Source organism: Mirounga leonina, unplaced genomic scaffold (assembly GCF_011800145.1).
Source record: "Mirounga leonina isolate KUSES-001 unplaced genomic scaffold, KU_Mleo_1.0 Mir_260, whole genome shotgun sequence".
Classification (NCBI taxonomy): Eukaryota; Metazoa; Chordata; class Mammalia; order Carnivora; family Phocidae; genus Mirounga; species Mirounga leonina.
Window position 1 is genome coordinate 3,324,884 of NW_023270642.1, and position 72,089 is coordinate 3,396,972.

The 72,089-nt window shown below is 37.4% G+C and overlaps 1 protein-coding gene across 1 annotated transcript; it reads right to left on the reverse strand.

The window, feature by feature from the left end:
- Positions 1-21,652: 21,652 nt before the first annotated feature.
- LOC118026610 (E3 ubiquitin-protein ligase RNF114-like) lies at positions 21,653-46,297 on the reverse strand. Its single transcript, XM_035029526.1, is given in 3 exon segments — positions 21,653-22,950; positions 41,889-41,999; positions 46,236-46,297. Coding segments are annotated over 3 exon segments (924 nt in total). The 3' UTR covers positions 21,653-22,199.
- Between the last annotated feature and the right edge of the window lie 25,792 nt (positions 46,298-72,089).

The following is a 72,089-nucleotide window of genomic DNA, read 5'->3' on the forward strand; positions in this document are numbered from 1 at the left end:
TCCTGGCCTGCAAAGGTATACCTGTGTGCACTGTGGAGGACCTTGCCATGCTATTGCCCCCACCTGCAACAATGGTACCACTTTGCAGAGCATGGGCACCATGATAACCTCATGTTGTTCTCATTCTGTTCAGGCAACTACAAATATCACCATTTGGGGGCAAAGAAAATCATAGAGAAATAATGACATTCTGTTCTGTGCCTGTCCTCACATGATTAGGGAATGGAAGCCCTAGGGCTAGAATCCTGACCCAACTCCTATTCCAACACTCTTGAAGTTAATGCTATATTTATCTGCTTCTCTTTACCAGGAAAGAGGTGTTATTTGTGCATATCTTTGGAAAGAGAAAGAAAGGTCCTTTGGAGGCAGAGGAATGTTGAGGGCAGCTGCCAGTGCCCTTGCTTTAGGTGTCTGTGAGCAGGTGGTATTTGAGCGGCTCCTCACCTGTAATGTCCAGTGAAGGGTGACGAGAACGTGGTACTGCCCTAGTGCTCACAGGCCCTGCCAGGCAGTGGAGGAGCGGAGTAGCTTCTGGGGCAACCTGACTTCACTGTTGGCAGGGACGGGCCTTAGAGGTCTGGGGAGTCCCCATGGCTGGAAAGGGCCAGGGGGCCGATGAGAGGCTGACATTCACTGCTGCTCTGGAGAACATGGAAAGGATGAGTGCAGGTAGGACATGGTTGGAGAGAGGGAGCCAGGAGAAGGCGAGCCTGCACTGGAGTGGTGGTGGCCCTGGCTGGAGGCCTTGTGTGGTGGGTGGCAGAACAGAGCTTTGCCAAGAGTGAAATTGGGTGTGCATTTGTATGGCCCAGAAATGGTGGGACTACATGTTTTCCTTTGTAATCTGAGCAATGTTTATTATTACAAGAATGTTACCTTCAACATTAATAAGAGGAGAACAGCATTCAGTTGATAGGAAGCCACCTCACACTCCCTCAGTCCAGATCACATTGTTCCAAAGCCTGACCCCAGTGAGTATGTCAAGGGGGTCTGGGATTCTGTCACCCCACAGACTCCATCAACTACTATCATCTCCCAAACACCAATGCAAACTAATACTATTGTATTGCCTATCAAACTAGAAATGAAAACATGGTATTACTCCAGGATAGTGAGAAAATTTTATGAAAATGCATGTTCAGGGACGCTCACTATAGCATTAACTATAGTGGCAAAAGCTGAAAACAAGCTAGATATTCAAACAGGAAAACAGGTTAACATACAACCCTATAGTGAAGTTTTTAGAAATGGTATTTCAAAGAATATTGAATGACATGGAAAATACTCAAAATAGATGGTAAATCAAGAAACAATAACATAAATTCATATAACCACTGTTTCCAACATTATAAAATGTGTGTGTTTATATATGTATTTATGCATAAAAACTCTTTAGGGAAATAGCAAAATATTAATAATTAGCTCCAGAGAGTATGAGGTTAATGATGATTTTCTTTTCTAATTTTTTACTTGTCTATATTCTTAAATTCTTTACACTGAACATATTTTTATCACTAGAATAAACCCAAATGTTACTAAAATACACAGAAGACCCCCATGAATTTTGTCCTACTAGTTTTAGTTAGAAATAAGATGAGGTAGAAAAAGGCCAACATATTTCATGTTCTGTCATTCATTCATTTGTTCAGCATTTATTGAGAGACTAGTATGTCCCAAGGTTGTACAACATAGAAACCCAATGTTGAGTGATGGGAGATGAAATCAGAAAGGTTGATTTCTGATTATGCTAAATAATTAGGGCTTGCTTCTCTAGGTCAGTGTTGTTCAAATTGTCGGTCTCAAAGTCCAGTCACAGGTCATGAAATAACTTGTCAGATTATAGCCTGTGTTAAATAAAATACAAAGGAAGAGAATAGAAAATATCAGAATACTTCACCTATACTAAGGTTAAGTATTGTTTGTGAAATTTCTTTTTCTTTTTATTAACTTAAAAATGCTTTTCATTCTGAGGTAACTATAGATTCACAGGAAATTGCAAAGAAATTCACAGGGAGTTCCTGTGCACCTCTCTTTCAGCTTCCTCCAGTGTTAACATCCTACACAACTGCAGTATGATCAAAACCAGAAAATTGACATTGGCATAATCCGTACAGCTTCTTTGGATTTCACCTGTTTTGCACACATTCATTTGTCTGAATGTGCATATAGAGATCCATGTGATTCTGTTGCATGTGTGGCCTCATGTATTCACCACCACAATTAAGATGCAGAACTATACCTTCACCATAAAGCTCCCTTGTGCTATCCCCTTCTAGCTACACCCACCTGCATCACTCTCCAGCTCCTGTCAACCACCAATCCATTCTCCATGAAATATACTTTTTATTTGTGTGCACACATGTGTGTCAAGACATAAAATATATTTCTGTGAGCTACAGTCAAAAAAATTGAAAACTACCACTGCATGCTACAGAAAGATTGAAGGCTGGGGTGGGGGGGCATAGAATCATCATATTTATTTTAGAGGTCATCCTGACAAGAGTGTGGAGGATGAATTGAAAAGAAGTGTGAAGTGGGGGCAGAGGGACCAGCTCTCTGCCTGCACCTGTGATGAGTTATTGAGTAATGATATAGAACAACTTTCCTTCTTTCCTTTTTCCCTTCCTTCCTTAGATCATTAAATATGATCTATATAAAATATGACATTTCTGCTATATAATTTATTATATATAATACATGAAATATTATTATCAAAATATTATATCATATAATGACAGCTGTATACCCACTAGTTAATTAGGATAGTGATATGGTTAATTATTTTTCACAATAATTAATTAATTTTAATTAATTAATTTTAAAAGATTTTATTTGTTTATTTGAGAGTCAGAGATAGCGACCGAGAGCATGAGTAGGAAGGAGAGGGAGAATCAGGGTCCCTGCTGGGCAGGGAGCCTAATGCTGGGCTCCATCCCAGGACCCTGGGATCATGACCTGAGCTAAAGGCAGACGGTTAACCAATCGAGCCACCCAGATGCCCTAATTATTTATTTTTCACAATAATTGACTTCATCCATATTAGCTGTGGTAATGTTATGGTTCTGTTCATTGTTACTTGTGTTTGATTTCCTTTACTATTCTTTTATTATACACTGAGAATTTTTAAATTAAAAATACTGAGGTTGGTTGATTTAACTTGTCATTATCAGTAAAGTTTGTCATTATCAATAAAGGGCAGCGAGCAATCTAAACAAAGGTCATTGTTAATGAGCAAGTTAAGACATGAGCCATTTCACAGAAAGCAGTGAATTTTGGTTCTGGTTTATTATATATCTACTCTTATGTCTTCTCTTTGCACTTTACATTGGTGGGGGGTGAGTGGACATATGGAATGTATAAAGGGAGTTTCAAGAGTACTTTGTAGGTGATGATATGAATATATCATACTTATACTCCATACTGGTATTTTGTTTGTTTATTTGTTTTTTGGGGGGGGGGGGTCCATGCTGGGTGAAGCCACATTTGGAGGACAAAGACAAATATGACAAAATGGACAAGCCCACTAATTAGGCAGTATGCAGAAATCTAAAAATAAAATGCTCAGGACTCAGATTTAGTGGGAAGACAGGGGTGTTAGCTAAGACACTAAGGAAAAAGACATTGGCAAACTTGGGAAACCAAGGCAATCTTTGTCAAAAAGGTGGGTAAGAAATATTCCTCAGGAGTCAGTGGTGAGAATGAGAATATTTCCTAGGTCACATCATTATTATAAGTATCAAATCTACCATGTAAATGCTGGCTTTTGGGGCGCCTGGGTGGCTCAGTCTTTAAGTGTCTGCCTTCGGCTCAGGTCATGATCCTAGGGTCCTGGAATAGAGCCCGCCTGCTTCTCCCACTCCCACTCCCCCTGCTTGTGTTCCCTCTCTCACTGTGTCTCTCTCTCTCAAACAAATAAAATCTAAAAAAAAAAAAAAAAAAATGCTGGCTTTTGTTACTACCATCAAAATGCTGTTGAATTAATAAATACTTCTGCTATTTTTAATTTAAATGAGCCAAGGCACATCACAGGCAGGGTAGGAGATGAGAGTATTAGAAAGGCATTCATTTCCTTTCCCTTTATCAAAAGGGTTTGTGAACTATATTGTGCACCAGCTACATAGCCACATTCTAATTCTGTTTCACATCCAGCACTGTTTTGACTAATTCCTAAGTTCCAGTCTCTACCAACTACTCATCTGGTAGATCCCTGCTCTACCTGGGAGCTCTTTTATATTTCTAAAGCTTATTGTCTGTAAAAAGACATTTTTCTTTGCCTTCTTGCATTTTGACTCTGAATCCATGGTGAAATTTTAAGCATTTATCTCTTTTCTCATTAAACAATGACCTGGTCAGAGTGCCAAGATTTGTCTTAATACGAAACCTTGCTCAGCCCTAAGATTTTTGGAGCAGTGCAACCCTGACTTCCTCACAGTCTGCTGGATGGTCTCAGGAGCCTATTCCTCCTTTGGCAGGAAATGGAGAGGAGGTCATCCAGGAGATCTTCCTGCATTCTGGTCTGGGATTCTCTTTAAGTGTGGAGTTGAAAAAAAATTCAGGGTGTCTTGTTTCTGTATAGACAGTGCCTTGTTTTTACAGACTGAGCAGCATTATTCCCCATTTCTTTCCAAGATATTGAGTAATCATTTAAACATATTAATTAATAGAAAATGATTGGTCAGGGGGCTGGATCTTTTTGGCAGAGTCTATAGCTGTCCTCTCCAAATTCTGGAGCTATGATAATTTGGAATTCTTTCATTTGTCCAGAGGAACTGGAGACTATGATTCTGCCATAGGTGTGTGATGCCTCATCAGAGCCCTAACTTCCCATGTGGTCAGCTCAGGTGGGAAGGGAGGCAACCAGAGGGCTGGCAATTATCTTGTTTCTGGGAGCTGAGTTGCCAGTTGTTTGAAAAGATTGGAGTAAAAATACCAGTGCAAAGCAATAAACGCAGAACTGATGGTTTGGAAGAATTGTCAGTGTATTTACTTCAGATGAAGCTTTGAACTCAGATGGTACATTAGACCCTTTCTCTCTCTTTTCAAAAAATGTTTTCTGGAAGAAATGTCAAAAACTCCTAGTAGGGGAGGACTGTGAAGACAGACCCTAGCTAGCAGGTGAAGCACTTAGGCCTCCTGATCCATTGTAACAGCCAGCCCATCATGGTTGAGGAGACATTGCTGTTGCTAATAGTCAGGGGAGGTGGGAAGTTGATTATGACATCTGTTAGTCCTGTGCATGCATTGTTCTACTGTTCTTTATCTTTTTTTTTTTTTTTTTTTTTTTAACTGTTGGTCTGTGATGGCATGAAAAAGGACTATGAGATTTGGGAAGGTGAAATAATTACCAGCTTTGAGCACAAATGGGATGACCTCTGTTCTATCAAACTAATAGATGCTGTATATGATGTTCATGATTGGGTTATATGGTCCACTTTCCAGACAGATGCAAATAACCAAAAATAGAAGCTAAATGCTGTGCAGAACTGGGGCAATTCTGGGTGTCCCTGGACTCAGTGCTTGTGGTGTTATCTTAATGAACTGTGGAAGTGAGAACAATCAAATCTTTAAGCTGTGTCCAATTTCTCTTAAGAAGAGAGACAGCCTGAGGCAAAATGCCTCAGGTTTCAGGAGGAAGCAGCTAAGCATGTAAGGGAGGATCATTATCATCAGGGAAAGGAGAGGTGACACTGAGCCTGTCACTTGCCTTGCCAAAGCAACCTGGGGCTGTGTCAATGTGAGGGAAGGGAAATGAGCCTATTACCTTTGAGAAGATAGCCAAAAACTTTTTTTTTTTTTTTTTGCCTAAAATATCCTAAAAATGGAGCCAGTGATGAACTGAGGAAAGAAGCAGAGTTTGGGAAGAGAAGCTCATATTAACTGGATAATTGAATTAATTTTTACTTTGGGACTTGGTTGTGTGTGTGTGTGTGTGTGTGCATGCATTCATACATATTTAATGTTTGGTCAAAAAAAGGTGCCCCAAACCATAAAACAGACTCTTAACTGTAGAGAACAAGCTGAGGGTTGCTGGAGGGGAGGCGGGCAGGGGGATGGGTTAAATGGGTGATGGGTATTAAGGAGAGCACTTGTGATGAGCACTGGGTATTATATGGAAGTGACGAATCACTAAATTCTACTCCTGAAACTAATATTACACTATATGTTAACTAACTTGAATTTAAATAAAAACTTGAAATAAAAAATGTGCCCAAAATGGTACTACAAAGGTAATTATGTAAGATTTTTTATGTTTAAAGGACTTTATGTACAAATTTGCTCTTTTAAAGGGTACATAATTTGAATATTGGCTCAAGTGCATTTTTATTGCTTTTCCAACTTTTGTATTCCCCAATAAATATTTTTCTCTTACACTGGAATCCATGCATATGTGAAATACTCTCACATATAATCACATTCTATTTTTATTTTGGGAAAATATAAAATATTTTTACTACAAAATAAGCAAAGAAACTGTATTAAAATGAAAACTGGGCAATATAAAGTTTCAAGAATCACCTCATGGTGAATTTTATCATTTGTTAAATATCCCTCTCTTGGTAAGACTCAGCTTTTGACATTGGTTTCTATTTTGTACAGTGTTATTTATATTATGACATTGTGCTTTTTTGTATTGTGGTCTAGAGATACCATGCTTTTCCCAGTTGATTTTGAGAGGTAATCTTCTGACCCAGTCTCTAAGAGATGCTATCTAAAACATGCCTCCAAATATGTTTAAAGTTATAAAATAGAAATAGGTCAAAAATAGGATGACGCTACATTTTTTTTCTTTGAATGAACATATGTCACTAATGCGTGTTTGATTACTCTCTGTTACTTGATTAATAAAGATATCATTTTCTCCATTAGCCAGAATAGAATGTGGAACTATGAAATATTTATATAAAACTTAAAATTATCATTCTTTCAGATGAAGTATGTCAACATGCCTTGGGTAACACTCATATCATGTTGTTCTAAATGAAGCCCAAAGAGGAGTCTTTGGAGTATCTCAACTTAGCATTTTGAAAACCTTTTAGTATCAGGGGCATCCAAATGAAAATTATCTTTCCATTGAATAACCATCCATTTATCTTCCCATAACCTCTGAACTTTTTGGTCTTCAGTTCCTCAACATAGACACCCACATCACTAAATAGCCCCTCAGCTCCCAAGCACTTTAGCCTCTTGGGTCCCCCTCTGTACTGGCAGTCATTCTTACTATGTGAGAATAGTCTTCTGTTTCCCACTCTTTCCTCAATAGTAAGGTCATATTTCAAGTCCACCCTCTAAAAAAATATTTTCCTGCTTACACATTAACTTAGCTTCTTTTGATCCCATTCCTGCAGAAATTGAATTTGGTCACATTGCTCCTAGTATGTTGTAAGATTCTAGAGGAGAATTTGCATTATTTTACATTCTGTACCTGTTGAACGTGGCAACTTTTAGAAGTCCGTGATTCATATAGGGCCATACTTAGGAGTGATGATTTTCCTATCCCTTCCCCCCAACGAAACTGCTCATATTTGTGCACATGTGAAAACAAGAGGCTCACTACAGGAAAGCTGAAAGGGGACAGTGTGTCTCACACGACTTGCCTGAAGGACCTCTGGGAAGAGGGGCTGTCACCAGTGGGGTTTATCAGTTGATTGTGTGTGTACTTCTATGTCTAGCAGAGCATGACCTCCTCTCCCCATGGGCAGCCTCTCTGTAGACTCCACGGATAGAGTCACTATCCAGCCACAGGCAAGAGCAAAAGGTCAAAATCCCCTAGGCTGAGCTGCCTCTCTCTGCTTCTTATCCTATGGTTGCCTCTGATGACAGTCTGCCACTCAGCAGCATTTCTAAAATGGCATTGGATAATTAAGGAGTTCACTGTGGAACATTTAATAATTTAGGATATTGTCTCTAAATCTAGAGGTGCTTGTATGCTTGGGAAATATTAATTGTTAGCATAATTTGGCAATTACAAAAAGTGTACACGGTAAATCAGCAACCTCACTGTCTTCACCAGAGTTGTTCTGCAGGTGAAATAATGTTGTAAACATGGCACCATAACATGGTGTTTTAGGGCGTTTGGTGGAGAGAAGACAAGGGATATGGTGAGACTGATAGATGCAAATTGTAAAATGGAGCTGTGTTCTTTTAGCCTGTCTATAAGACTGTGTGTTGTGAAAAGAATATTTGGTTTGAGGTCAAAAATTGCTTTAACTACTTGCTTTATGATTTGATGCAAGCCATCTAATCTCTCTTTCCTCCAGTCTCCTTATCTATAAAATGGGGGTGAGAATAGTACCTGCTCAAGTTGAATAACAACTAAGAGATTTAAGAGTTTATTATGTGTCAGGCAGTGTTCTGATAGCTTAATATTATTAACTCCTTTCATCTTCAAGCCCACACAGTCAGTATCAGTATTACGCCCATTTTACAAATGTGAAAACTGAGGCACAGAGAACAAGCAACTTGTAAGTGGTAGAATTATAATTACTCAGGACATCTACTCCAAAACCAGGAAGATACACCTATTCTCCAATGCATTTCACAGGATGGTTGTTCAGGTCAAATTGTTTCTTTAGCTCTGATGTAAAATAGAAATATTAGATATTATAGTATTCAGGATGATGTAGATTTAAACATATACCATTCTTTTACTGGCTTTTACTGGCTAGTGTGTAGTTGTGTTTTGAGGGGTTTGATTTGACCCATGTTCTATTCAAATCCATGGCATAATAAACCATGCATTAATAGGATTATAAACTTCCTGAAATGTAGAGCTGAGAGAGCAAAAGCAATCCGCACATTAGAGATCAAGGTTAAACCTTTTTCAGCACTCAGATTGCATCTTTTTTTGTTTCAGCCAAGGACAGCTTGAGAAGCAGCTGGGGTAGAGTTATTAAGAACAGGGCTTTGAACCTTGGCTCTGCCACTATTAGCTTCAGGATAGTAGGAATATCACTTGTTCTCTGTGCCTTGGTTCTGTATTTATAAAACGTGAGCAATAGTGTTACCTTCCTTATAGGTTGTGATAAGGATTAAGATAATGTGACCAGCATTTGAAAGCGTATCTGGCACATTGTGAGCTCTTTCTATAGATATCAGCTATTATTATTCAGGCTCTCCCAGAATATACTTTCTTTTCAAAATTAGTAGAAACAACATCTAAAACAGGCAGACAGAGGCAGATTTTTCCCTAATAGGTGTGTATGAGGAAGGGAAGTATGGGAGACAGAGGAGTGAGGGAGAAAATGTAAAGGAATAAGTACTCTACATGAACTAGGCAAAAACTCATAGAGAGAGACAGTAGTGACTTGGCAGGGAAAAATGGAAAATGCGTTCTGGGGAAGATCTGAAACTCCCAGTGGGAGATCTGAAAAGGAAACCCAGAAGGCAAATGGACATGCCCCTGGCCTCTCTCAGGCTAGCCTGGTCCTCACTCAGATGCAGGTATGAGCTGATATGGAAGGCAGGTGTGTGCCACAGGCTAGAGACTGGCGAATGCGATTCTAACTCATTCTCCTAGAGCTATGGAGGCACTATTTCTAGTGCATTTTTCTTTATGTCAGCTAACACTGTTCAGGATAGACATTCAGGGCCCTCTAAAATAAGCTTATTTTTTCATAGCAGGCACTATCTGAGCTGAGCATATCTCCAAATTCAGCAGAATGGTTTCTGTGTGCAGCTGTAGCTTACATTTCTTAGCATGGTTACAAGTGTCAGAAGTACTCCTCAAAAGATATTTCTTTATTAGCATCCCATTGTTAGTAGTTTGGATTCAAGGCATTGAAATAGTCTCAATCACATCACATTTAAATAAAAATAAAGGAAACATATAATCAAAGAGGATGAGGAAGAAAGTCAGCTGGAAATAGTGAACCAGTTAAAAAATGTGTCTTAACCTCACTGATATGAGGAATTCTTAATCTCAGGAAACAAACTGAGGGTTGCTGGAGTGGGGGGGTGGTGGGAAGGATGGGTGGCTGGGTGATGGATACTGGGGAGGGTATGTGCTATGGTGAGCGCTGTGAATTGTGTAAGACTGATGAATCACAGACCTGTACCTCTGAAACAAAAAATACAATATATGTTAAAAAAAAAGAAGAAGAAGAAGATAGCAGGAGGGGAAGAATGAAGGGGGGGAAATCGGAGGGGGAGACGAACCATGAGAGACGATGGACTCTGAAAAACAAACTGAGGGTTCTAGAGGGGAGGGGGGTGGGAGGATGGGTTAGCCTGGTGGTGGGTATTGAGGAGGGCACGTTCTGCATGGAGCACTGGGTGTTATGCACAAACAATGAATCATGGAACACTACATCAAAAACAATGATGTAATGTATGGTGATTAACATAACAATAAAAAATTAAAAAAATTAAAAATGTGTCTTAGGAGAAATTTTAGCATTAATTGTTTCCAGTACAAGAGACAAATTCATCAAGAGTTTTAGACCATATGAGTCTTACTAGACCTGCTTTACTGAAAATATTATGATTTTTAATTTTGCACAATTAATGTCTGTGAAAACGATCACATTTTAAATGTAATCTTATTCATATCATTGACTTGTTTAATGAGTTTAAATTATAAGTCTTAATGATTATCACAGTTCTAGATAGAATCAAATCAATATGCTTTTATGTTTTTAAAAAAGTGGTCAGTGCTTCTGTGTAGTAGATGGCTTAAAATAAACAGATGATGAATTATTTGTGATTAGTTTTCTGAAATGCCAAGCTTTTTCTTAAAGTTTTGTATGTGGTTGGGGGAAGGATGAAGGCCCACAATGACTGGATTCAGAGTCCTGGCTCTATCACTTTCTAGCCTTGATATCTTAGACAAGTCAGTAAGCCTTCTGAGCCTTAGGTCTTCTTATCTGTAAAGTGCAAGTCTGAGGGTGAAGGTGAGAGAGTGTATATAAAAGAGCAAGCACAGTTCTTGATACCTGTTAGGTACTCAAAAGATGGTGGTTATCGTTAGTAGTCTAGTGCTTTTATAATCTGCCCACAAATTGTTTGACTCATCTCCCTTCAGAAAGTGGAACCTGATTCTCCTCCCTCTGGATGTAGACTGGACTTGGTGACTCACTTGTAATTAATAGAATGTGGTTGTAGTGATGATGTGTAATTTCCAAGACTAGGTCCTAAAGAGGAGACTTTTGCTGTCAGCTGCCATGTTGTGATGATGTGCAAGCAGTCTGTGGAGAAGTATGCATGGAGGAGCCAGCCTTGGAGAGAAACTGAGATCTCTTGCCAACGTTCAGTTCCAGCTTGCTGGCTATATGAGTGAGCTGCCTTAGGAGTGGATCCTTCATCTTAATCAAGCCTTCAGATGACTGCAGTCCTAGCCAACATCTCTGCAGTCTCCCAAGAGACCCTGAGTCAGAACCATCCTGATTCCTGTGAGATAATAAATGTTTCTTGTTGTAAGTCACTACATTTTGAGGTAATTTGCACACAGAAAAAGACAAAGAGTACAGTAAATATAGCAGCAGAACACCCCAGAGTGCCATGAAAAACTTGAATTGGTTAGCAGCCCCTGTCTGTGTCTAGGCAATTACAGTTGATGCTAAAAATCAATGGGGTGATTAATTTGTTAATGTATCCATTTTTGTAGCAAATGTACTAAGTGCTAGCTTTGAACAAGGCCCTTCATGGGTCCTGAGAACCATGTGAGCTGCAGGAACCAGAATGAGTTACTAGACAGAGACCAAGGCTCCCAATGGTCTTTATCCTCCAGATGTAACCAAGGTCTCAATGCTACCTCCTAAGGATCTTCTGTTCATCCATGTATCTCATTGTCACCACCCTTGGGCACACCACAAATTGTCCCTGCCCAGGATCACTGGCTTCCTATTTACATTCTCATCCTATTAAGTATATATATCTATAATTATGAATTATAAGTAGCCAGACTGAACTATGTAAATTAAATCAATTTTCTCTCCTGCTTAGAACATTATGGTGTCTCTCCAACCACTTTGAAAACAATCAGACCTTTTCTGACCTGTGAGTCTCTGCATGATTTGACTCTTATTTGCCTTCTTTTTTGAATTCATTATCTCCCACCTCCCTCTGTTGGTTGATTATGCTTTAGCTACACTAACTTTCTTTCTGTTCCTCACAACTCACTGTGGGATATTGTCAAAGAAAGAGTCCCAATAAGTCACCTCTCCCTGTATTCATACCCTTCTTTGCCCCTCCCACATTGACTGACTTGCCCCTGTGACTTATTTTGACCTCTGAGACAAGAGCAAATGTGATATAAGAGGAGGCTTGATAAATACTACATATTGGGAACTTTCTCTCCCTGGATGCTTGTAGAAGAAGCCTGAATTACCCTGCTGTTTCATGAGTGACACATGGCTCAGTTTCCTTCATTATTTCTGCCAACCTCCACTCAACCTCCAGACATGCAGTGAGCCCAGCACATGAGTGAGTTCAGAGGTCATGGAATAAGGTGCTATAGCTCGGTCCAGCCCAAGCTGCTAAACTTTGTGACAAATACAGATGCTGTATTAAGCCACTAAGTCACTAAGCAAAAGATAGCTGCTACAAACTAAGCTCATTCCTATCCCTGGGTCCTAATACTAGTTGTCCCCTCTGGTTGGTATGTTCTCTTTCCATATCTGCTGTAGAAGCTCTTTCTGGTCAATTAGATATTTTAAACCACAGCATGTAGAAGGCCTTGTCTGACTACAAGGCCAAAGGGGTCTTATATTCACTCTCTGTCATGTCATTATGTTTTTCCTCATATCATTATTTCATGTTTTCTTGTTCACCACAGTTTATCACATCTAAGACATTGTTGGTGGTAATCCATTCCTGTTTCAGAAATTTTAAAATATGAAAAAAACAAGTGCTCTGAATTGATGAAATACAACATTTGATTATTTATTACTTTGTGTCTTCATGAGAGTGTATGCTTCATGAGAGTAGAGACCTCCTATTTCGTCTTGACCCCCTTCAAATATTCTCCATATTGGAGTTAAAATAAACTTTCTAAAACACTAATACAATCGCACTACTCTTCTATTTAAATGATTAATTGCCCCCCCCCCAACCTTAGGAAAAAACCCAAAATGCCTACATGGCTCACATGCCCTTCATGATTGGGCTCTTGCCCACACATCCGTCCAGATTCAGACCACCCTCTGCTTTGCTCATTTCTCCAGCAACATCTGTCTTTCAGGTCTTAGACCACATAATTCTGGCCTCAAAGCTACTAGCATTGACTCTGCCAGATATTCTTTCCCAGCCTCTCCACCTGACTGACTTTGCCAATCATTCATCCTCAATTGTTACATCCTCAGTGAAGCCTTTTCTGCCCCTCCTAACTGACTTAACTTCCTCTCTCATAAAACTCTACACCAATAACTGTTGTAATTATAAAATATTTGTACAATTGTTTATTTAACACATTTATTGAATACCTACTAGGTACCAGACACAGATTTAGGCACTGAGGTCACAGCGGTAGATGAAACAACAAAAATATGCCCCCTAGTGGAGTCTATGCTTCACTGAAGGCAAATAGTCAATAAATAAGATGAATATAGAAGTAACATGTTAATGACTGTTATGGAGAAAATTAAGGAACGAATAGGGAAATACAAAATCGTAGTGGTCAACAGCTGTATATTTACATAGAATGCCCATGATAGGATCTGACATTTCAATAAAAACTGAAGGAGATGAGGAGCAGATATTTGGGGAAGTGAGAAGAGCAAGTCCAAGGGTACTGAGGCAGGATCCTGGTCACTGGTAATGGATTTTAAAAACATTTCATTCCATAATTTTCACAGTGCTCTAGTTCAAGAAGTAGAGAAAAATCAATATATTTTTCCTTTAAATACATGAATCTTTACATAAAAATACAGTCTCACAGAGTATGGCTTAAACAGGCAAAATGTTGGCAAGACACAAAGAGGCAAGTCCAAAGTATTGGTTTCTCAACTTTTTATCAGATTTGTTTATGCCGAAGAGAAAAGAGGCAGGTGGAGTCATCCTGAAAGGGTACACATAGAAAGTGAGTCTTGGTTGCATAAAGGAGGAACAGTTCTTCCACCACTGGGACTCAGTAGAAGCAGCAAGCCAGGACCTGGTGTAGGTCCTGCAGCCTTCAGTTGATCTTGAGACATAGCTGCTAGGTCTTCTCTCGCATAGAGCCAGCTGGATATGCTCCTAACTAGGAAACAAAGGGCAAGTGTCAGGGATCAAATCAGCCAATATCATTTGCAAGGGACCACGTAGGTACTTAATGAACTGTTTTTTCTTGTCAATGGGTCTAAGCATTGATGTTGAAGCTGCACCTGTGAACAGTCTCACAACCTAGCAATCCTTTTAGAATACATAACTAAAAGCCAACTACTCACATATATTTCAAACATAGCATTCGTGCATAAACTGCTGTATTTTAAGCAAGTTGCATCAGTCACCTTTACATCTTAGGCCCATAGGCATGACTTTGGAGTCTGATGAGCAAAGAACCTGACTACAGCAAAAGGAGATTAGCAAAGCTAAACCTCACCAAGACACCTAGGAAGAGGAACAATAAACTGAATTCATGGCAACATGTACATGACCGATACTAACAATTTTGTAAAAGCAGGTTTTGTTAAAAGCGGGAGAAAACGGTAGAATGAGTGTCCAAGTGTGAACCTGAGAGGGGGAGAATGGGAGGATGCAAAACACAACTCTGTCTAGTTCTCAACTTTATTTGAACTTGCTCAGTTTGGCTGTTTCTCTTCTCAGTGCAAAGGGGATCTTGGCCCATAATGTTCTTGTCAAGGTTTATTATTTACCAAGCCTGCCAGTTCATTGCTTTTTCTCCAGATAAAATGTATGATATTTTTATGATTCTGTTTATTCATTGATTCATATGTGCTTATATTTACCCAACAAATAATTATCATTGCACTGCAATCAGTTCTATAGAGATGGACAAGTGAAGATCTTGTCTTATATATCAATGGCTTTCAAATGTGTCTGTGTAACAGAAAGGGCAATATATATGTTTAATAACTTAAACATTCATTATAATGTTATATAATTAAAAATATGAACACCTGCAAGTTAACATTCTGGTGAACATCCTTCCCAAAACTGCTCTTTTGCTTGCTCTTTCTCTTTCTTTTTCTTATGTTTGTTCATTATTTAGGTGGTTTTAAATACATTTCTGATAGGAAGATAAAGGCTTCTCCATAAGAAATGTTAAAAATATACACAAGATCATAATAAATTAAAAATTCTGAAGCCTCGAACAAAGGATGGTTTTGTTAAATTATTAATGTAGCCAAGTAACAGAAGTTTAGATTTTAAATTGTTTTTGCTGTATTAAACAACATCATATTTGATATCTTGGTGTATGCCTTTTCCAGGTGTGGAATTATTGTGGAATTATTCAACCACCCTGTGTAAAGCTGCACCACCAACCTTACACAAGTGCTCTCTGTGAAGGAAAGCGTATCAGGTATAGCATGGCCTTTTGTGGTTCAAGTAAAGTTGATTATTATTGTTTTGTTCTTTTTAGGTTTCTGTAGATACGCTATGCAAAAATTGAAGGAGGGGCTAGCTAGAGAAATATTTGTTCTGTTAAAGTCTCTTGCTACTTCTAAAAAGCCACTTCATCTGAGTGGACAAAGGAAGAAAATATATGCCTAATTTTGGGCAGAGACCCATGCTTAATTTTGAGGCAAAGCCCCTGAAAATGCTGCACAGGGAAACCCACGGTGTGTACCAAAGCTTGTTTCCCTGTATGGTGGAATACCACCTTGCACTTTATTTTGCTAGTAAAAATAGCATGGACCAATAAAAGTAGCAGCTAAATAGTATTGGGCTCAATACAGTATTTCTCTTATTTTATGCTCCCCAGTACCTTAAAAGGAACTGCTTTGAAGTAACAGATAAGTAAGTTGAAGTCACTGATGCAACCAGGATTGGATCTACAAAGTTTGACTCCAGAGTCATGCTCTTGACATTAGTTATCTTGACTTTAATAGATATGAAGATGAAAATAAATTCAGGGCACCTGGGTGGCTCAGTCAGTTAAGCATCTTGCCTTTGGTTCAGGTCGTAATCCCAGGGTCCCGGGATCGAGCCCCAGGTTGGGCTCCCTGCACAGGTTCTCCCTCTCCCTCTGTTCCCTTGCTCCTGCTCTCTCACTCATTTTCTCTCTTTCTCTCTCAAATAAGTGAATACAATCTTTAAAAAAAAAAAAAGAAAAAAAGAAACTCTTAAGGAAATTTTAAACAAAATCAATTTTATTTGAGTAAGATACTAACTCACAGATAACTATGCAATATCTTTTTAATCCAGGGTTCACATTAATGTATTATTTATTCAGAAATATTTATAAGTACTTTCTATTTGTCAAGTACTGGGACATACAGTGGTGATTAAGGTAGACATGGACCTTACCTTCATAAAGAGGTTGGACTGTGGAGGGGACTGGCAGGAAAGCAGACTGCCACAGGATTGTGGGGTGAAGCCTCTCAAGGTGAAGTCCAGCAGGCTGTGGGATATGAGGAAGAGGACCCAAACTTCAACCTTAGGTCTAAGGTTTATCTTTAAAGCAGATTAAAGGTAAGTACAAGTGGTTAAGTTTACATATACAACTTAAAAACAAAGTGTAGTCCTGTCTAAGAATTCTGTTGGAAATATTAGACAACTATGACATGCAAGGTTCATGGATAGGTTACTTTTTATTTTCTAACTGGCTTCATGGTATGACCAGAATTTCAGATAAAGCTTAGAAAAACATGTAACTTTTGGAAACTTGGCAGTTTTCTTTAGTTTAATGTTTCTCATAATTTATGGATCTCATGGGAAAGTTGTTTATCTCTAGTTTATGGGATTTGCTAGAACTTTATAGAAATTGTCTGACAGGCAGCTTTTGGAGAGATAGAGGTTTCCAAAATTTATATTTCAACCTTTTTATTAAGGTCTCTTGACACCAGATTTCCCAGCTGGTGAGCCAGATTCATTTAGATGGGCTTCACTCTGAAAACTGGGTGTGTCCCATGGTGATGGCCATGTTCAGCACTGTCTCATCAGAGCACCTTAATGGAGTGGCCTTGTCACTAGGGCATCAGTGATCTTGTGAAAGGGACTATTTGTCTTTGCTCCCTATCCATCTTCAGGGTGTGCACTGCCTGACACAGAGTAGTTGTTCAATGATTATTTGTTAAATGAGGGAAGTATATGTCTGGGAAAACTAAAATATAGAAAGATAAGTGGATTGATATTAGGTTGTCTGCCATAGCAGTTCCCTTTCCATGTTACAAATTCTCTTTATCTATTCTGTCATAGGTGTGTAGTATCTGGATAAAAGGCCACTTTAGGTGAACACAATTTGTTGAAACAGCTACAATTTCCACAGTCTATTCTGTTCTCCAATGTCAAATCACACTTTTCAGTAAGTGGCATCACCATTTCTCAAAATATCCTAGAGAAGCATTTGAAGCATGTGCTTTGAGGAGATGAGTTTGTTTTCAAAATATAAAGTGTGTTCCTATGTGCTCATTTCAAGGAATATAAGAGAGGAAGGATGGTATGTTCTAATTATCTTTATAATTTGCACATCTTCGATGATAATTTATTGTAACTGAAAGGAACAGCCTCTGCAACATAGACTATAGGCTCTTCTGCTTTGAGCTCAGAGGAATACACATGATATGTACTGGATCTGAGCACAGAATGCTTCTATCACTTCAGCTGTACAGGAGATATCATCAGCCAAACTATATGACATTCACTATCTAATTCCTTTCACTTCTTTCAGTAAAGACACCGAAAGAACTGATTTTAATCTGAGAATACCTCTTTTAAAGAAACTTCGAGAGATTTAGTGCTACTAGAGAAGCTAAAAGATACTGAAGTATTTGTTACAAGTGAGGAAAGCTGTAAAACAATGTAGAATAGGAAATGTACACCTGATGACCTCTCCCCGACCTCAAAAGATAGTGAAAGGGATCTGATAGGGATGACAACTGTCACTGGTTATGGATGTTACACTTACTTTCTAATGGAAAGACAACAAAAGCCACACTCAGTGGGTATTCAATGATCAGACAAAACCATTGAGAAGCATGAGGGTCTTACCTGAACATTGGTTCAAAGAAGTGTTCTAGCACTGGGAAACACTTAACAATACATACAGAAAGGAAACTCAGATTGATGTTTAGGTTGTCTACCTAAAATGATCACAAGAGAGGTATAGATGGAAAACTATTCTGCACATGATTTTTTTTCCGGGAATATAGTATTGGTTTTGTAGTGCATCTTTCACCTAAATGTTTAGGTGGCATCTGTAAAACATAGATTCTTTCATCTTTATATCAGAATGCCTGCAGTAATTGTGACACTGGTGTATAGACAGTTATTTCTGTACTGTGTAAATGAGGATAAGTACAATTTTATCACAGTTAAATTGAAAATTGTAAACTGGGAAAGGTGATATGTATATATATGTGTACATATGTGTGTTATGAACCTAAATAAGTTATTGGACATGATATGTGAAACGTGTTTTATTCAGTGTGATAGCTATCATTGTAGGAAAGTAGAATAAGTTAAACTTGCATGTCATTTATTTGAATACTTAAAATTTGTGTGATATAAGTGATTTTTCTTATTTGCTTTATGCTGATATTCATAGTTGTACAAATCATTTTTCTGTTCAGACTATTTCTAGGGAATATAAAATAAATATTTTGAAATGATATGTCCCCCTAATCTAATAATAGTCATTTCACTAAAGCCATAAATAGGTGGACATAATGATGAATGATATGTCTGAGAACCTTTATGATTTGGGGAATATAAAATAGGGTGAGCTACATCAACTGCAAAAGCTAAAATCCTAGGAAACATAATTATCTATTAATTATGTCTTTGGTTTATTATTAATGAATAAGGGAGGGGATTCCCCAAGACAGTAGAAATGATTCCATGGGATAATTAGAGGAATGAAAAATGTAAAGGGAATGTTCTCAGTAACTGTTAAGTGATGTGTGTGTGTGTGTGTGTGTGTGTATACGTATTTACATATATCTTGTATACAAATGTATACTTCATTCTTCTAATTATAGTTATTTCATACTTTCCCACATGATTAATGTAAATCAGCTTCCATTTATTAACTACATGGATCTTGTTTCAAATTAATGTACAAGATTTGTGAGTAATCGTGAATCAGTCTTATTTGATCTGAGTGCATGAATATGACGTAGTATGCTTATTTCTATTTTAAAATGTAGTTATACTTTTAATGTGCTTTGGTGTTCCTTCCTACTACCTTTTACTATGGTCCATAGATATAAGTCTAAGATAATTAAGAATTTTTATCCAAGAGGAGAGAAATAACAATAATTTCTTTCCTGAAGAGTTTCTTTAGCTCAGTTTAAAATGTTTATGTGAGAAAAGGCAATTGAAGAACGTATTTCACATGTGTTAAATTGTTTTTAACTAATTACTTTTATGTCAGAGCATAGAAACATACATTAAATCTATATATTTAGAGACACATTCTTCAGTACTCTGTCAACTGTTAGGTATTTTCTTTTTTTTTTTTTCAGATAAACTATGAAATTTATTTATATTTCACCATTTAAAAGCCAGAACATAACAAATTTCACTTTCTCGAAAGTCATCTTATTAGAAATACATGAAGTTCACTTAATACAAAGAAATTGGTTTCTGGGTACCACCAGTGAAATGGACACACTCTCATCCATTCCCTCAAATGAAGGCTTTGTCAAATTTCCCTCCAAACTGAGACCTCTCAATTCAGGGAGGTCAGAGTGAACTTTTTCCAGAAATTACAGTGAAGACATGGACCTTAACATTTGGGCCCTCCCAAGCAACATCACATTAGAAAAAATTATTTTGCCCCCAAAGGGCACTGTCTTTGCTGGTTACTAGGCATCTGCAGCCCCGACTGGCAGAGGGAGAAGCCCCCAACAGCAGTACACACAGGCCCAAAGCGCGCTGTCACTTGCAACCTCAGCCACTGACCAGAAAAACTTTCCATGCTCAGTGTAGAGAGGTCTGACATGAAAAAGGGAACCTAAAGCCACATGCCTTTTGGTCAATCAGAGGTTCTGCTCCTACATGTTAGACCGACAGCTCTTAGCCTTGTATTTATTAATATTCGTGAAACATGGTGAACTTCAAGCTTCTTGAGCTATTAACAAAGCAAGCTTCCAGTACACAGTTTCCATCAACAAATGCTCACAGGAGACATGTTTACCTTCTGAACAGTGTGTCTTGTCAAAAAGAGATAGCAGGCTGTGATACTAGATTTCCTATAACCTCTGCTTTAGAAGGCAGGTTTTCACACACTGATTTACACGTGGAAACCATTTGTGATAGAAAAGCAATACTCAGTTTAATCTAAGTTACCAAATAAAAGATAAATTAACTATAGTATCCACTGGAGCCCCTAAACCTTTTCCTTCTTATTCATTTGAGGACTCCTTCTTGTGCTTCAAGGACAAGAATGTAAGCAAGCTCCATATAGAGTGGTAAACATGACTCAGTCATTTGAAAATATGGCATTAGTTTGAAAATCAGAACCAAAAAGTTATGGCCCTCACACTGCTCTTAGCTGACCCTCCTCCCCACTTATGGATAAATGGAGTTTAACTTTCCTAACCTAGAAACACTTATTCTCACTAAAAATATATGGTTACACCTTATCCTAAAAAGGCACCATGCAGGCATTTAAGACTGAACCAGTTAATTTTTTTTTCTTTTTTTTTTTAAATTCTTCTGTTAATCCCCATACATTACATCATTAGTTTTAGATGAAGTGTTCCATGATTCATTGTTTGTGCATAACACCCAGTGCTCCATGCGAATGTGCCCTCCTCAATACCCACCACCAGGCTAACCCATCCTCCCACCCCCCTCCCCTCTAGAACCCTCAGTTTGTTTTTCAGAGTCCATCGTCTCTCATGGTTCGTCTACCCCTCCGATTTCCCCCACTTCATTCTTCCCCTCCCGCTACCTTCTTCTTCTTCTTCTTTTTTTTTTTCTTAACATATATTGCATTATTTGTTTCAGAGGTACAGATCTGAGATTCAACAGTCTTGCACAATTCACAGCGCTTACCAGAGCACATACCCTCCCCAGTGTCTATCACCCAGTCACCCCATCCCTCCCACCCCACCCCCCACTCCAGCAACCCTCAGTTTGTTTCCTACGATTAAGAATTCCTCATATCAGTGAGATCATATGATACATGTCTTTCTCTGTTTGACTTATTTCACTCAACATAATACCCTCCAGTTCCATCCACGTCATTGCAAATGGCAAGATCTCATTCCTTTTGATGGCTGCATAATATTCCATTGTATATATATACCACTTCTTCTTTAGCCATTCATCTGTCGATGGACATCTTGGCTCTTTCCACAGTTTGGCTACTGTGGACATTGCTGCTATAAACATTGGGGTGCACGTAGCCCTTCGGATCCCTACTTTTGTATCTTTGGGGTAAATACCCAGTAGTGCAATTGCTGGATCATATGGTAGCTCTATTTTCAACTTTTTGAGGAACCTCCATACAGTTTTCCAGAGTGGCTGCACCAGCTTGCATTCCTACCAACAGTGTAGGAGGGTTCCCCTTTGAACCAGTTAATTCTAAGGGTGTGCAGGAGTGGTAGGAAAATACCACTAATCAAAACTTCCAGCATCAGATCATGCTAAACCCAGAACATTCACCCCAACAGGCCTTTTGAAATGTTTCCCAGGAGGTAAACTCCAGCTTTTGGCAGCTGCTGCTAAGGGCCAACAAACAAGAACTTCCAGAGCACAGAAGGAGCTCCGTCACCAATCGGATACACACACCTCAGGGATAAGGAGAGAAGATGCTGGTCTCATTTGTGCTATTCATGACCCAGAAAAGGTTCTGGCTGGCTCAGAGGACCTGAGAGACGAACACTAGATCGGAGGAACAAGTGTGAAACAAAGATAGGTGGAGAAGCTGGGTTCTCTTCCAGAAGAGGAAGCAGAAGCTCCAGGAAGTAGCTGAGGAACAATCAAAGACCAGACATGTGACAGAATGAACAGTAGGAAAGACCCGAAAGGAAAGGAAAGGACAGCTCTGACCTGGAGACCTCTTTCTCTGTCAGAAGGGACCCTGTCCTAACACCACAGCTCACTTCCAGGTCTGTTGTACATTTAAGGTGTATGAGTCACATGTTTCACGCCTAACACACAATGGAAGCTCTGGAACAGGAGATGGACAGCAGAGACTGCTCACTGATCGAAGAGGGAGTGCTGCAACACCTCATGTCCTCTTCATCAACATCGTAATCCACAAAAGTGTCGTAAGAAAACTGGTGCCAGCGCTGGATGTGCTCTATGAAGCTGGCGCTGCGGTAGTTGGGGTCTCCCCAGGGCATTGAGGCACATATGGGGAAAACCACAGATTTGGTATTGGTGCTATGGGATAACTTGCAGTGTTCCCCTAGTCCTTCTTGATCAAAGTTCTCGGGACAGTAAGGGCAAAGAAAGGTGTGACGGTTTGGGACGTTCCTTGGCTGAAGGGAGGCATCCTTGGTGGTGGCCTTCCCACCTTCCATGATGTAATTCTGGTACTTGGAACAGGTAGCCACGTGTGTCCGGATCTTGGACAGGAAGGAATTTTTATGGCAGCCATGGCAAGAAGTCTCTGTGCTCTCAATGTGCCCCTTGAGCTCCGCGGCTCAGACGCCAGGTGCCAGCGAGCTGCGACACACCCCACAGACAGGCTTCTTTGGCTTCAGACATTCCTGCAGGCATGCAGAGCAAAAGACGTGACCACAGGGCACTTGCACCGGCTTCTCATACACCTCTGAACAGATGGGACACGTGAAGTGGCCCAGCGGGTCGGCCTCCGCTGTGGGCCCAGCTGGCTGCGAACCACCCTCAAGGTCCTGCTGTGCGCCGCCATCTTGCAGCCCCGCAGCTAGGTATTTTCTTAGTATTTACAATTGAAATTAAGACATATAATGTTAATTTGAGTGTCTTTCTCATCTAGGTAACTATTTTTATTTCTAGAAAATTGGATTCTTCTCTTTATAGGATTTAAAAAAAAAGATTTTATTTATTTATTTGACAGAGACACAGAGACACAGCGAGAGAGGGAACACAAGCAGGGGGAGCGGGAGAGGGAGAAGCAGGGAGCCCGATGCGGGGCTCGATCCCAGGACCCCGGGACCATGACCTGAGCCGAAGATGCTTAACGACCGAGCCACCCAGGCACCCCCTCTTTATAGAATTTTGACAAGATATCTATATACATATTTTATTTTAATTTAATGCACTCTTTCTTATGATACTTGGGGTGCACTTTTTTGTCCTGATAAGTCCATCTTCAGCTCAAGAGCTTTCTTTCTTTCTTTCTTTTTTCTTTCTTTCTTTCTTTCTTTCTTTCTTTCTTTCTTTCTTTCTTTCTTTCTTTCTTTCTTTTCTTTTCTTTTCTTTCTTATTTCTTTCTATCTTTCTTTCTTTCTGCCTCTCTTTCTTTCGATTATTTATTCTCTAACATTTACTCCATTCTCTTCTCCTGATACTTTTAATAAGTCAATATTACATGTTTTAGATCCATATTTCTTGTCTCTTAAGCTCTCTTATGTAGTTTCTATTTTGTTTTCTTTTTAAGTTATGGAAAAATTGCTCAAGATGAGATTCTGAATCACCAATTCAGTTTTCTGAAGCAACTGTTATGCAATTACAGCCATTTTTTGGTTTCTAAATTTTATCAAGTACATTTTTAAATTCCAAAAGGACTTTCTGGTTCTCTGATGATTCTTTTGGTATAGCAGCCTATTCCTTTGTGGATGTGATAGTCTTTGAAACCAAGATTCATGAGTGTTGTTTAAAAAGTAACTTGTCCTGTCCCTTCATTTTCTGTGTTTTTTTTTTTAAGTTTTTATTTATATTCCAGTTAGTTAACATACAGTGTTATATTAATTTCAGTTGTACAATGCAGTGATTCAACACTTCTATATATCACAAGTGCACTCCTTAATCCCCATCATCTATTTCACCCATCCCCCACCCACCTCCCCTCTGGTAACCATCAGTTTGTTCTCTATAGTTAAGAGTCTGTTTCTTGGTTTGCCTCTCTCTCTTTTTACCCTTTGCTCCTTTGTTTCTTAAATTCCATATAAAGTGAAATCATATGGTATTTGTCTTTCCCTGACTGACTTATTTCACTTAGCATAGTACTCTGTAGCCCCATCCATGTCCTTTCAAATGGCAAGATTTCATTCTTTCTTATGGCTGAGCAATATTCCATTGTGTATACCACATCTTCTTTATCCATTCATCAGTCTATGGACACTTGGGCTGCTTCCATATTTGGCTACTGTAGATAATGCTACTATAAACATCAGGATGCATGTTCCTTTTGAATTAGTATATTTGTATTCTTTGCATACATACTTAGTGCAATTGCTGGATCATAGGGTAGTTTTTTTTAAAGATTTAAAGATAAATTTTTTTTAAAGATTATATTTATTTATTTGACACAGAGAGAGTGCGCACAAGTGGGGGGGGAGGGGCAGAGGCAGAAGCAGGCAGCAGGGAGCCTGATGTGGGGCTCCATCCCAGGGCCCCGGGATCATGACCTGAGCCAAAGGCAGCTGCTTAACCGACTGAGCCACCCAAGTGCCCCAGGGTAGTTCTATTTTTAACTTTTTGAGGAACCTCCACACTGTTTTCCAGAGTGGCTGCACCAATTTGTGTTCCCACCAATAGTGCAAGAGTGTTCCCCTTTCTCCACATCCTCACCAACATCTGCTGTTTCTTGTGTCATTGATTTCAGACATTCTGACAGGTGTGAAGTGATATTTCATTATACTTTTGATTTGTATTTCCATGATGATCAGGGATGTTGAGCATCTTTTCATGTGTGTGTTGGCTATCTGTATGTATTCTTTGAAAACATATCTATGTCTTCTGCCCATTTTTTAATTGGATTATTTGGTTTTTCAGTGTTGAGTTGTTTTTTTTTTTTTAAAGATTTTTATTTATTTATTGAGAGAGATAGTGATAGAGAGCATGAGAGGGGGAGAGTCAGAGGGAGAAGCAGATTCCCCGCCGAGCAGGGAGCCTGATGTGGGACTTGATCCTGGGACTCCAGGATCATGACCTGAGCCGAAGGCAGTCACTTAAACAACTGAGCCACCCAGGCGCCCCTCGGTGTTGAGTTTTATAAGTTTGTTATATGTTTCGGATACTAATCCTTTATCAGATATGTCATTTGCAAATATATTCTCCCATTCTGTAGGTTGCCTTTTAGTTTTGTTGGTTGTTTCCTTTACTGTGTAGAAGTTTTTTATTTCGATGTAGTTACAATAGTTTATTTTTGATATTGTTTCCCTTGCCTCAGGATTCATATCTTGTAAGAAGTTGCTGTATGTTCTCTTCTAGGATTTGTATGGTTTCAGGTCTCAGATTTAGGTCTTTAATCTATTTTGAGTTTTATTTTTGTGTATGATGTAAAAAAGTGGTCCAGTTTCATTCTTTGGCATGTGGCTGTCCAGTTTTCCCAAAACCATTTGCTGAAGAGACTGTATTTTTCCCATTGGACATTCTTTCCTACTTTGTTGAAGATTAATTGACCTTATAATTGTGGGTTCATTTCTGGGTTTTCTACTCTGTTCCATTGATCTATTTTTTGTGTCAGTACCACGCTGTTTTGATCACTACAGCTTTGTAATATAACTTTGGAGTCCAGAATTGTGATGCCTCCAGCTTTCCTTTTCTTTTTTAAGGTTGCTTTGGCTATTTAGGGTCTTTTGTGGTTCCATACAAATTTTAGGATTGTTCTAGCTCTGTGAAAAATGTGGTTGGCATTTTGATAGGGATTGCATTAAATGTGTAGGTTGTTTTAGATAGTATAGGCATTTTAACAATATTTGTTCTTCCAATCCATGAGCATGGAATGTCTTTCCATTTCTTTGTGTCATCATCAATTTCTTTCATTGGTATTTTATAGTTTTCAGAGTACAGGTCTTTCACTTCTTTGGTTAGGTTTATTCCTAGGTATCTTATTGTTTTTGGTGCAGTTTTAAATGGTACTGATTTCTTAATTTCTCTTTCTGTTGCTTTCATTATTGGTGCGTAGAGATGTAACAGATTTCTGTACATTGATTTTGTATCCTGCAACTTTACTGCATTTGTTTATCAGTTCTAACAGTTTTTAAGTGGGGTCTTTTGGGTTTTCTTTTTTTTTTTTTAAGATTTTATTTATTTATTTGAGAGACAGAGAGTGCATGAGTGGGGAGGGCGAGGGGCAGAGGGAGAGGGAGAAGCAGACTCCCCATTGAGCAGGGAGCTGGATGTGGGGCTCCATCTTAGGACCCTGAGATCATAACCTGAGCTGAAACCAACAGTCGGAGGCCTAATGGCCAGTGCCACGCAAGTGCCCTCTTGGGTTTTCCATATAGAGTATCATGTCATGTGCAAATAGTGAAAGTTTTACTTCTTCCTTACTGACTTGGATGCCTTTTATTTCTTTTCATTGTTTGATTGGTGTGGCTAGGACTGCCAGTACAGTGTTCAATAACAGTGGTAAGAATGGATATCCTTGTCTTGTTCTTGACCATAGAGGAAAAGCTCTCAGTTTTTGCCAATTGATGATGATATTAGCTCTGGGTTTTTCATATATGACCTTTATTATGTTGAGGTATGTTCCCTCTATATCTGCTTGTTGAAGGACTTACCATGAATGGATGTTGTACCTTGTCAAATGCTTTTTCCACATCTATTGAAATTATCATATGGTTCTAATGTCTTGTTTGTCTACCAGGAGGATTTTTATTGTCTATTTAGTTTGATCACCCTCTTTCAGGTTGCTAATTTTCCATAAATGACCAAAAGTGTCTTGTTTATTTGTATCTATAGATCAATGATTAGGTTGATCAGTACTAGAGGCCACCAGGAATTTTGTAGATCACTATTAAATTTCCCTTTGAGGATGGAGACTGACTTTTTTTTTTTTTTTTAAGATTTTATTTATTTGAGAGAGAGAGAATGAGAGACAGAGAGCATGAGAGGGAGGAGGGTCAGAGGGAGAAGCAGACTGCCTGCTGAGCAGGGAGCCTGATGTGGGACTCGATCCCAGGACTCCAGGATCACGACCTGAGCCGAAGGCAGTTGCTTAACCAACTGAGCCACCCAGGTGCCCTGAGACTGACTTTTGAGATCTGCATTTAACTCATTCAACAGGTATTTATTGCATATAATAAATTTGTGAGCTACTGTGAGCTAAGCACTGTTCTGAGCAGTTAGGAAACAATAATTAAAAAGAAATAAGTGACAATACCTGGTCATGGGAAAATTATATTCTAGTGGGGAGAGGAGGTCATGGCAATAAACATAGAAAACATAGGTGATAAGTGCTATGGAAAAATATAGAGCAGGGTATGGAGTATTGGAAGTGCTGGCTGGAAAGGGGTTGCAACTTTAAGTTGAATAGGGGAATCAGGTGGGTCTTATTGAGAGGAAGACATTTGAGCAAGGACCTGTCCAAAGCAGGTGAAGAAACAAGGCAAGGAGATATCAGATAAAAAGTGTTTCATTCCAAGGAAACAATAGGTGTGATGAGACCAAAGCTGGGATGTGCCTAGAATGTTCCAGGAACAGCAAGGAGGCAACTATGACTGCAGTGATCAGATTGAGGGGAGAAGAATTGGTGATAAGGTCAAGGACTTATACAGAACTAAATAATCTGAGATTTTGTGAACTTTTGCTTTTAGACTGGTTGAAGTGGAGAGCCATCGGAAGGTTTTGAGTAAAGCAATGACTTAATTTGATTAATATTAAGAAGATTACACTGGCTGCACTGTTGATAATAATAACAAGAGTGCAAGAGTGAAAGCAAGAAGACCAGTTAGAGAAGGCTATTACAGTTATCCTATGGGAACAGCAATGGTGCTCAGGCTAGGTCGTCACAGAGCTAGCAGTGAGAGGCAGTGGGATTCTAGATGAGTTGGAAAACAATTGGATTTGGTGGTATATTCCCTGTGGGGTATGGGAGAAAAATAGGAGTCAAGGATGTCTCCCAGATTTCAGGTCTAAGTGTCAAGAAGGAAGAGTAGCTGTTACTGAGACCTGAGAGAAGGTTTTAGGGAAAGAGTAGGAGTTGAGTTTTGTACATGCTATATTTGAAATACTTGTTAGACATCCGAATACAGACTGACATTTGGATGTGTTCATGTGCAGTTCATGGGAGACACCCAGAGTAAAGATAATAGTTTGTGAGTCACAGGCTTAATGCTGGTATTTAAAGTTATGAATCCACCAAAAAAGTAAGTGTAGTTGGAGAAGAAGTCCAAACTCCAAGCTTACAGGTGGCTTTTCCTGGACCTACTGATTGGTGTGTTTCTGTTTAGGCTGTGTGGGAGGGGAGTATGTTGATGGACCACGGACTCCCTCAAGTAAGGAAGTAGGAAGAAAAGCCCCTACAAGTGGAGCACTTTGGGAGGTATCTCTACCATCTTTGACAGGTTGTTGCTCCTTTGGTGACAGAGGTGTGAAAAGCCTAAAGTTAGAGAGAGGACTGCCTTGTGTTTCTCTAGTCTTAATGTCCATGCTAGGGGTCCACTGTGACACGTTTATTTCAGAGGAGCAGTATTGCCAGACTCAAAATGACAAACTTCACAGTTGCCCTCTGTGTGCACAGAACATAGCATGAACTCAGCTGTCAGTGCCTTCCGTGGGCTTGCAGAGTTCCACAACATGCTCAAAGTGGGAGGTTTTTCTGGAGTTTAGTTAAGAAAATGCATTCATTTGACTTATCTAGAGGTCCCTCCTTGACCTGAATTGGGTCTTAGGCCATTCATCTATATAATTAGGTGTTCTGGCAATACGATCCTTTTTGTTTTTATTTTACAGAAATTATACAGTTTCTGAATCATCAATATAATCTTAATCTATCTGTTTTTCCTGTGCTATAACGGATTTCTGTGTGTATGTATGTGTGCGTGTATGCATTTGCACATGCACTTACATGAGGATGTGAGAGGTACCATTCAATGAGATGTGGGAAAAGTGGAAAGGTAACTGTGGACTTGTCTTGAAGTTGAAGCCATTTAAAAAGTTTCATTGTGTTTTGAGGAAAGATGTTTAAATTACTCTTTAAAATTTTTCTCTAAAGGCACACAAGATTATAAAATTACCAATCATAAGAGGTCCAAGTAAATATTTAAAATATAAGATATATTTTACTTTTAGTCCTAGATGTTAAAATGTTAATAAAAATATCAAGAAGCCAAAAGTCTCTGGAGTCATTATAGCTACAACTGTGTAAACAGCTTGCTTCAAATAATATCAAAGGAAGAGTTAATCTTATTAGATGTAGCTTTATCAGCAAGAGAGCAAAAGGCATGGCCAACAATTGTATCTGAAGATTAAACTGGAAGGATGCTGTCCTTATAAAGGCTACAATTAAATGAAACTTTATTTGGTGAAATTTTCATTTGTAATGTAATATTTCTTCTTACAGTTTACTAATATGGTTTATTTTTTGGATCTGTAACCAATTTTCCTGCCTGCATTATAAAATGAAAAAGCAGTTAAAATGCCAAATTTAGAAAAACAATGTATCTGACCATGGGGACATTCTGACTGATCATATTATTTGTGATGTGGCAGATGCAATAAAGCTGGAGTGGAAAGGAGGCATATAACTTTGTGCATACTAAACAAGAAAAAAAAAGGTGACATAGAAAATCCCTTGCCACTGTGCTTTGATGCCAAATCATAGTACTCAATTTATATTTGAAGTAATTTCCATAATTAATGATCCTGCTCTTTCAAAATAATATATCATACTTTAGTTGGTTTAGGGAATAAAGTTGAGTTATTTGAAAAAATTTTTTGAAAGAGTTTACTGATAAGACAAAAATAGAAGATATACACTATATATGTACTTTACATACAGAACACAAAGTGGATTGTATTCTTAGTATTTCTATGTCTGAACCACACTGTCAGCCCTAAAATGGAAAGTTTAAGCAGCTGTTTTTAGGTTTGATTAAGGCATTTGTTATATACCTAGCAATATCTTTTGGCGCTTCAGTAATTAAGTCCCCTTGGAAAAAAGTCAAATCTAGGCTTCTCCCAATATTTTACTTATTATGTGGTACTTTTAGTGAGTTATTATGAAGGGATGCCATGCTGGCTACTTTCCATTAGACTCACCCCACCCCAACCTGCTCTTCTCTGTCTTGCTATGTACCAGGTGTGCTGGCTTCAATGGACCACACTACCTGAGTGCCTGCCACTGTCAGGTAGTGAGGTGCAGCCAGGGTTAGGGGTCAACCAGAGGCTAGATGGAGAAAGAGAGAGAAGTGGGGGAGTTTACCTCCTCCTCCCTGTTTCTATGTTTTATACTTGGAAGCAGCTGTGCCACCCCACATGAGTGCAGCTTCTGTCTGTCTGGAACTGAGAGTTCCAGCTCTCACAGGGATCTGGTCACATTATCTACCACCCACTTCTGCCCCTTCTGCCCAAAGGGTGGTAATAGCTTCCCATGATTGAAAATGTCTGGGTGCCTCAATCCTTTGCAAGTATCCCTGACCCTGTGCTCACCTCTGCAGTTGTCTCATTAAAATCTCTTCAATGGAGTCATCAGAGTGGAATTATTTTCCTGCTGCCACCCTGACTGGCACAAGCATCATAAATGATGCTGATATTGAATGACAGACCAAATAACATGATGTACTTCACAAGTGCTTGCTTTCTGATTGAGTCTGTAGGCACTAGAGAGATTTGAGTCTATTCCGTGATGACGTCTGCACTGCTCAGTAATAGTAATAGCTTAGTTATTATGACAATTATGAGGTAATGGTCAGGTAGCCCTACATTTTCAGACCAAATTGGTGAAGGATGCCAGTGATAATTATTCCGTGTACAGGCAGTAGCTTCATGAAAAAGAGAGACAGTGGCTCTTGACCGATAACCTGACTTCCCCAGTCTGATTGACCATTCTAGTATTCAATCCAGACCCCATTAAAGGAATGTCATATGTCTATTTCAACTTCTGAATTTCTTCCCAGGAGAATTTTAATGCATCATCTAGATAACTAGAAGATGACCATGAAAAAAGTTTCTTCATCAGAGGTGAAATCTCGAGGAGACAGCAAAGGGAAATGAACATTCTATTTATCAGTGAAAATACTTTTGGAAGCTATACTATTTTTGCAGAAGAGCTAAAAATTGGCAGCTACCTCTTGGTCCTGCCTATTTGGTGCAGGAAATCTCTTGAGATTCCTGGATTCCTTTTTCCTAGTACCTAGGCTAGCTTAGTCTATCTTTGCCTCCACAGGCAAATTCCCTGTCCTAGCCTTCTCTCCCTTATGTGTAAGGGAGCTATTCCTATAGGCTTTGTTTCTTGGGTTCTGTAGTTGGCAGTTTTCTCTTAGATTTGGCTAATGGGAGATACTCGCTGAAGATCAAAGACCCAGAGGAAAGAGGTAGATCTGGATGATCTTCCCTGCTTTCTCCCTTGTCTCTGCCTGTGCCCATGTTCCTCAGTGACAGAAGCTCCTGCTGGGTGTCTCTGCCCTGCAGTTGCTCTCACAGGGCTTTGACAACACATTTTCATCTCCCTGCCTTTTCAGACCTCCCGGTGTTAACACTGTTTCACTGTTCCAAGTCTGGGTGTCTCAATATTCCTTGCCAGATACCTTAACATTTTCTATAACTCTTTGTATAACTCCCTTACTAAAGTACTTTTATTTGAAACATCGGCATTGGATTTCTTTCTGTTCTTTACTCTTTCTTAAATTTGTGTTATTTTAGTAGTGTTACCTCTGAAATAATAGGCCATTGGCTTTATTGTTGCAATTTTAGTGAGAACAATGCTTATCGTGTCATTTTGAGAATTATGTTAAATAATGCCATTAGAGCAGAAGTAGTAAGCTTAGTAGCATTTATACATAAAAGTTGGGCAGTGGATGTATTTTTTTGTAATTGGAAAAAAAAAAACCCAACAAATAAAGCCAAGAATAATCCCAAGGCAACCCTCCCAGTAGCTGAGAACATGCTTAGCAGTTGTGGGTTGAAAAAAATCTTTGTAAATGTCCAGAGTAGAGAAGTCTACTTTGCAAACAATGGTGCAGCACGCAGTTTTACAAGCTGAATCAAAATTAGCTCTCTTCCTGGTTTATAAAAAGACAAAATATGTGACCCTTTGGATTGATGCTCTAATTTTTTTTATATCTTTTAGTCTAGGCTTTCCCTTTAGTCTAGGTTCTATTTTAATATTACATTTTTTAAAACTACATTGTCATTGCTGAATAGAATTATGTAACAATTTTATATAAATATGTATACAATTATTTAATAAAGATGTTAAAATTTTAATATTTTATTTAGAAAACATATGTAAACATTTACAATAGAGACAGAAACAGAACTGGAAAAATATGGGCAGAGTGCCTTGAAGGGCTGACTGAGAAAGAAAAAAAACCAAAAAACCAAACCTCAAAGAAAACAGGATGTGAGTCTTTGGCCAGCAAAGCAAAAGGATAAAGAGAACAGAGAATGATTAAGTTTTAGGGTAAGACAATTTACTTATTCTCTTTTCTCAATAAAATCAATAGAAGCTTAATGGTACTGAACCATGGATTTTAAAAAAGCTAACTTAATGGCCTGAAATGAAAGAATGGGCCACAGATTCTGGGAAGGTGGCAACAAAGCTGTTAGCAGATCAAAAAATCTGGGAGATGAATTGATTGTAGCAAAGAGGGAAATTCCACAGCAATGTGGGGCATTTTGACAAAACCATTTTAAATAATCAGTTTTGACAGAACTGCACAAAAATGACCCTATCAAAGAGTAAAGTCATGTTTTAAAGTTATATCCCTGCTTCTTGCTGTACCCCCACCCACAAGTCTATGAGTCTCTTTTATTCATTTTTGCATTGTTTACATTTTTTATAAACAGCTATTGTTTCTTTTAATTTAACTACATTTTATTTATTTTGAAGATTTTAAAACTATTTTTATTATTACCAGTACTAAATTATGTAATTTTTATAATTAAAAAAAAGATAATTTTGGAGTTTATAGATTGTTAACAATTTTATTGAGATACAATTCACATACCATAAAATTTACTCTTTTTAAGTGTACAATTCAGTGATTTTTAGTGTATTACAGATATGTGCAACTGTTACCATAGTCAATTTTAGAAAATTTTCACTACCTCAAAAAGAAACTCCTTATCCTTTAGTTACTTTTCTGCCATTCCTCTCCCAAGCCCAAAGCAACCACACATACTTTTGCACTGTATTTCAATTCTGGAAATTTCATATGAATGGAATCATATGCTATGTGATATTTTGCAACTGGCTTCTTTCACTTAGAATAATGTTTGCAAGGGTCATCCATGTTACAGCATGTATCAGTACTTCGTTACTTTTCACTGTCAAACAATACACCATTGTAGGGCAGTTCCACATTTTTTTTATTCACCCAACAGTTGATGGACATTTGGATTGTTTCCACCTTTTGGCTATTATGAATAATGCTATTAAACATTTGTGTACAAGTTTCTGTGTGGACATGTTTTCATTTCTCTTGGGTAAATATCTAGTAGTGGAATTCTAGGTCTTATAGTAACTCTAAGTTTAACCATTTGAGGAATTACCAGAGTGTTTTTTAAAGTGTCTCTACCATTTTACATTTCTACCAGCAGTGTATGAGGGAATTCTCTGCATTCGTTTCAATCCTTATTATTATTTGACATTTTGATTATAGCTATCCTAGTTTAGATGAAATGGTATAATATTGTTGTTTTGATTTGCATTTCCTTGATGACTAATAATGTTGAACATTCTTTCATAGGCTTATTGGTCATTTGTATGTCTTCTCTGGAGAAATGTGTGTTCAGATACTTTGCCCCTTTTTATCTGAGTCATTTGTCTTTTTATTATTGAGTTGTAAGAGTTCTTTATATATTCTGGATGCAAAAACCTTTTAAGATATGTAGTTTGTAAACATTTTTTCCCATTCTGAAGATTGTGTTTTCACTTTCTTGAGAGTGTTCTTTGAAGAACAAAATCACTTTATTGATAGCATCCTTTAAAGCACAAAAGTTTTTTTGGGGGGGGTGCCTGGGTGGCTCAGTTTGTTAAGCGTCTGCCTTAGGCTCAGGTCATGATCTCAGGGTTCTGAGACTGAGCCTCGAGTTGCCTCAGACTCCCTGCTTAATGGGGAGTCTGTATCTCCCTCCCCCTCTCCCCTCCCCCTTGCCCCTGCTTGTGCTCTCTCTCTTGCTTTCTCTTAAATAAATAAATAAATAAATAAATAAATAAATAAATAAATAAATAAATAAAAGCTTTAAAAAAATAAAGTAAGGCACAAAAGTTTTTAATTTTGATGAAGTATAATTTGTCTAATTTTTTTCTTTTGTTGCTTGTGCTTTTTGGTGTCATAGCAAAGAAACTAGTTGCCAAATCTGTGGTCATAAAGATTTACCTCTATGTTTTCTGCTAAGAGTTTAAATTTTAGCTTTTACATTTAGGTCTCTGATCCACTTTGAATTAATTTTTATATGTGGTATGAAATAAAACATCTAAATTAATTCTTTTCACAAGGCTATCAAGTTCTCCATCATTTGTTGAAAAGTCTATTCTTTCCCCATAGAACTATCTTTTACCCTTCTCAAAATCAGTTGACCACAGACACAAGGGTCTATGTCTGAACTCTCAATTCTATTCAATTAATCTACATGTCTACCTTTACATTAGTACCACATTCTCTTCATTACTGTTCCTCTGTAGTTAGTTTCAAAATTAAGATATCTGAGTCTTCCAACTTTATCCTTTATTTTCAAGATAGTTTTGCCTATTCTAGGTCACTTGCAATTCCACATGAATTTTATTTATTTATTTATTTAATATAAAACATTTATTTTTTGTTTTTAATTTTTTATTGTTATGTTAATCACCATACATTACATCATTAGTTTTTGATGTAGTGTTCCATGATTCATTGTTTGTGTGTAACACCCAGTGCTCCATGCAGAACGTGCCCTCTTTAATACCCATCACCAGGCTAACCCATGAATTTTAGAATTAGCTTGCCAAATTTCAAAGAAGCCAACTGGGATTCAGATAGGGATTGCACTGAATTGTAAATCCATTTGGGGAATATTGCCATCTTAAATTAAATCTTTCAATCTGTGAATGTGAGTAATTACCACTTATTTAGATCTTTTAAAATTTCTTTCAACAATGTTTTATGGTTTTTAGAGTGTAAGATTTGGACATCTTTGGTTAAATTTATTCCTAAGTATTTTATTTTTTAAATGCTATTGTAAATGGAATTGTACTCTTAATTTCATTTTCAGATTGTTCATTGCAAATGTATAGAAATGCAATTGACTTTTATATAGATTTGTATCCTGCAACCTTGCTGAACTCTTTTATTAGTTCTGACAGTTTTTAATGGATTCCTTAGAATTGTCGATATCTAGATCATGTCATATGCAAATAGAATGTTTTACTTCTTTCCTTCTGTCCTAAATGCATTTTATTTCTTTTTTATTCCTAATTGTCCTGACAAGAACTTTCAGTACAATGTTGAATAGAAGTGGTGAGAGCAGACACCTTGTCTTGTTCCTGATATTAAGGAAAAAGAACTCAGTTTTTCATCATTAAATAGGATGTTAGTTTTTTATAGATGCCCCTTATTACACTGAGAAATTTCACTTTTATTCCTAGTTTGCTGAATATATATGTAAATTTATATTAATAAATATAAATATATATTTATATATAAAATCAGGAAAAGGTGTTGGATATTATCAAATGTATTTTCTGCAACTGTTGATATAATTATATGATTTTGTTTTTTTTAGTTAATTGATACAATGCTTTGCCTTAATGGATTTTCAGAAGTTAAAACCAATCTTACATTTTTTGATAAATCCTTTTATGTTACTGGATTTAATTTGCTAATGTTTTGTAAAGGATTTTTGTTTCCATATATATAAGGGATATTGGTCCGTAGTGTGTTTTCTTTGTGATGTCTTTGGTTTTGGTATCAGGGTAATATTGACTTCATAGAATGAGTTGATAAGTATTACCATCTTTTCTATTTTTTGGAAGAGTTTGTGAAGAACAGGTATTAATACTTCTTTAAATGTTTAGTAGAATTCACCCAGGAAGACATCTATATGGACCTAGGATTTTCTATGTGGGTAGGTTTTTTTTATTTATTTATTTATTTATTTATTTATTTATTTATTTATTTATTTATTTTTCTTAATTCACTCTATCGTTATTGGTCTATTCAGATTGAGTCAGTTTCTGTAGTTTGTGTCCTTATAGGAATTTCTTCTTTCATCTAATTTATTGGTATACAATTGTTTGTAGTATTTCTGTAAAATCCCTTTTTTATTTCTGTTGGATGGTGGTTAATACCCCTTTTTATTTTTTATTTTAGAAATCTGACTCTTCTCCCTTTTTTCACTCTCATCAATCTAGCTAAAAGTTTGTCCATTTGATTCATCTTTTCAAAGAACCAGATTTTGGTCTTATCAATTTTCTCTATTGGTTTTCTATTCTTTATTTCCTTAATTTCCATTCTATTATTTCCATCTTTGTGCTTGTTTTGGGTTTAGCTTCTTATTTTTCTGGTGTCTTGAGATGGAAAATTAGGCTATTGATTTGAGATTTTTTTTTAAATACAGGCACTTACTGCTATAAATTTCCCTCTCAGTACTGCTTTAATTACATCCCATAAGTTTTTGTATGTTTTTTATTTTCATTTTTTCAAAGCATTTTTTAATTTCTCTTTTTAGACCTATTGCTTATTTAAGATTATGTTAATTTCCACCTATTTGTGAGTTCTTAAAAATTTTATATTGTGGGGCACCTGGGTGGCTCAGTCGTTAAGCGTCTGCCTTCGGCTCAGGTCATGATCCCAGGGTCCTGGGATCGAGTCCCACATCGGGCTCCCTGCTCAGCAGGAAGCCTGCTTCTCCCTCTCCCACTCCCCCTGCTTGTGTTCCCTCTCTCGCTGTCTCTCTCTCTCTCTCTCTCTGTGTTAAATAAATAAATAAAATCTTTAAAAAAAAAAAATTTATATTGTTAGTTATAATTTCATTCCATTATGTCAGAAAACATTCTTCTTACTATTTCTATCCTTTAAAATGTATTGGCTCAGATGTCCATCTACAGATGAATGGATAAAAAGATGTGATACACACACAGGAATATTATTCAGCCATCAAAAAGAATGAAATCTTGCCATTTGTAACGATGTGGATGGAACTAGAGGGTATTATGCTAAGCAAAATAAGTCAGTCAGAGAAATACAACTACCATATGATTTCACTCATATGTGGAATTTAAGAAACAAAACAAATGAACATAGGGGAAGGGAAGGAAAAATAAAATAAGATAAAAACAGAGAGGGAGGCAAACCATAAGAGACTCTTAACTATAGGAAACAAACTGAGGGTTGCTGGAGGGGAGTTGGGTGGGGGATGAGGTAACAGGGTGATGGACATTAAGAAGGGCACTTGATGTAATGAGCACTGGGTGTTACATGCAACTGATGAATCTCTAAACTCTACCTCTGAAACTAGTAATACATTATATGTTAATTAATTGAATTTAAATAAAAACATTTTTTAAATGTATTGAGGTATATTTTATGACCTAGCATATAGTCTGTCCTGGAAAAGTATATTTCCATGTGCACTTAAGGATGATGTATGCTCTACTGCTGTTGGGTAGTGCATTCTATAGATGTCTGTCAGGTCTAATTTGTTCGTTGTGTTGTTCAAGTGTTCTGTTTCCTTGTTGACCTGCCTAGTTGTTCTATCCATTATTGAAAGTGAAGTATTATTTATTATTTATTAAGTAAATTAATAAATAAACAATTATTTAATAATTATTATTATTGTTGAATTATCTCTCTCCTAATTTTTATCACTTTTTGCTTCATGTATTTTGGTGCACATTTGTTATGTATGTATATATTTCTGGTTTTATATCTTCCTGATGGATTGACCCTTTTATCATTATGAAATATTGCTCTTTATCTCTAGTAACTTTTTGTTTGTTTTAAGGTATATTTGTCTTAGGATAGCTATTCCAGCTTTCTTGTGGTTGCTATTTGCACAACATATACATTTTCATTCTTTTACTTTTGATCTAATTATATCTTTGAATCTAAAGTGTGTCTTCTGTAGACAGTATATAGTTGGATCTTGTGTTTATTTGTTTGTGTGTTTTATCCAATCTGACAATCTCTACCTTTCAACTGGATTGTTTAACCCATTTAAACTTAATGTTATTCTTGATATAGTTGGAGTTTCATGTGTCATTCACTTTTTGTTTTCCATATGTCTCTTTTTTGTTCCTCTGTTGCTCTTTTTCTTTTCTTTTTTTTTAAAGATTTTATTTATTTATCTGAGAGAGAGAATGGGAGACAGAGAGCATGAGAGGGGGAGGGTCAGAGGGAGAAGCAGACTCCCCGCTGAGCAGGGAGCCCGATGTGGGACTCGATCCCTGGACTCCAGAATCATGACCTGAGCCGAAGGCAGTCACCTAACCAACTGAGCCACCCAGGCACCCTCTATTGCTCTTTTTCTACTTTCTTTTTCTTTAAGTGAATATTCTCTAATGTAGCATTTTAATTCCTTTAATGATTTTTTTCGATATTTCCAACATTTATTTCCTTAATGGTCACTTTACGGTTTGCCATAAACATATTAACATATAAGAATCAGCTTCAAATTTACACTAACTTAATTCCAACGAAATATAGAAATATTAATTCTATAGAGTTCTATTCCCATCCTTCATTCTGTGATATTTTTATCATAAAAATTACACTTATATAAAAGTTACAAATCCAACATTACATTGTTTTAATTATTGCTTTATATAGGTTTATGTTCTTTAAAGAAGCTAGGAGAAGTAAGGAAAGCAAGTATATACTTATAGCTTTTGTTATATTACCCTTCTTACTTATCATTTCTGGATCTCTTGATTTGTTCTTGTGGATTTGAGTAACTATCTGGAGTGATTCCTTAGGCCACTATAGCTTTGCTCCCACCTACTTCCTTTGTGCTATTATTTGCAAATATATCATTTCTATATATTGTAGGCTTGAAAATATATGTATTTTGTTTTATAGAACTGTTTTCTAAGTTAGTTGGGAAAAGAAAAGAAGACATATGCATTTGCATATGTTTTATAATTACACAGTTACCTTTATCAGTCCTCTTTGTTTTTCATGTCTTTACCCTCTGGGATCATTTGCCTTCATCCTGAAGAATTTTCTTTAGTATTTTTGTAGTATTTTTTTTTTTTTTTTGCAACAAATTCAGTTTATTTTGTGTTATTTATTTTATGTTATTTATTTATTTATTTTAAAGATTTTATTTATTTATTTGACAGAGAGAGAGAGATAGTGAGAGCAGGAACACAAGCAGGGCGAGTGGAAGAGGGAGAAGCAGACTTCCTGCAGAGCAGGGAGCCCGATGCGGGGCTCGATCCAAGGACCCTGGGATCATGACCTGAGCAGAAAGCAAATGCTTAACAACTGAGCCACCCAGGTGCCCCAACAAATTCAGTTTTTTTAATATGGCAATGTCTTTAACTTCATATTTGAAAGATAGCTTTGCTGGATATAGGGTTCTTGGCTGACAGTTTTGTTTTGTTTTTTTGAGGGCTTTGTATATAGTATACCACTTCCCCTGGCCTTCATTGATAAGAACTCAGCTATTATTCCTATTGGGTTTCCCTTGTTAGTGATGAGTCACTTTTCTCTTGCTGCTTTCAGGATTTTTTTCTTGTCTTTGGTTTTGAGCATATTTACTATTCATGAAAGCAAATCATTTTTGTTTGTCCTATTTGGAATTTGTCAAGCTTCCCATATATGTACATTTATGTTTTTTAATAAATTTGGGGATTTTTCAGCCATTATGTCTTTGAATATTTTTTTCTGCTCCTTTCTTCCCCTCTTCTCTTTCTGATACTTCCATTAAATGTGTGTTGGTACAGTTAGTGGCGTCCCACATTTTCCTTAGGCCTTCTTCATTTTTCTTGATTCTTTTTTTTTTTTCCCCCCTCTCCCTCTGTTCTTCACATTGCATAATCTCTTTCAATCTATCTTTAAATTTTTGAATTCTTTCTTCTGGAATTCAAATCTGCTGTTGAGCCCTTCTAGGAAATTTTTCATATTTCAGTTATTATATTTTTAATTTTTTGGAATTTCCATTTGGTTCTTTTAAAATAATTTCCATATCCTTATTGATATTCTTTTTTGAGGCACCATTGTAACCAAACTTCCCTTTACTTCTTTAATAGTGGTTTTCCTTTAATTCTTTGATTATATTTATAATGCTTTGTCAGTTAAATATGACAATACCCAATCACTCTCACAGAGAGTTTCTATTGCCTGCCTACCCTCCAGTTTAAAGGTAATACCTGTTTTCCTGCATATTTGGACATTTCAGATATTTTAGATCTTATATTGTAGCAGCTCTTGGGCTTTGGGACCTTGTTAATTTATCTGTTTTTTGTTAGTTAGTTTGTTTAATGAATGGCTGCATTATTGTGGTGAGATCCGTGCCTCACCCCTATCCCTCAGTGTGAAGCCTCTGATGATGTGCCTCAGGGTTACAGTCTTAGTTTTGTCCATGGTCATGTTGGGATGACAGTGTTTTGTTAGGGTTTTCTTTAACTGCCTCTTACCATGACCACACCTTGCTATCTGGTAAGTATTGAAAATACATTCCCACCCCCTGAAAGCTCCTCCCTACTGTGTCTTTCCACAGTTTGCTCCTGCAAACTACTCAGGTTGTAGTTTAGCTTCTATTGTCAATGAACCACCAACTTCTTCCTAATTGCCATTGCAGCAACCGCTGCTGGTTTTTTTTTTTTTTTTTAAAGATTTTATTTATTCATTTATTTGAGAGAGTGAGAGAGAGAGAGAGCACATGAGAGGGCGGAGGGTCAGAGGGAGAAGCAGACTCCCTGCCGAGCAGGGAGCCCGATGCGGGACTCGATCCCGGGACTCCAGAATCATGACCTGAGCCGAAGGCAGTTGCTTAACCAACTGAGCCACCCAGGCGCCCAACCGCTGCTGTTTTTGAGTGTCCTTAGGCTTTAACTTCTTTGCACTCTGTTGCAAGTGAAGTCAGTTCTTTCAGAAGAGAATAGTTTTTTATGGCTTCCCAGGCAAAAATCTCTGAGCCAAGACTTAGGACTTGGGGATGAGACAAGGCCAGGCTTCTCTCTGTGTAGGAACTTAGTGCTCAGTTGCAGGAGGCAGGAAAATATCCTCAGGTCTTCTTGCCTCTTTGGATATAAAATCTCTATCTTTCCTGCTGAGACAGGGCAGTCAAGACTCTAGTATGTATGTGTATATCTATATGTATATCTATATCGAAACATATTATATGTAGTATATATTTAATGTAAATTAAATATATAAATTATTATACATTTTATAATTTTAATAATTTAACATATATTTAATAATTTTGACCAGTTTTTCTGGGGAGTGGGTCTCATGCTGTCATGCCAGAAGTGAAATCTCATTTTTAAAGTGGATTTGCCTCCAGCTGAGCTATTGGTCCTATTCTCCATAGTAAAAGATGTTCTATATATGAGCTATATTATTAAGAGAAATGTAATTGCAGATTTCTTGTACAACCTGAATGGCTTTTTTGCTTTTATATCATTCTCTCTAATTATGTATTGTTGAATATAAAGGAGCAATCTGAGAAGCTGTGATATAGAGCTTTTAAAATATAGATGACTTCTCAGAGAAAAGGCAGATAGTTTGCTCAGAGTGGCTGGTTGTCTGATTTGGGGGTGAGACATTATCATTGAACATAGCTCTCAGTCCTCTGTACTTGGTCTGACCAACCTCTGTCCCATCTCTGAATCTGCATTCTTGACCCACATTTCTTTGCTGATGCCCACCTTACAGGCTGCAGGTCTGAAACAGATAAGACTCAGGGGCAGAATGGCTTTGCACCTAAGTTACGAGTATAAAAGCTTATCTTTTAATGTCCTATTTTATTTTTTTAGGTTGTATCAAAATGTTGAGGGTCAAAATAGCCTATGACAATGTCAAAGAGCCCCTGGCATTGAAATGCTTGTAATGGAACCACCAGGTCGAAATTATTACAAATATGTTCCATAGAGAAGAGATTTTTAGCAAACCCTAGACATTGGTGGGATTTGGGTGAGGGAGGGGAAGGATTGAGGGATGTGTACCACTGAGGTGTTCAGAGAGCCTTGTGAAGAGGATAAATTTCAGGGAGTTTAGGCAAATCTCAGAAAATGAGGAAACTGGGAGTGTGTCACCAGGATCACATAATTCAGGGATCCTATCTGGTGAGGTGGTGTGACTTTTATGAGCTAATATAATCCAGGAATTTTCAGTGATTCTTTGCAGTTCAGATTAAATATTAGAATATTGTGGCTTGGTTCTTCCGTTAATAAGATATTTTTATAAATTTTAAATATTTTCAGGAGGGCTGGAAAAGGAGAATATGTTATTCAGTGGAACTACTTGCTATGGACAATTAGTGAAAAATAATAATGGGGTGAAACAATATTACTATATTTATGTATTACAAAAAATAAAATACCAGCCAATTGTCTGTGCCAGATTAGAATAAAACTAATGTTAACTCATGAGAATTATTGAATCAAGATAGAAGGCTAAGGCCTTGAGTGTGACACACAGTGCTTTGGGCCATTTGTATTTTCTCACACCACAAATGTCAAGTGCTGTTTGGGGGTCAAAACTTCTGAAGGAGAAAATGCAGAAATACAAAGGTCATATCATTCTTGCTCTCATTAAATTCAGCTGAACTCCATATCCACTTACATTGGATGCTTCAGCAACATTTTATCAACTTAAGTGTGCAGTCTCTCAGCTTTCTAGCACTTAAACAAAGATAAATCGTTAGAATTAAGTTAGTTTTTTCTTGGAGATTCTGTTTACAATAAAGAAGGTAGACACACAGTATTCTTAAGACTTTAGCTAGAAATCCATCGATGTTTGGAAAAAAATGTTGTTCCTCAAATACTGGCCATAAATTAAAATGAAAACACTCCCAGTTTATTGTCCAGTGTATATGTACACACATGTATTTGTATGCATATGCATACGCATGTATATTGGTACATATGTGTGCACGTTTGTATGTTAGTGAAAATCTAACAGTATCAGATGCCTATTAGTTAATTTATAGCTAAATATCCTTATAGTTTTTTTATTATGTTTTGCATCCCTTAGTAGCCACATGATAGGTACTATATATAAAAATGTTATTCAGCACTTTGCACTTTGCAGTATGACAACATGAGGATAAAGGAGAAAGCTAAAAATGCCTGCAATCCATTCAAAATTATTTGTCAAATTGGAATGCCTTGAGTTGGCATGTGGTTCTTTAAAATAATAGGATAGGGCACCTGGGTGGCTCAGTTGGTTAAGCGACTGCCTTCAGCTCAGGTCATGATCCTGGAGTCCCGGGATCGAGTCCCACATCGGGCTCCCTGCTTGGCGGGGAGTCTGCTTCTCCCTCTGACCCTCCTCCCTCTCATGCTCCCTGTCTCTCATTCTCTCTCTCGCAAATAAATAAAATCTTTTAAAAAATAAAAAAAATAAAATAATAGGATAATTTTATGAATGATTTTAATGATTAATTCATATTAAGGTATCAAACATTCTCCTATTCATCGTTCTCTCAGTGGTCATTTGTTAATCTATTTTTATATTAAAATAGTGTATGTACAGCATATACTTCATTAGGAAGGGCTTTCAGAGAGTTCTCAGATGAGAATATAGTGAATTCAGGCATTTATTCAGAATGAGACCAGATGTTTTCCCAGGAGTCTTGCATTCCTAATCACAGGCCAATGTCTGCCAGATTTGAGTGTTAGGTCTCAAAAACTAAACACACTGGGCTTAATGCAAATTAAATTAGAATGAGAAAAGTAATTATCCAAGACTTAACCTAACAATGGCCAAGTGAAGAAACTGAGATGACTGTCCTTTATGCAAGGATGTGCTGCTGATCTGCTAGTAACAAGGTAAGTTCCTGTGAGATATTTTTCTTGGGTTGTAGTTGTGAGGGGTAGTGCTGAATTAGCTATGTCTTCTCAGGCTTCCTGTCCCCTTATTCCTAAAGGTACAATTGAGAAAACAGCTGGATGGGCTTAAGGAATAACTTCCTTAACAAAAACTGCATAACAGGAGATATGGCTTAATACATCTACAAAAATAAGCATTGGCCTATGTGCTGAAAATAGTTCTGCTAGGTGGGAGGGCAGGTGGAGGCCATGCTGACAAAATGTAGGGCAATCTTGGTCACACAAATCATGTAGTAGGCCGAAAATATTTTCTGCTTTCCTTTCTCCTCTGACTTTTTTGTTTGTTTGTTTCCATAGGAATTTGGCAGGGAAGGGAGACTGAGGTGAGGGAAGCTGATGATTTACGACATTTGCTTAACATTGATTCATTTATTTATCTGAGCTAGCACTGATCTCACATCCGAAGATTTACTGCACGGTTGAACAGGGTGGAGAATAATTCAGGGCACTCTGATGAGAACCCATAATAATGTTGAAATCTGAGGCTAGATCTAATTCCCATGTAAATCCTGCTTGCTCTTGACGTTTCTGTGCTGGGGAGATGTGATTTTGTTTGGGTTATATCTGAACTACACTGTATCGTCTGTGTCAGGATTAACTTCATCTGCAAGAAAGCATTAATTCTTAGACTCAGAGGTATAGAATTTTAGAGCTGGAAAAGATATCTGATTTAGGTTCCTGTTTTTATAAATAGGAAACTAAGGGACTCGCTCAAGGTCACACAGCCCGTTAACATTTCTCCCTAGATTACGCAACAGCTTTTAGTATCTTGGGAGATTACCTTTTAACCACACTGTAAAACACATCAGTTCTGAAATCGCTGAGATTTCTCTGGCTACAGTCCTGATTTGGGCAGCTTCTTTAATGCCTGTCTTTTCTCGAACAATCCCAAACACAATAATAAGCTTTCTGGAATCTTTTAGCCATGCATGAGAGTAGGTACATTTGTGGCAACTGAAAATCTCAAAGGATATAGCTACAGGACTCATCTTGTGATAGTGCAAAAAACATGATATAATTTAAAAAATATTCTGTTTAGCTGAAAACATGGCATATAAGCCATCTGAGTTTGTTGTGGGAGGTATAAACTCACTCCTAATGTGGATTTATAAGTGACTAGTTAAGGAGTTGCCAGAAAAGACAATGGTACATGTTTATAATCTTCCCCTGAAATCTTCTGTTCTTCCTCATGCTCATAATAAATTTGAGTGCAGTAGAATTCAGTGGGTACTTCTGTTTCACTTGTTTTATATTAAACAAGTATGTATAGATAGCTTTTTATCTACCTGACACTCATTTTTCCCACATGAGATTTTTTTCCCATAAGAGTTTAGGCTGAAATGAGGGGAATTTATTTTCCTGAATAACAGAATTTTATAGCAGGAATATATGTTAAAGACCACTTCTACTTCTCTATTTACAATTGGGAAGCTAAGTAACAGACATAAGACCACTTATCTGGGATGTAGAACTGGGATTAGATTTTCTAGAGTTAGCCTGTGCTCTTATTTAGTGTCTTTCTATGTGAAACCATGATTTCATAAGTGAGAATTTAAAAACAAGTTTAGGACAAGTTCTACTGACTTGGGCAAAAACAATCTTTGTTCTTGATCCAACTAGTAAGTTCACATTCAGATATGACCTATAGACATGTTTTCAAAACTGAAAACCTATCTCATTACTCCTATAAAAGGAAAAATATAATTTATATCAATTTGGTATTAGGATAAGATCTTATAAATATACTTCCAAAGAGACTGGACAAGTATAGAACCATCAGCATGAGCCAGTTTCACTAGGAGAATTACATTTAGACTCTGGCTCTTTAGGATTTGCCAGTTGGGTTTGGCTGCTGAATGTACATGGAAAAGCCTTTCAGTATAGGATCATGGGTCGAGATTTAGGAGCCATCTTGCCCTGCCCTCATTTCATAAATGAGAACAATGATTGCTCTGAGAGTGTGGCTTGTCCAAGAACACATAGCCATTTCAGTGGTTTAACAGCAAAACTCATTGATTCAAGCTTTTGACTTCCACTCAGCTGCCAGCCCATGTACCATACTCTTTCCATAGTCGAATATTCCAAGATTCTCAAAAGTATGATCTACCTGAACATGCTCTCAACATAGACATTTTCTTCCTGAACCAAAAGAGCTGTGGCATTAACCATGGAGTTCAAAGTAAGTTTGAAACTTGAAATCTATTGGTGCCTCATTCAAATTCCAGACCACTGTCCTTTGTATGCAGTCAGACTGCCTTCTCTGACAAACCCAACCTTTTAAGCAATGTTGAATGTGTTTAATTGCTGTTTAGAATTAGTCAGATTCCTCCATGGAGTATGTAAATCCCGGCAGGTATCTGGAACAAACTACAATCTTTGCTTAATCTAAGCTTTCATTTAAAGTTTTTCTATAAAATATGAATTTGTGAATGGGAGTTGATGGCGAGAGGCAGGGGAGTTACAGGATATTGAATGAGCTGTCACATTACCATAACCTGATTTAGATCCCCAGAAGGCAATTGTGCCTGGAGTTTTCTGGGCTCAAATGCTGATGGGAGAGTTCTACATAAAGAGGTTATGACAGACTCAGCCTCTGGAGTGACTGTTAGGGCAACGAATTGTGACTGGAGGTGAAATTCATGGGTATGCAAAGGAATGCTTTCAGGGAAGGACATTACTGAGGCAAAGAAGGAGAGTCAAATTTGGAATTTTAAGGGCATAGAAAATTTCAGGATCAGAATAACTTGTAGCAGGTGCACTGAATCATAAATCATGAATTAAAAAAATACTGCCACACGTCAGTCATTACAATAGAGTAGCTGAGGCGTTGATTAACTGATACCATTTTAGAACTTCTTAGGAGCAAAAGCTTAAATTTCCAATTCCGTGGGCAATGTTTCGCCTAGACTTCACATCTTTAAGCTAAGGGGGCGGGCTGGCCACAAGGTAGTAGTAGATTTCACGTCATTGAACTTGAGCAGCAGTTCAGAAACCTCCTTTGTTAACTGGGAAAAGCTTGCAGTGAACTTTGTAATCTCCCCCACTTTAATTCTATGCTATGATTTTGAGGGGTACAAAGGTGAGTGCCTACTCCCCCGAAAGCGTCACTAATTCTGCTTGGAGAGCATGGCCTGGGCTCAGTGCTGACTCACTGTATCATCTTGATGAGGCAAATGAGATCCGGAGAAGCAGGGAGTTCACTAAGGTCTTACACATACTGAGGCATGGAGTGAAAAGCTAACGTTGATTGAGGGCTTACTCTATGCCAAGCACTTTTCTAAGTACTTTAAACATATTAACTAATTTAGGTCTCAGGATTCCTCCCTACAGTGTGTACTATTATTATCAGCCCCCATTTTGAAATGAAGGAAGTTTAGATAACTTGCCCAGGCTGCACAGGTAGGATGTGGTGGGTGTGGGGTTTGAACCTAAGCGGTTTTATCGCATAGCTCCTAACTAACTGCATTTAGTGCTGCCAAGTTTCCTGAATCCTTTCCCCTGCATCCAGTTCCTATTGTCTGATAGGGCATCTTTGCCCCTTCCTTCAGGCAAGGAGATCATGGTTCAAATCATATTTGTCTTGTTCTCCCACATTTATAGCATACCCTGGAGATAATGATGTTACTGCAGATATTGCCTTATTAAGTAATTTTTTTTTGATCTGTTGCTTCAGATAGCTCAATTTACAAAAGATCTATCATTAACTAGTGGTCAATGTTTTCCCTTAGATTGAACCAAAGATTGATCATGGAAATAGAGGAAGATTCAAGCTTTTGCTCCTAAAATGCTCCACAATGGTACTTTCCATTCCAGCTACTGAACTCCATGTGACTGTGGGGTTTTTTATTCATGACTTATGATACAATGTACCCTCTATGCATTATTCTTTTTTAAAAAAATTTTTAAAAGATTTTATTTATTTATTTGACAGAGAGAGACACAGCAAGAGAGGGAACACAAGCAGGGGGAGTGGGAGAGGGAGAAGCAGGCTTCCCGCCAAGCAAGGAGCCCGACGTGGGGCTTGATCCCAGGATCCTGAGACCATGACCTGAGCCGAAGGCAGACGCTCAACCACTGAGCCACCCGGGCGCCCCCTCTATGCATTATTCTGATTCTGAAAATTGCCAATGCCCTTAAAATTTCAAGTTTAACTATTTTGAGACTGTCCATTCTAAGCCATATAACTGATGCCACCGTAGCTGCTTTTGACCGGTCTTTTGTTGGCAGTCAGAGCCAGCACTAGCCCGTGGTTTTCTGTGGTGTCCAGTCCGAAAATAACTGCCTACAACTGTATTATTGAGTAGGCCGTTTTGATTAGATTTTATTTATTCACATTTATTTATTCATTCATTTTCTGAATTCCTAGTATGATGGATGCAGGAAAGTTCCTACTAGAAGAGTTTGTAGTCTAGCATGACTATGGTACTGTGTAATAATTAGACAAGATTCCAAACAAGGAATTATCTCAACAGTTTTCATCAATTAATTATGTAGTTGGAAAAAAATCAAGAGTGTATGAATTATTCAACTTAAGAACAATTGTATCCCAATAGCTCATTTATAAACTGACTATTTGGAACCCAAAACATATTTTTTTTTCCAGGTTGGATCACAGAAATTGCAGCTGAATGACATTTTCCTCTTCATTTAAGTCCTAGTAGCAGCGAGGAAGAGGATGGTAAGAAAACAGAAAGGAGGAGGGTAAGAAAGAGAGTAAGCAGGAAAGCAGTGGAAAATGCTGGCAGTAACATGATCTGACCCTGACCCGGGCAAGTTCCTTTATCTCTGTGAGCCTCAGTTTCCTTATCTGTAAAAGAAATAATGTTACATAACTCTCAAAAGCATGAAGCATCTGGCAAAGTGGCCAGTACCTGCTTTCTTAGGTAGGAACTTTCTGCAACTCCTCCACTTTCTAGTGCCCTAATTTACAGACTTTTTAAACTTCTCCATCAACATTAGCCAAAATTAGCACATTCTCTCAAATTATCTTTCACCGAAATTACCTGCCTTTCCTTTCGAGCTGTTCAAAACTCTAATTAACTCAGGATTGTTGATCTTGGCTGGGTGTTAGGAGGAAAACAACGAATTCACACAAATGCATGAAGGCTTGACAGTCTCTGAAATCTCCTCAAGTTAGTTGCATTAAAAAAAAAAAAAAAAAAAAAAAACCTGCTTATTATCCAGAAAGCATGTCTCAGTGATGCGATTTCAGTCAGCATGCCAAAGTGAAGTCAAAACTTCAGGCACAGTAGGGGAAAGATATTTTTGGGCTGGTGAAGGTCAGCTCATTCTGCGTACCTGTCCCTGGTCAGCTCCATGCTGCATTTCCTTTTTCACAGTATCTTTCCTTTCTTTACTTCTGAACCTCCAATTTCTCTAAAGCTTTTTGCCTGCCCAGAGTGGCTTTTTGGCAGGAGCACCAGGGGTTCCAGAGGTGAGGAGACAAAGGGAGGAAGGGGCATTTGCACATGCTGTTCATATTCCTGAGTCATTTATAGGTAAGGGTTGTCTCTACTAGCATTTCAGATGCTCTTTACAAGGCTGTGATAATAGCTGGGGGATTGTTTAGATGTGAGTTTGGATCAAAATGTTCATTGGCAGTGAAAGTATAAATTAATGGAACCATTAAAGACTCTCCAGTGGCCTTACAGATAAGTTTTGTAAGAAAGATTGACTTACAAATATTTTTTAACAAACTGCAAAACTTTCATGTTTGAATTGGCATGGATCTTGGAGATTTATTGTGTCCTAGACCCTCATTTTAAATACAAGGAAACCAAATCCCAGAAAGGGAAACATGACCAGCCTCTATACTTGCTCTTGTTCTCATTTCCTCTGGCTCTTCCACAAAGCTGGGAGAACAGGCGTGGAATGACAGTGGTCAAGTGTGCCCATGTTACTCACTGGAAGGCAGGTTCCTCCCCAGATGGTCAGCTTTAAAAGGAAGCTGCTGAGTAAAGGAAAGTAGAGTGCTAAATATGTGGCAACTTCTCTGAAGTGTGAGGCAAGGAATGGGGAAGGGAATCTTGCACATTTACATGCTCAGAACTGCCATCTCAGTACCATAACTTGACTCCCTGCTCACATTAGCAGTGGTGGGAAGATGTAGAAATGATACCAGGAGGATTGTTTGGGGAGCTCATCCCATTTTATACAGGGTTATTATGTAACACCATAACCCCCTGATGTTTCCTCTTATGCTAATTAAGGAAAAAATTATAATTTGTCAGAAAGGCTAAAAATACTCGACTCTACCTCACAAAGTGGTGGGAGTATCAAATGAGGTAATCTATGTAACATATTTTATAAACAAGTGTACACAAATGCAAGATGTTCTCACAAACGCCGACTACCTTACACATAACATTTTTACTCTGTCTTTCCTCTTTCAGAATTGATTAAGTTTCTCTTCAGGCTGGCATAATTCTCATAATGTCAGTCCATGAGTAGAGATTCAGTTTTTTATGGTTGGGACTTAAATGCATTGCCAGGGGGAGTATGGAGGGTGAGAATCAAAGCTCGGTAGATTTCTAGTTATCACTGCTCCTTCACATTCCTCTGAAAAGTGCAGGTCAGTGGGCAAATGCTCCAGGGCCTGCTGGGGATATCTGACCCTGAAAATAGTGAAAAAATGAAATTAAGATTTTTTACTGTGCCCCCAGCAAAAACAATTACTGAACCAGTCAAATGTTAGTGTGACTGAAGCCTATGGTCGTAATTGTGATTCTAGGACAGTTCTTAGAACGTGTGCCTTCCCCTTAATAAAATGTTTTAATTGTATTATATAATTTTTAATCTTCCATGGAAAATAGCATCATTTCTTCTGCTGAATCCTTGAATTTCCACTTCTCTGTAGCTTGGTGTTTTAACTTAATCAAACATTTATCACTGCAAAGAAATTCAAGCACAAAGTAATTTTCATTGCTTGGTCCTTCACCAAGCCAGTATTTGACCTGTGCTATCCATATTTCATATATAAACAATGATAACTTCTCCATTATTTAAAAAGTACATAAATATATGACCCAGTCAATTATGGCAACTATCCAAGAGTATATTCATTTTGAAATTACCCAGTTAAATAACAGAGTGTATTAACTTTATTTTGTAATGTACGTGTGTTCAAAGATTTAAAAAGAAATTACAACCATTATATTTTGCTTAAATACACTTGAAGGCTTTGTATAAGTTATTCATAATGTCTCTATTGACCTTAATGATGCATATTGCAAAAGTCTATCATAAATATTTTTAATAACTCACAGAACAGGAATCTTCCTTCAGTGAGATAGGATTTGCCAGTCTGACATAGGGATGGATGGGCAGAAAACAGCATATAAGATCACAGAGTTGGGAGCAGCTTTCAGAGTCCAGAATCTAGGCAAAGACAAGGCAAGGGTGAATAGTATACAATAGCCAGGGGTTGGGAACATCCAGGGGGTCAAATAGAGATAAAGAGCCTGGTAGATATAAGAAATCAGCTGTCAGAGAAGCAAAAAATAGACCAGTCATTTTTAATGAGGGAAGTGGGTCAGGACACCTGTGATCACACCACACCAACCACTGGACATCACTGAAGTTTTTTTAGTCCAGCTTGGGCTATTTTGCAAGTTTAATTAATGCTGTGGAGCTTCTCCAAAAACATGTACACTTTTCTTGCAGTTTGAGGACATGGTTCATTGCTGGTAATCCTCTAAGTGTCCATAGACTGCAACATGAAAACTATTCTTATTTGATGCAAAGCCTTTTTTGGTTAGGAGATCTGCATCTTACCGGATGGTCATGGTTGAAGGTTAATTATCATATACTGCATCTACCTGATTCTGAAGATAAATCAGGCAAATTCATAAGTTTCTGTTTCCCCTACTAATGAGGGATTTTCATAACCCCTTGCTATTTCTTTTACCTATCTGAAAAACCCAAAACAATGCAAAACAACAGCAAAACAAAACACAATAAGCCAGACAGGGAAAGTTATTGACAGTTTTCTGAGGTTGCCCAACTGTAAACTCTTCTTCATGCATCTCCATTACCAATTTGGACAATGAGTGTCAGGAACATAGGTAGCATTTTCAGACTATTTTGTATGTATTTGTACTCAACCTGTTGGGATGCTATCACAGAAACCTTCATATGCATTCTAAGCAGTAGAAAGCAGATCCTTCAGTCACATGAAGTGCTCATGTTTCTCTACATCTGGGCATCAAGGTCATCAGTAAGCCTCACGTACGTTGTGTTTTATGAGAGTGATTGTCCTCTCAATGTGGGGGTGATAGGGCCAATATTTTGGATCTTCACTTTGGTCAAAGGTCAGTTTTTTTTGGACTCTATATTCACTTAAATGGAGCAGAAAAATGAATAAGAGATGAATAATAGTTTAGATCAAGCATTCTCTTTCACTTGAGATACTTCAAAATATTTGGGTGAGTTGCTTAATTTTTCTTTTCTTTTTTTTTTTTTACTAATTCACATGGGCATTTTTTTCAATAATGCATTGTATGCAATGCAGTTAAGACAATAATGATTTTTTTTCCTCCAAAAATGGAGGGCATTCATTTCAAATTCATTTTCTTTAAAATTGTTACTTTTACATCAAAAAAATCTGACATTTATGTTTATGCAACTCATGATTTTTACCATTTGTTATGTGTTTGGAAGTAAAGTCCTTTATGGCTTTTATATCATAACATTGGAACTCCAAAGGTCCTGTAATATAAGCAGCAGAAATAATAGGAAAGATAACAAACAGATAAGCAAGTGAATATGAACACAACACTATGTGATATTCTGTTTAAAAGTGCATAACCTGAATCTAAACAGAAGGAACTATCTGGGAAATTTGAAGTGAAGAACATTCCTCTAAATGACAGATCTCTATTCCTAAAACATGTCAAAGTCATGAAAACATAAAGAATGATGAATGTTCCAGATTAGGGAACATTGTGGGGGCAATTGGCAAAATTTGAATATATATTAGATCAATGTTCAATTTCCTGAATATTATAATTCTACTTTAGGTACATAACAATATATCTTTGTGTTTATGAAGTATACATCTAGACATGAGGTCTGCAACTAACTCATTTCCACCCCAGCTTCGCTGAAATATAATTGACCTATAATATTCTATATTTAAGGTGTACACTCTTTTGATCTGATACACTTACATATTGTAAACTGATTACCACCCTTTTGTTTCCTAACACCTCCATCATGTCATGTCACATAATTGCCATTTCTTTTTGTGGTGAGAACACTTAAAATTTACTCTCTGAGCAACATTCAAATATATACAAAATTATTACTATAATCACCATGCTGTTTATTAGATTCCCAGAATTGACTTACCTAATAACTTTGACCAACATCTTATTTCTCACACATTCAACGCCTGATAACCACCACTCTATTTTCTGAGTGTGTTAGGTTTCACATATAAGTGAGATCATCCAGTATTTGGCTTTTTCTGTCTGACTGATTTCACTTAGTATAATGCCCTCAAAGTTCATCTATGATGTCACAAATGGAAGAATTTCCTTCTTTCTCCCAGTGGAATAATGTAACATTGTATATATATGTCACATTTTTATCCATTCATCCGTTGATGAACACTTAGGTTTTTTCCATATCTTAGTTATTGTAAATAGGAGTACAGATATCTGTTCAATATCCTGTTTTCATTTCCTTTGGATATGTACCCAAAAGTGGGATTGTTGGATATATGGTTGTTCCATTTTTAATTTTTTGATGACCCTCCATACTGTTTTTCATAGTGGCTGTACCAAATTATATTGCCACCAACAGTGCACAAGGAAACCCATTTCTCTGTATCTTTGCTGGTATTTATCTCTTGCCTTTTTGATAACAGCCATTATAACAGGTATGAGGTGATGTCCCGCTATGATTTTGATTTGCATTTCCTTGATGAATATTGATGTCCAGTACCTTTTCATGTACCTGTTGACCATTTGTGTTTGTTTTTTTTTTTAAAGATTTTATTTATTTATTTGACAGAGAAAGATACAGTGAAAGAGGGACAAGTAGGGGGAATGGGAGAAGAAGCAGGCTTCCCGTGAAGCAGGGAGCCTAATGTGGGGCTTGATCCCAGGACCCTGGGATCACAACCTGAGCTGAAGGCAGACACTTAACGACTGAGCCACCCAGGCGCCCCCCTGTTGACCATTTGTATGTCTATTAGAAAAATGCCTATTTAGTACCTCAGCCAATTTTTTAATTATTTTTTTGCTATTAAGCTGTATGAGTTCTTTATATATTTCAGATATTAACCCATTATCAGATATATAATTTGCAGTATTTTTCCCTGTCATAGATTGTCTTTTCATTTTGTTGACAGTTTGTTTTGCTGGTCAGAATCTTTTTAGTTGGCTGTAGTTCCATCCATTAATTTTTTATTTTGTTGGCTCTTTTTGGATTTCTTTTTTGAACTGTTGATTGTTTAGGAATGTGTTGCTTAATTTCCACATATTAGTGAATTTTCCAGCTTTCCTCATGTTATTTATTTCTAGTTTCATACCATTGTGGTTAGAAAAGATACTTGGTATGATTTCAATCTTCTTAAATTTTCTAGGATTTTTTTGGTGACCTATCATATGATTTATCCTGAAGAATGTTCCATGGATGCTTGAGAAGTATATGTATTTTGTTGCTGTTGGATGGAAAATTCTGTATATATCTGTTAGGTCGATTTGGTCTAAAGTATGGTTCAAGCCCAACATTTCTATGTTGATTTTCTGTCTAGATTTAGCCATTATTGAAAGTGAGGTATGAAGTCCCCTACTATTATATTTCTTTCTCTTTTCCCTTTAGATCTGTTAGTATTTGCTTAATATACTTAAGTGCTATAACACTGGGTGTAATGTTGTAAATTTCACATATGTATGTATAATTTATAACATATTTATGATTGTTGACCCCCTTATAATTATATAATGACCTTCTTTGTCTCTTGTTACCCCTTTTGGCTGAAATGTACTTTGTCTGATATAAATACAGCTACCCCTGCCCTCGTTTAGTTTTCACTTGCGTGGGATATATTTTTCCATACTTTCACTTTGAATCTGTATGTGTCCTTAAAGCTGAAGTGAGTCTTTTGTAGACAGCGTATAGTTAGTTATTGTTTTCTAATCTGTCCAGTAGCTCTATGTCTGGTTGGTGAATTCAATCCATTTATATTTAGAGTACTTGTTGATAGGTAATGGCCTACTAATGGCATCTTATTAATTATTTTTTGACTGCTTTATAGTTACCTTGTTCCTTTCTTCCTCTTTTGCTGCCTTCCTTTGCGAATTAATGATTTTTCTGTATTGGTATTCTTTGATTCCTTTCTCTTTATGCTCTTTTGTGAATCTACTGCAGGGTTTTGCTTTGTGTTACTATAAATCTTGTAGAAAACATCATATATATATATGATGACACATATATCTAAAATAGATTTTAGATATATACATATATAATCTAACATATATGCTGATATTTATGCTGATAGCTTCAATCATGTACAAAAGCCCTACACCTTTAAATCCCCACTTTTATGTTTTTGATGTCATAATTTATATTTTTATATTGCATATTCATTAAAAATTATTGTAGTTATAACTATTTTTATTACTTTTGTCCTTTAATCTTTATGCTAGTTAAATAGTTAACACATCATCATATTATAGTGTTAGTGTGTTCAAAATCTGACTGTACCCTTACCTTTACCAGTGGGTTGTATATTTCCATATATTTTCATGTCACTGATTAACATCCTTTCAATTCAGCTTAAAGAACTCCTTTCTGCATTTTTTATAAGGGGTATTTAGTTGTATGAATTCCCTCAGCTTTTGTTTATTAGGGAGCCTTTATCTTGCCTTTATTTCTGAAGGAAACTTTGCAGCATGAAGTATTCTTGGTTGCTAGTTCTTTCTTTCAACACCTTGAATATATCATCCTATTCTCTCCTGGCTTGCAAGGTCTCTGCTAAGAAATCTGCTGAGAGCCTTATGGGGGTTTCCTTGTTGGAGAGAAAGTTTTTTCTCTTGCTGCTTTTAAAATCCTCTCTTTTGCTTTGATTTATGCCATTTTATTTTGATGTGTCTGGGAGGAGTTTTTTTGGATTGAAATTTGGGGGTTACCTATAAGCTTCATGAACTTAGAATGTTCAGATCTCTCCCCAGGTTTGGGAAGTTCTCAGCCATTATTTCTTTAAATAAGCTGTCTGCCTCTTTCTCCTTCTCTTCTCCTCTGGGACTCCAGTGATGAATACATTATTTTTCTTAATAGTGTCCTGTAAGTCCTATATGTTTTCTTTATTCCTTTTCATTCATTTTTCTTTTGCTCCTCAGATTAGATACTTTCAACTGGTCTTCTCTAGCTCATTGATTCTTTCTTCTGGTTGGCCAAATTGGTTGTTGAAACTCTCTGTGGAATTCTTCAGTTCCATCATTGTGTTCTTTAGTACCAAAATTTCTGTTTGGTTCTTTTTATGATTTCTGTCTCTTTGTTGAACTTCTCATTTTGTTCTTGTATTATATTCCTGATAGCATTAAATTGTTTTTCTGTATTCTCTTTAGCTTTCTAATTATTTTCATTATTGTTGGGAAATTTCTGGATCTCCATTTTGGGGTCTAGTTATAGGAGGTTTACTGTATTTCTTCAGTAGAGTCATGTTTCCTTGATTCTTCACGATTCCTGTAGCCTTGGGTAGGCTTCTGAACATTTAAAGGAATAGTAACTTCTTCCAGAGTTTATGGACTGACTTTGGTAAGAGAAGACTTTTACCTATGAGTGGGGGCATGCTTGAATGTGTTGTGACCCCAGGTTTAATGGTGAAAGGTGCCAGGTGTGGGGGCATGTGATACCATCACATCTATGGGGGCTCAGGCCACTGGGGCCCATAGCATTGACGACTGTTGGTCCTTAGCAAATACTGTGTGGGGTCTGTAGTTGCTTTAAAATCTACTGAGACACTCGGTGGAACCTTAGGCCTGGCAACAAGGAACCAGGGCAGGCAATGGTCATGGGGAGCTGGTGATGAGCACACTTGGTTGCAGGGGCCAAGTGTATTTAACTTTTAGTGACAGGAGCCATTTGCAGACACACATACAGTACTGGGGACCAGGGCAGGCAGCAAGGTCTAAGACCAACTTTAGGCTGAGTGGCAGCTGCAGGGGCCCTGGCTACTGACATGCTCTCCCATGGCTTCACTATCTCCCCCATAAGCATGTGCACTACAGTGGATTCTGATGATGAGTCAGGCTAAGAACACACAGGTGAGTAGCTGGAGGGACTAGCTACAGGTAAGCATCGTGGTACAGGCTAATGATAGAAGACAGGGCCTGGTCTGGGTCCACAAGCATCTGTGGAGGCCTTGGCTATTGACTTTCCTTCTTGGTGCTGCACAGTCTCCCTCCAGGTATGTGCAATGCAGTGGCGGTGGGAGATGGGGATCAGGCCGGCAGCATATGCAACTATATAGCCAAGATGGCTAGCCCTGAGCCCATACATAGCAGAGGGGTTCAGCTGTGGGATTTAGGATGGCATCTTGCACTTGTGAAACGACAAGGCCTGAGCTGGTTGCTGGTTCCAGGGCTCCAACAGGGTCTGGGGTGGTTGAGAGTGGGGGGTGGGGAGGAATTCAAGTGACTGGTGTCAGTGATGGCAGATACCTGTGAAGCAAAAGTTGGTGAAGTGTGAAGTTATTCTCAAGGTTTTTTTTCCACTGTGTTGCTAAAATTTCTTAAGTGGTCTCCAGAGCTCTTCCAGGGCTGTTTTTGTTCATGGCTAACTGTCTAATTGTTGATATTTGTTGGGGGATGGAGGCTAGGGTCTCCTACGTTACATTTTGACGACATTAGTCTGCAACTCTTAAATGTTTCATAATAAGCCAACAATGTCTGTGTGTGTGAGAGAGAATATGCAAATGTGATAAAATGTCAACAATTTTAAATCTCAGTGAATGTCATTTTTCAACTCTGTAAGTTTAAAATTACTTCAGAATACTATGAAATACTTCAACTACACTTTGAAATAAAATGAGCACTGGGTGTTATACGCAAACAATGAATCATGGATCACCACCTCAAAAACTAATGATGTAATGTATGGTGATTAACATAACATAATAAAATTTAAAAAAAGTAAAAAAAAAAAAAAAGAGAAAGAAAAAGATGAGACTGTCTCTTAGTGAGCACTGGATTTCATCTGACACTGTATTCACTTGATTTTTTCCTTAAATATCTCACTCAGAAAGAGTGATCACTCCAGAATCTAAGTCTGTCAAACCTCATAGCCCATGTTCTTTTTATTAATTTTTACTATCAAATAAATGGTCTGTTATGTTCCTTACTTAAAGATTCATGTGCCAAGTTCCAGTCTACTTGGAAGTAGGAAAAAGTTTCTTTCTCTTGCTGAGTCATGGTAATTTTACCAGGTGACACCCTGGGTAAACCTTCTTTGGGACCACAGGCCCAAGTACAGCACTAGGATCAGACCCATTCAGTTGAAGTCCTGCTCTATTTCTTTCAAATAATTTAAATTACTTAATCCCTTTAACTCTACTATCCGCATCTGGATTGAGTGAGATAATGCATGTAGAGCATTAATAGATATAACTACTCAAAAAATATGATCTAATATTTCAATAACATTTTGTGAATAAATACTTAGTGTATGCTTTATATCATTGTTAATCTATCCATGCCTCTGGTGAACAATTTTTTTTTCTTTTCAAAATAATCACTAACAATATTTGTCAGGATAGTCTAGGTTATGTGGTAACAAAAACCCCTCAAATTTCCATGGCTTAGTAGAATAAACAAAAAGCCCTGAGCAGATGGGCAAGAACTTTGTTCCATTCAGATATTTTGTCTAATGTCCAAGTGGAGGTGGTCTTCACCTCTTGTTCTTGGGAACCCACAGCCTCTTCAGCTGAAGTAGCCAAGAAGAGAGAAGCTGGAGAATCACATGGTAGGGTTGTCATTGCCTCTGCTAGGAAGTGACACGTGCCACTTCCCGCTCACATTTCCTTGGTCTACACAATGCACTGTGGCTGAGAAGAGCCTCTTCCTCAGGCCCAGAAGGAGACAGCTGGTGTGGTGACAGTTGTAACTCTCCCTGGAGCTCTTTGCATTACACAGTGCCTATCTTCTTAATCTTGCCTTAATGTATCTTTGTGGTTTCTGTATGTGTGTGTTTGTAAGTTGATGTTTCAAAACAAATCTGTTTCATGAAAAGAGCCTGTGGAAAATGACTTCCTGAGATTTTTTCCTGGAAAAATTGTATTTGTTCATCATTTTGCTATTTCTACTTCCTATTATTGTGTTATTTGAGGATAATTCTTTGTCACATTGAGAATTTACATCTATTGTGCTTTGTTAGTTTCAAGGAGATTATGCCTGTAAATTTAGTCATCTTCCAGAACTATTCCATCAAAAACCCATCATCAAATTACTCAGAGTTATTACTACTGTTTACATTCATCATGGAAGTTAATACTTTCTAGATATAACACTTAATGGAAGAAGATTAATCTACATAGAGCAATGGTGATAATACACTCTTTCTTAAAACTAACATTATGCTAGAGAATTGAGTGTTTTTCAAAATCCAACCTATTTTAATTGTGGCTAGGTACCATGAAAAACAAACTGGCAGAAAGCCCTCAAAGAGAGCTGGTTGTAAAACATACATTTGAATAATGCCAACAATAACTAGGAAATCCTCACAAGTTTATGATTTTGGAAATGGAAATAATGTGGCTCAGTTTGAAAAGGGATTCAGAACATCAAATGCTTAATGTCTTATTTTTTATTTTAAGAACTCTTCGGTGAACATGATGACTCTCAGCCTGTCTTATTATTTTTGCTTCCATGTGGTCAGAAACATAAGAGACATCTTATTTCTCAGGATATTTTGAAATTTCAGTTTTAGATCCTACTTAGTAACAGACATGGTAGAAGCAAATAAAAACAAAGGGCTTATTACTGTGAATTTTTTAAAAAATATTTTCTTTTAAATTTAAGAATGTATACTCAAGGGGCGCCTGGGTGGCTCAGTTGGTTAAGCGACTGCCTCCGGCTCAGGTCATGATCCTGGAGTCCCCGGATCGAGTCCCGCATCGGGCTCCCTGCTCGGCAGGGAGTCTGCTTCTCCCTCTGACCCTCCTCCCTCTCATGCTCTCTGTCTTTCATTCTCTCTCTCTCTCAAATAAATAAATAAAATCTTTAAAAAAAAAAAAGAATGTATACTCAATTTGAATTTGGGTACTTAGGAGGTCATAGTTATTCCAAGGCACTAAGTAGTGGAAAAATGGGAATGTTACCTTCACCTTCAAGTGCTGGAATTGCTGCCCACTCTCCCCCTTCCAGAGAGGAGATCATGTAAAGAAAACAGAGTCCTGGAGATCTGTCAGGAATAGTGTGAAATGACATTTAAACCCTCAAACTCTCATGACCCCAAAACAGTCTAGTCACAAATCTGTTAATTCAGCTTCAAAGCTCCTCTTGAATTGTTCCTGTTCCATTATCAGCCAAGGTGAAGCCACCATCTTGTCTTGTTCAAACTGCTGGGCCCCTATGGCAGCCTGATGATCTATTCTAGATCTTGCCCTGGTGTAGCCTCCATTCTGAACTCTGATAGTGTAGAAACTCTGATAATGTTCCCCCTACCACTTTTCTCCTCCTGGATACATTTCAGTGGCTATCTACCACTCACAGAATGAAGTCTCAACTTCTCACTCAGGTCTGGGAGGCTTGTCCTGATGGTCTACTTGCCTCCCTCTTCAGCTTCCTCAGGTGCCAATTGCCCCCTTGTTTTCTTCATCTCAGTTGTATTCCTCCTCTGTCATATACCAGGACCCTTCTATTTGGGTTCTTTGAAGTCTGTGGTGGGGGGATAAAGAAGAGGAAAGAGGAAGATAAAAATATAAACTTAAAGAACTATTTGGATAAAGACTGAGCTACTGGGCCACACACAGTAAAAACTAAAACATTAACAAAAATATTGTTCCTTAATTTATACATATTGCTATAGATCTGACCTGTTCATCTATTATGGTCTGACTGGATAAATCACTTTAGAAAGTGTCTGTAATCTGGACAGTTTCTGTTTGGAAACAGGGCATCTTTATGGAAAGGGACCTTAGTGACTGAGGGGGAAACTTTTGACTAGGTTCCAGTGTAAAATGTGTTGCTCTAAATTCATGACCTGGTTTCATAAATCTTCCTCTTTATAGGCACAACTCTACATTTTTAGTTTCAGGTGGAGCCCTCAATATCCTTTTCATTGTTTTTAATGCATGCTTGTTTAGGCTAGTATATACAAGCCCCAAATTGTGAATTGATCACTCAACACTTAAATCTGATCTCCTTAAAAAGTGACCATAATCAAGAGCAGGTCCAGCCTTTTTATTCAGGAATAGCACAATGATGCGATTAATTGTTCGGACATAGAAACTATGGGACTTGTCTTAAAGGACATTTGCATGGTAAGCACACCATTTCTTGTATAGTTTTTGTTTATTTGTGGTAACTCTGCAGGATGCTGAAGGAGGTTATAGGGAGACTAAAACCATAGCCCTCCCAGCCATTGCTACATTTAGCAAAATGGTTAGATATTTCCCCTCGGTGTATCATTGCCCTAATATCACAATCACTTGTTTTATTTCTTAATTGTGCAACATCGGTTTATCTTCTGAGGCATGCTTGTCTCAGATCCCTGTGCATGCAAGTCCAGGGAGAAACTGACTTACACCTTTTTCTTTCTTAGCATCCACTACCATGTCTTATATCTAGCTGAACCTCAATAAATTTTTTTTTTAAAGATTTTATTTGACAGAGAGAGAGAGACAGCGAGAGAGGGAACACAAGCAGGGGGAGTGGGAGAGGGAGAAGCAGGCTTCCCGCCGAGTAGGGAGCCTGATGTAGGTAGGGCTCGATCCCAGGACCCTGGGATCATGACCTGAGCTGAAGGCAGACGCTTAACAACTTAACGACTGCCACCCAGGTGCCCCTCAATAAATGTTTTATTAATAAATTAGTGGTGACTTTGTAAATGTGTCTACTTAGCAATAGAAACTGACTAGTCTTCATGTGCCAGGCCTGGTATATCATAACCAAATAGTGTCTCCAAAGGAGAATTTAAGTAACAGTTTGTTTCTTGATTATCTCATTTTTGGCATTTAATTTTAGATTTTAGGCTTTATTACAGAAGTTATAGGATTGGTTTCAAATAGTCCTAACAGTTGAGACTTGGAAGGATGTTAGACAATTAGTCAAGTGTACAGATTTAGAAATCGAGTACCGAAAACGGTGAGCCCTGGTTCCAAGTCTCAGAGCTCCCTGGTGTCCAGGGGATGAAAAACCTTGATTTATCACTTCCTTTATGGTACTTTTTACATTCTATGAGAAATGAAAGCTAACAGTGAGAGCTGGTCACCCTCACTTTAGTCCTGGCCTCTATTATGGTTTTTAACTAGACATTTCTAAAACTATAATTTCAAATTGGATTATATTTTAAAAGTACACTAATTGGGCGCCTGGATGGCTCAGTCAGTTAAGCATCTGACTCTTGATTTGAGCTCAGGTCATGAGATTAAGCCCCACATAGGGCTCTGTGCCGCGCATGGGGCCTGCTGAAGATTGTCTCTTGCCTTCTCCTTCTTCCCCTCCTCTCCAGCTCTAAAAAAAAAAAAAAAAAAGTACAATAATTAAAACTCTAGCCATATGACAAAGCCTCAAGAATGATGGGGACTATTAATATCAGGGTGTGAATTCCAAGAACAGCATCCCATTTATTTTGGCACTCTTATGTGAAATAGCCAATAGGGCCAATCTGCCTCTAAACTATAGGAATTAGGAAAATAATACACCTGAAGAAAATACGTCAGCTTTAAAAATTAATTTTATTATCCATAATAAAAGGATGTTATATATAGTATATTTGGCAATTCAACTTTGTAATTTCTATCTTGTACTTATTTCAAAGGCAAAACCCTTTACTAAACAGTTCTTACCTGGGGTTTCTGACCTCAGCCTTGACATTCTCCACAAGAATAGACACTTATTTTATATATTATAGTTGGTAGACAAAGACACTTGTCCCTGTGAAAGGTATCTTTCTTTAGTTCTCAAATTATTTTGGTTATTTTCATGTGGCAAGTATTGGCAAATATCAGGCACATGTAGAACTGAGAATTTCTCTCTCTTTAGTTTCTCCATCAAGTTTTATTGTAGAAAAATATGGAAATAATCTGAAAAAATAGATCAGTACATTGATTCTATATTATGTGGCAAGTTCAACCTTGAAAATAAAATTTAAAAAAATCTCAGCATGTGCATTTTGCTTTTTACAAACTCCTTTTAATCTTGGGCTGATCTTAGTTTCCATATTTCCTATCTGTTTTTGCTACTCAGAGTTCTAAGATTTAACTTCCCTGCAGGAAATCCACTAGAATTCTTTCTGGGAAAATTGTGAAAGAGGTATAAAGATTGGCTTATGTTTCTCTTTTCTGGGTTTAGCGATTTTTTTCCTATTGTCACCTCTATGGCAACACTCAAGTTCTGGGCTAAATTTTCATTATTATTCAAAAAGGATTTTTTAAATTGATAAAAGCCTAACTTGCTCTCCACAAAATGAGTTTTGCTAATTAAAAGGCTCTGATTCTTTGTCAGTGTTAATACCTGTCGAATACTAAACAAACATCTTAGTGTTAATCCAGGTGGTGGCATATCAGTTGATTGCAGAAATATTTCATGACGCACAAACAAGAAGGCAAAAATTAATTATTACTTATTGAGTTTGGTTAATAATTACTCTAGTTTCCATCAGCTTACAACTAGAATTATTTTCAAAGTCAGACTTTTCAGTCTCAGTGATTTAGGGGTGATGATTTTATAAGAGAAAGTAAGAGGATGTTTATTTTCCACAACCATCATTTCTACCCACATTTAAAATTGTGAACATTACTTACTTAAAGCACCAACCTTTATCTTTTCTGAGAGATATTATACAGAGGAATAGCAAAAGAATGGTGTTCAGAGGAATAGCAAAAAAGTAGCCCAGGAAACCTCATAACATTTTCCATGCCATCACTCTGATGTCTTTATGAACATTTCATTCAGATATTTGTGTGTTTATTTTATTTGTTCTATTTATTTATAGCTCTCCTCATTTTGCAAAGGATTTGCTTAAGAATTATTTAGCATATAATAAAAAATGAAGAAATATATTTAAGCTTAAAATTTTTTCAGGAAGAAAAGTCTATGCTTGCTATTCTATTGGGTAAAACCCATCCAGTACTTATGAAAACGAGTAATTATTAGGCATAACCACTGAGATGGTTTTAAAATACATCTGGAAATTCTTTGAACACCTTTAAAAAGAGGGAACATAATTCCTCTCTCCTAATGAGGGCTGAACCGCTGACTGGCCTCTAATGATTAGAGCATTGTGGAAGTGATGCTGGGTGACCTCTGGGTGGATGCTCTCCTGCTCCCTTCCACAGACCGAAGCCCTGAGCTACCATGTAAGAAGTTTTATTTCCTTGAAAACGCCAGGCTGGAGACAGGCCCCACAGACAGACACACAGAAATAGAAGGAGATATTTGAGGAGCCCAGCTGCCTAGCCCCCACTGTTTGAGTCTTTCCAGCGCTGGCATCAGACAGATGAGAGAATAATCCTGGTGATTTCCCAGCCTGAGCCCCTACCTGACTAGATTGTTGTGAGGGCACCCACGTCAGAATTGAACAGCCAAGCCACTCCTGAAGTTCTGACCTCCAGAAACTGAGAGATAGTATACGATGATTGTTGTTTTAAGCCACCTAGTTTTGGATGGTTTGTTAAGCAGGTTAGACATCTGGAACAACTATCACTACTGACTTGCAGATTTAAAGGCCAAAGTCATAAATGCTCTTGCCCAGCAAAGGTTAAATTATCAGGAAAATGTCTTTTAAACCCAATAGATCTTTAAATGCTCCTTTGCTGGGGCCAGGGAATAATCTGAAATGCTTCTAGTAGGGCTTCTTTAGAGCCTCTGTCAATAGGTCTTGCCTGGGTCTGCGTCAACCCTGGGCTGTTAATTCCAGTAAACTGCAGTAACTCACCTTCTACCTTAGGTCCTGGCCAACACTATTCTCTTGATTCTGTGTGGAGGGGTATGTGTGTATCTGTGTGGGTCTCTTTTTGGATGTGTCTGTGTATTTTGCATATTTTCCCAATTTATCTGAAGGAATAGATAATAGTATTGTGGTTGTTTTATGTACAAAGTGCCAAGTTTCTAGGAAGAAAATTTGTTTATCAACTGAGCTTTAAAACAGATGTGGGAAAACTCTGAGGAAAAGAATGAATAAAACTAAGAGAAGAAAAAACTGCCATTTTTCCCCTTTATCCACATGAATTTTAAACTAGGTTAAAAATAACATTTAGTGGTCTAAAGACCTAACTGAAGCTTTGGAATAAATTGGTGGGATTGTTGCAATTACTCATATAATTATAGTATAAGCTAAGGTTATAATAATTTAAAAAATCTAATCTAATTGACAGTTGTCACCAAATTATTCCTTCAAGGGCAAGGTGTTATCCTGCTTAGTTTACTCTAAATTCAAAACAAAATTTTATCCCCCAAAGATTTTATCCCCTTTCATATTTATAGTATGAGTAAAGATTATTCTGTTTCCCGAGTTGTGTGGGATTTCACTTACAGTTTTGATGCCCTCTGGGAAAAGATATACAGAGCACAATGGAAGAAATCTTTTCTGGTCCAAACCTCCTTTTGTCATCAGGGAATACATGTATTCAGGCATTGAAGAGAAAGATAATCTAATCCCATTGCTGTCCTTGGCTCATGTGAACAAGAAAATGGGCTGTGTTAGAGACTATTAAGATAAATATGTTGAATATATTGATCAAGAAACTACTATATTCCTAAATAGTCAAAGAAATTATCAATTTAGATATGAAGGTTAATACACTTATTATAAATCATGTATTTCATAAACATATGGCAGGTTCTGCAGAGAACTGTAGGTTTTCACTAAATATTTGCCATAGTTGATGAGGCTGCCTTAGCATTGGGTATAAATGAGAATCACCTCCAGAAAAAGTGTGCACTTTCCAGTGTTGGTTGCCAAGTTCTTGTGGGATTTCAATCCGAGCTACCTTGCTCTACATTGCCCTCATTCTGGACAGAGCAGAATTCACATTCCCAATTTTAGTAATTATAAAGCAGAAGTATTTCATGTTGGTCTATAATTTAAGTTATCATAATTTTAAAATGAAATACTGGTAAATTTTAATGTAGAGTGATAGGTGATCAATAATTGGATTGAAAGAATATTGTCTTCATTAAGCAAAATGAAAATGTTTTCAGGGATTTGTGAAATATTTGATATGAAGACCTTATACTACAAAGAATGAAAGAGAGTCTTACATTTGATTCACACAGAGTGTTGTCGTAGGCACCATACTGGATGAATTTAAAGATACTTTCCACACAGATCCTCCCAATATTTTGAGATGGTAAAATACGCACACAAAAGACTGAAATCCAGTGTTGTGAGTGCTATGTTCTATAAAAGAAGCCCAGAGAAAATGTTATGGGCATTTCTATTATTAATAGCTAATATTTATCAATCTGTATCCTGAATAGTCACCTGAGAACAATAAACATTATTTCTTTTGACCTTTACAAAATTGATGAGGTTTTTATTACTATCTGCATTTTATAGATGATGACACTGAGGCTCAGGGAAATTTAATGATTTGCTAACTGCTATGGAATCACCTGGGGGATCCAAGAATCAAACCCAGGCAATTTGGCTCCAGACAATGTAACCATTGTATTTCCCACCTCAGATGGAGTAGAGCAGTTACTTCTGCATGCAGTGGTGCCAGGGTAGGGAGGGGGAGGTGAGTGTTACTAAAATAAAACACCAACAAAGAGGCTTTCCTCCAGGTAATTTTTAGTCTTTCTTTTATACAGAGTAGGGGGAAATTCATCCTGCTTCTTCCTTGGAATTACAGATCCTGAGTATGAAGACACCTTTTATAATCCCAATTTAGCAACGGCCTCCTGCTGTTCTGAACTTCAGAATGCTGCATGATTGACTCAAACTGACAGTGATGAACATATTTTGGCTGACACTTTACCAAAATTTGGGTTATTTATCTCATTAATATTTTTCTTTAGGCAAAAAATATTTGTAATGCCCTTTCTATTTATAAAATGGAAATGTTTCCTTTCTTCATTCAGATGACACTCTGTGACTGGCAACTGAGAAGCAGAAGATAAGTGCTTTAGATACCCCCTTAGAAATGCAATCTCTTTGTAAAAGGATGTAAGTCTGAATCAGGGTAGGACCCCCTGTATACCATTTTGGGTTTTTTTTTTTTTTTTTTTTTCCTAATGCAGAAGTTGCATGCATTCCTAAAGAAGGTTTGAGCAGAAGTTGCATGCATTCCTAAAGAAGGTTTGAGCAGAAGTTGCATGCATTCCTAAAGGAGGATTCCTGCCATGCACACCGCAGTTCTGAACATGGCTCCCGATAGAGGATGTGACCAAGATGTCATACCGGCTTTCTTTCCACTGACAAGGCTTCTCAAGGTATGAGATTAAAGCTATATTCTAGCCCTGAAACAGATATTTGGGCTCCTGATGCTATAGCTATTTTGTTCTTTTCCAGTGGGCTGCCTTATTGAGAACCATGTAAATAAGCCATATTTGTGATATATCCTTTCCATCAAGAAGATTCAAATACACTGAAAATCCAAAAGTGAACACTGAATTTATTTTTTTTTAATGTATGAATATATATATATATTTTTAAAGATTTTATTTATTTATTTGACAGAGAGAGAGGGAACACAAGCAGGGGGAGTGAGAGAGGGAGAAGCAGGCTTCCCGCGAAGCAGGGAGCCTGATGCGGGACTCAATCCCAGGACCCCGGGATCATGACCTGAGCTGAAGGCAGATGCTTAACGACCGTTAAGCTGTATCTGACCTGATACAGAGTCACCCAGGTGCCTCTGTATCAATATATTTTTAAAAAATATTCTCAAAGCAGAATTGTTATTTAGCAACAGGTGTGGGCTTGTGCATCTTGGTTTGAGCATGTCCAAGCATGAGTAAAAAGTTGGGGGAGATTAAATTTAAACAGTCCCTAAAGAGGAAATTCTTTGATAAGTCCTTATGAAAAGTTTTGTTGTCCAGATGTCTCATGCGACAAATGCCAAATGTATGTCAATTACCTGGGTAAGTTAGCCAGAAGTATTTTGTTGATCTGAAATCATTACTTCAACTTCACATTGTTTACAGAGCAATCTTGACTGAGACTTAGGGTACTGCTTTTTCTCAGGAACTTTTTCCCAATCCCCGGCACTGTTAGCTGTTTTGTCCACCCTTGACTACCCTTATGGTAGTCTTGAAAACTCTAGCCCAGTACTTATTATCCTTGGAGATGATGTAATGCTATATTGTATGAGGATCCACTGAGTACTTAAAAGATATGGGCCATGTCTTCAGGGGCTTCCTAAGAGAGCCCAAGAGGAGGATGATAAACAGCCTGTCTGTGTGTTTGGCACCTTCATGGACACATGGTATTATGCCCATATATCCATATTTATTTCTCTGTTATTAACAATCACACACACAATCACAATACTGGCTGCACTGGAATTGGTGGTATGTCAGTATCTTAGCATATGATGGACTAGGTGGGACCATGGTAAGTGTGAAGGTAACTCACTCACACAGATTCTGTGAGTGAGAGAAGAGGAGGCTTTATTCCATGCCTTGTGAGACAGGGAAGGGAGGGAATGGAGGCTGGAACAGGAGAGTGAAGCCAGGGTCCTTGGCAAGGAGCTCCCAGGTAGGAGTTTCAGGGAACTAAGAAGACCTTCTGAAGAGGGGGAAAAGGATAGTCAAAAGTCAGAGCACTTAATACCTTAACCACCAAGTTAGAATTTGGTTTTACAAACTGGTTAAGGGTATGGGACCATTTAGAGCTGAGATTGAGAGTGTCACCTTCACTTCTGATAAATCTCTGAGGACATGAGTCTTGTTTATTTAAGATAAATTCCAAATAACCACGCAAACAGAGAAATTATCAGAAAAAAATTCTCATTTACAACATGGAAAAAAAAAAAAACCCAAACCTTTCTACCATGGCTACAAGGCCTTAAATTTGTAATTTGCAAATTCCCTTTAAAAAAAGAGCTAGCTGTTTTTCTGAGTCCTTAGTAGATGGCAGGCCTATGCTAAGTGCTTTACATAATATTTTCCTTTGTGATCACATAAGTAACTCATTGTGTTTGTGAAAGTGATGAGTTAATCCTATTCATACAGGCCCAAATGACCAAGCCTCCATATGGGAAAGGATCTCCTGCAGAGCCCAGAGGACAATGTCATGTCTCTTTAGGCCTATTTGACAAAGGCAGTAAATTGTGTTCCAAAAGCTATGTGGCTACAGATACTGTGAGCAGCAGGAAAGCCTTTTCACAGTTCAAGGAATCTTGCTGCCTGAAATGAGAGCTGCCAGGGATGGCAAAATATCAAATATCCTTCCACTGCTACTTTATATTGGAATTAATTTACTAACCAATCCATTGCACTAGTGTCCCAACAAATAGCCTATATTTTAATATTCATGTGGAAGGGATGTTCTTTAAAAAGTTATATTCTATCAGATTACATTCCTTTTTGTATCCAAATGCACAAAAGGGAGGTCAAAATTCTAATTGGAAATGTTTTCAATAAAATTCATTTTTAATGATAAAATTAGGTAACCTTATTCTTTTCATAGACTATTTTTTCTTCCAAGATCACACAGGGGGTTTTAAGTATATTGTCTTAAATGTCAAGTTTAATTCTTTGGTGCTGGACTAAAGAAGAGACGAGCAAATTAGAAAAGTGTTCAGATAATAACTGCCCACAAGAAGACAAAAGGATTGACTTTGAATTGAAAGGATTAAAGGAACTGTACTCATTTAACCCAAAGAGAATGGTTATTTAATGATAATCTTTATATACACATGCATGACTGTTATGCAGGAAATGGCCAATAACTGTTTTCTATCTTTACTTGAAAAATAATAAGAAGAAATGGTATAAAGCAGCGGCATAAAAGATTGAATTCATATTTAAAAAGGGACCCTGACAAAGGGGTTATTAAATATGTGAAAGACAATCTGAATGTTTTCTCTAGAGGTTCAACAAAAGTGAGATAAGAATCATCTACTTGCCTATTTTAGATATGGTCTCGCCTTGATGGCAACAGATTAACTTAGTACATTCAAAGATTTACTTAGGCTTCTGATATTTTATTTTATTCCATTTTATGGTTTTTTTTGGCATTTGCATTTGTGAAACATAACATTAAAAAGCATTAGAACCTGGGAAATAAATTCAACCAGCACCATTAAAAAAAAAATCCATTGTTGTATAAGGCTGGTGTGAAACAGCCTCTTTAATTTATAGGAGGCAGGGTAACCCCTGAGATACTTCGAATTTTCAGATTTTCACTGGAAATTATTTTTTTAATCTTCTAAAAGAAATTGAGAGAAAGATGAATTAATTAGTCAGTATGATTGAATCCTTAAAATAAATAATACAAATTTATTTCGAGTATAGTGATATTTATAAAATAAATTTCAAAACAAAATTTTGGATATTGGTCTTTATAATGAAATTCTTGGAATGGAATTTAAAGGTAACATGTAACTAGATGACACATTTATCTTTTTTTAAAGAACTGTTTTAGATTTGCAGAAAAGTTGTAAGGATAGTACAAAGAGTTCTTACACCCCAGCTTCTTCTATTAATAACATCTTACATTAGTTTGGTACATTTGTTATGATTAATGAATCACTATTGATACATTATTATTATCTAAAGACCATACTTTATACAGATTTCCTTGGCTTTTACCTAATGTTCTTTTTCTGTTCCAGGATCTCATCCAGGATACCATATTACATTTAAGCATTATATCTCCTTAGGCTTCTCTTGGTTGTGCCAGTTTCTCAGACTTTCCTTATAACTGATGATCTTGAGGCATCCTGGTCAGGTATTTTGTAGAATGTTCCTCAAATGGGGTTTGTCTGCTATTTTTCTCATGATTAGACTAGACTTACAAGTTTTTGGGAGGATCGCAGAAGTGCCATTTTCACCAACTTACTATCAACATGACTAATTCCAGTTGATGTTGACCTTAATCACCTGGCTGAGGTAGTGCTGGTCAGGTTTTTCCACTGCAAAGTTACTTTTCCTCCCCCTTATTTATACTGTACTCTTTGGAAGGAAGTCACTATATGCAGCCCATAATTCAGGAATTATCCTCCACCTCCTTAAGAGCAGAATATCTACATAAATTATTTGGAATTCTTCTGCATGAGAGGTATGTTTCTTCTCCCTCATTTATTCAATCATATATTATCAGTATGGACTCAAAGATATTATATTTATGCTTTGAGTTATACTCCAATACTACTTTACTTATTGCTCAAATTGTACCAGCTTTGGTAATTGGGAATTTCAGATTGACTACTAGGCTCCCATTAATTTTTTTTTAAAACAGTTTACTTTCTAGCACTACAGGATGTTCATATTATTTTCCTGCCTCAGTCCTGGAATCAGCAATTTCTCCATATATCCCTGGTTCCTTTTATTGAACAATGGTATTAGAAACCAAGATCTGGGTGCTTGATGTGCCCATTGCTATTACATGTTATTGCTTTTAGGCCCACTGAGCTTACAGGGGAAGGAAAAGTATGATATTCATTAACCTGCTTATATACACATATTTGTAATATTTATTTGTGTAACTATATTAAGCTAAATGAGTTCATGCTGGTGTTTCTAACTCTGGTCTAATACTACATGGATCAAAGGCACCTCTTTTCCTAGCTTATTTATAAACTCCAACTCCTATAGAGAACAATTTGGCTTCAGATACATGTTTTGCA